The sequence below is a fragment of the Fringilla coelebs genome (assembly GCF_963513975.1).
Source record: "Fringilla coelebs genome assembly, chromosome: 15".
NCBI lineage: Eukaryota > Metazoa > Chordata > Aves > Passeriformes > Fringillidae > Fringilla > Fringilla coelebs.
In genome coordinates, this window is record NC_140041.1 from 17,475,605 (window position 1) to 17,536,552 (window position 60,948).

General features: G+C 51.2%; 1 protein-coding gene across 4 annotated transcripts; it reads right to left on the reverse strand.

Moving 5' to 3' along the window:
* Positions 1-26,954: 26,954 nt before the first annotated feature.
* CSNK1A1 (casein kinase 1 alpha 1) lies at positions 26,955-59,286 on the reverse strand (the record flags this gene model as incomplete). 4 transcript variants are annotated; one of them, XM_084216082.1, is made up of 11 exons in its annotated part: positions 58,793-59,286; positions 57,884-57,990; positions 47,363-47,489; positions 45,446-45,544; positions 42,983-43,066; positions 40,125-40,264; positions 36,945-37,023; positions 35,882-35,956; positions 34,430-34,536; positions 33,428-33,576; positions 26,955-28,505 (listed from the first exon to the last, which is right to left on the reverse strand). In XM_084216082.1, the coding sequence occupies exons 1-11, from the start codon at positions 58,913-58,915 to the stop codon at positions 28,498-28,500; spliced, it is 1,098 nt and encodes a 365-aa protein (XP_084072208.1). In that variant the 5' UTR covers positions 58,916-59,286. The 4 variants fall into 4 exon arrangements, with proteins under 4 accessions (XP_084072208.1, XP_084072210.1, XP_084072211.1 ...); XM_084216084.1 differs by having other exon boundaries at positions 26,956-28,505; positions 33,464-33,576; XM_084216085.1 differs by lacking the exon at positions 42,983-43,066 and having other exon boundaries at positions 26,958-28,505.
* Between the last annotated feature and the right edge of the window lie 1,662 nt (positions 59,287-60,948).

The window sequence follows — 60,948 nt, forward strand, 5'->3', positions numbered from 1 at the left end:
CTGTGCTGTGGTGGGAGGAGGGTCAGGCCTGGGGGCCTCCCATGTCCCCCCAAAACCCCCCTGGCAGGTAGTGCTGGCCCTGCCAGAGCACGGAGCTCACATCCTTATTTGCACAACGGCTCCAGAGACACCCGAGCCAAAAAGGCTTATTTTAAGCTTGCTGGAAAAAGAACATTGTTTGGTGGGAATTAAAACTCCTCATTCTCAAAAAAGGGAAAAACAAAAAGTGCTTCGTTCTGCCGGCTCCTGCCATTGCACAAACACAGAGACGGGCACGACTGGACAGGGCAGCCAGGAATTTGTTGCTGGCATCGAGCAGGATGGGTGCTCTTCCCCCAGCAGCTGTTGTGGGACAAAGACCCCTCCTCCTCCGTGCCCCCACTGTCCCAAAAGCCCTCATCCTGGCAGGAGGGGTTTCCCCGAGGGAGGGAAAGGGCACTGCCCCACCGTGGTACGGGGTGCTGCGGGCAGGAGGGGTGACCAGGCTGGCAGCCCGAGGTCTGGCTGGCCCGGGCTCTGCATCGCTGCACAATATTATTTATACAGCCCTAATCCAGCAGCCCCGGCGGCCCTTCTGCCTCCTCGGGGCTGGCTGGAAATCACGCCCTTTGCATCCCGTAACAGCCGGATTTGGGCGTCGGGAGGCAGAGCTGAGCCGGGCTCTCCTCTGGGGCTGGGGGGACAGCAGCACCCCGGACCAGAGGCTCCGGGGGCACCGGAGGCGTCGGGCCAGCGGCTGCGGCAGCGCCGGGCAGGCGGGCGGGGGAAGATGCGCGTGCGTCCGTCCGTCCGTGCGGCACATCCTGCGCGGCCCCTCCGGCGCATCCATCACCCGGCCGCGTTTACGGCACGTCGCTGCTTACACGATCCAGACGCGCAGGTTCCTCCTGTTCCGCTCCTCTCGTGCCTTTTGTTTTCTTTTGCCTCCTGCTGCTGGAGACAGAGCAAATGATGGAAAAAGCCTGTTCTGCCGCTCCCCGGGCTGGAAACGGCCGCTTCCTTCCGTCCCTGCCCGAGTCTGGTCCCCGGTGGTGGCTCTGGGGAGGGCTGGAGGGACCGGACAGACCCCGGTCCCAGCGAGTCCCTCTGCGAGCTCTGTGCGGGCCAGCAGGTCCCCATGGGACAGAGAGGGACAGAACCACGGTGGCCTTCAGACTGGGAGGCTGCAGGGACCACTGAGGCAGGACCTGCACATGCGTCCCCTCATCCAGTCTGGCCCCATGCCCTGCTCCTTCCATCCTCCCTGTGCTTGCCCTCTGACCTTTTCCAGCCCTTTGGGCTCCTGGCCTCGGCCTGTCCTGGCTGTGCCCTCCTGCCCACCAGCACAGAGCATGGGCTGAGCAATGCTGGCTTTCCAAATAATTCACTTTTCCTTCCTCCTGCAGCCTCAGGCAGTCAGACACAAACCCCTGAGTGCTTTGGAGGGGTGGCTTCATTTTGTGCTGGATTGCAAAGGTGAGTCAGCCCTGCCAGGACAGGGGATGCCCTCTGCGTCCCAGCTCCTGGCTGAGGGAAGGGCTGGTCCTTCGGGACACATAGAGCAGCCTGCAGCCATCCCCAACACCTTTCCTGCAAGGCCAGGGGGCTGGAGGATGCTCCCAGGGACGTGTTGCCAGGACAGCAGTGCCCTCTGGGTCTGTGAGGAGAAAGCCTCTTATTTGAAGGGCTTTGGTGGCTTTTTGTGGTGGGCAGGAGTCCAAGCTCCCAGTTCCCAGGGCAAGGCGGAGGAAGGAGGTAAGTGCAAAGCTCAGCAGTGGTACTGACGTCTGTCCTGGAGGGCTGTGATCAAGCCAAGCTTATCTCCGTGCCCCTGGGCAGGGAATCCCGTGCAGGGACCCCCAAACTGTTGGGGAGTCATCCCCAGGTGGGAACTGGTGGCTTGAAGTCAGAGCAGACAGTCTCCTGCCCTGCTCCCCATTCCCTGCTCCTGTGTGCTGCAGTCAGGGAGGGAAGGGATTTCCAGGGCAGCACTGGCCAGTCCTGAAGGTCACCTTCAGAGCTGCTCCAGCCCAGCTCCCCATTCATCACTGTCCTGCCCCTGCAAGGGGCTGAGGGAGCAGGGGCTGTAATCATACACGGGCTGAGAAATGCCCTCCTGCCCTCCAGCAGCCCCCTCTGACGTCAGGCAGCAGATGAAAAGGTTCTCAATTTGGGGTGTTTGGATGTTGAAGGGGTTGTAGGAGAAGGGTTTCTCTTACCACGTCCCAGGCTCTTGGGAAGGTGGGAGCAGCCCAGGGCTCCCCTTCCGTCACTGTCCTGTGGCATCACCCCGTGTAGAGCCAGCAGTCCCCTCCCCACCTGCCTGGGACAGGGCTGTCACTGCCACTTGACCCCTGCCCTTACACCCAGCCAGAGAGGCTGGAGGTCAGCGGGAGGTGGGAAAAAAATGTCACTTTTGTGGAGATACTGAAACTGAATCCGTGGTGAGGAAGGATGGCTGGGCAGCATCTTAGTGAAGGAGTAACACAAACAAAACCGCGCCAAGGAATCCTGCTTTGCCCCAAATGTTTTTCTTATGGAGTTGTAATAAGACAAGAGCTGTAAAGATAGTAACCTCCTAAACATTACCTTATTAAGGCTTCTCAGAAACCGCAGGGCACGACCCCTCTGGGTCATGGAACAAGAGCGCAGCATCCAGCGAACAAACAGAGGCTAACGTTACATTTTTCACTTCATTTAGGGAACCTGGTTTCTAATTATAGTGTTTGTTTAATGGCTGTGCCTCACTCAAAGCCAGCCCTCCGAGAGCAGAGGGAGAGGGGAGTGGGAGTGCTGGGAGATCTCCCTGCTGGCTCCCAGGGCCTGGCATGGGGATTAAACTGGGGACAGAGAGGGGTTTGGGGACTGGAAGCAGTGAGGGAGGGTCTGTGCCCAGGGAGAGCCCCAGCATGTCCTGGGGACATCCCACGGGTTCTGTCCCAGCTCAGTGCCATGCTCCAAGGCTGTCTGCAGCAGGGGAAGGGGTGTGCTGGGTGTGCTGGGTGTGCTGCTGTGGCTGTGCTCTGTGCAATTCCCATCGCAGTTCAGGCAGCCTGGCCTCATCTCTGCCCTGCTGACAGTGGGCAGAGCTGCTGGGAGCTGCTCCTGGGCCCTGGCAAAACCCAGGCTTGTGCTGCCAGGGCCACTGCATCTCTGTGTGTGCAGCAATTCAAAAAAGGATTGGGGTTTTTTCCCCCAGGCAGCCCCTGGGAAGGGCTTCATATTCCAGGTAGGTTGCAGGTGGTTCTGGCTCCTCAGTGGCCACCATGTGCCTCTCCCTGCCAGGTCTGGCCATGCTGCTGGCAGATCCAGGCACTGCTGCTCCCATCCCTGCTCTCCTGGCGGCTTCCTGGTGCCTCATCCAGCACAGGCTGGTTCCCTGCTTCTCCCTTCCTGCAGCTGGCAGGGCAGCTCCCTCCGGGATGAGGGAGATCCCCAAGTGCTGAGGGGATCCCCTAAGTGCTAAGTTCAGCTCCTGCACTGGCTTTGGTGCTGAGGTGGTGCTCAAGTCTGGGGAGAGCCTCAGGGATGCCAAGCACTCCACAGCATCCCTGTGCAAAGCCTGGCATGATGGCAGAGAGGCCTTGGCCCTGGCTTTGGGGCTGTCCCCACCAGCTCAGGGGTCTGAGGATGGTAGGAGCCCTCTCTGGGATGCGTTTCTGGTGGAAGTCCTGCCCTGCCAGACTCCTACTCCACATTTGTCCCCATCTAGGTTATAGCAACCACTGTGCCTGTGCATGGCTCAGGATCAGCCTCCTTCCCACAGCCAGGACGTTCTGATGAACACAAGAGCCCAGAACCAGCTCTGTGCTCCCCTCAGGGAACGTCACCACCTTGGGAAACCGGAGTTGAAGCTGGCAGTGTCTCCCTCAGTAATTTCATGCAGTAATTTCATTTCACGCGTTATCCCAGCCGTTCCTGCTGCTCCAGAGCTGAGCTCCGTGCTGGATTCGCTGCCAGTGTCACCCAGCAGAGCAGCAGTGCCCAGAGCAGGGACAAACCCCACCCTGCCCTGCCAGGGGCTGATGGAGCAGGGGATGGAGGCGCTCGGTGCTGGCTGTTCCCGCCCCAGCTGCCAGCTGCTGCTCATGGTGGGGCCCCAGGGCTGGAGGCCATACATGGACTCACTCAGGTCCACGCAGGGCCGGGAGGGGCCGGGCCACTGATGGAGCTCCCACCCAGGCTTCCCTCGCCCCTGGAACCGGGAAAGGCAGCCAGCCCTGCAGCCCCAGCCTCGCCACCACCACTCCACGGGTGTCCCAGCCCTGGGGACACGCAGGGACCTCACCCAGCAGAGCCCTAGGGCTGCTGCAAGGCCTTTTTTCCCAGGCCAGATGGAGCTTTTCAAAGTCACGGCAGTCACGGGACCCTCCAGCCAGCCAGGGAGCATCTCCTCTCCCTCCGCTGGCCTGCACCCTGCCCCGGCTCCCTGCAGCCATCCAGCCCCGCTGCACCCCCTCCCCACGGCCGAGGGATGTGTGTCCCCCGTGCACGGCGCCGGGAGGAAGTGAGTTATTCCAAGTGAGTTATTCCAAGTGAGTTATTCCAAGTGAGTTATTCCAAACAACTTTCTCCGGCCGGCATGGCCCCGGTTCCCAGGCACAGCCCTGGCCGCTCTCCTCCCCCTCGCTTCCCCCAACCCTCCTTCCCTCCGCTCCCCCTCTCCGCCTTAATGACTTCCACATGGGCCTCTGGCAGCCCGAGCCAAGCCTCCCAGCATTGTCTGAAATCTCCAAATTTAGAAGAAATATGAAAATTGTCAAGCGGCCCTTCCTTAGGGGGTAAAAGCAACACTGGGCCCGGCGGCGGCGCGGGCCCCACGTGACGGCCCCCCAGCCAATGGATCCCCACGGCGCCCCTGACAGCGCTGCCCGCCGCGGCCTGGCCTCCCCCGCCAGCTCATATAAGGTAAAAACAAAAAGCTTTTTCCAGCTTCTCAGGAGCCTGCGAGGAGTTTTGCACCCAGGGCTCCCATGCCGGCCGCTTCAAAAGGGCCGGCGCGGCGTGGCCGGGGTGGCAGTGGCGGGTGGTGATGGCCACGAGGAGGTGGCGGGCACGTGGCCGTGTCCCCGCGGTGCCACAGGGCAGCTGTGGGCTCGCAGGTAGGCGGCCGTGGATGGAGGGAGCGGGAGGGGGCACGGGTGGATGTGTGGGGTGCTGGGGATGGGGAGGATGGTGTGGGGGCTCCGGCTCTGCCCGCTGTCTGAAAACACAGCTCCTCCAGCATCCCCTCTGCCAGCCTGGGATGCTCAGCAGCAGCTCTGGGGAGCTGGGCTGCACCCCGGGAGGGGAGTGGAGCACAGCCTCGAGCAGGGAATGCTGCGGGCATTGAGTGGCCAAAGCCTCCTCGGGGTTAGGGGATCCTGGGAAAAGGGGTTCCCCAAAATCTGTCCCTGTAGCTCTGTGCTGGGGCTGGGCTTGGTGGGGCTTGCCCAGCTCTTCAGATGTGGGGATGGACCCTGCCAGGGCTGGGGGAGGAACTGCTGCTTGCTCTGTGGATGTCTGGGATGGAAAATCCGGGAAGCCGGAGGTGAGCCCGGGCGGGTGAACTCCTCACACAGAGGGGACATGGAATGGAACCCCTGCTTGTCTCCTGTGCTGCTGCCCCTTTTGGGAAAACGAGCTGGGGAGGGAATGGAGCTGGGGCTCAGAGCCCGAGGCTCGCAGGGTGTTGGAGCCGCCGTTCCCAGGGCACTCACACCGACCGGAGCATCCTCCTGCTGCCCGCAGCTCTTGGGACCCCGGGGCCGCCCTGCCCTGCCTCTCTCTATCCTCCGGGAATGGCCCCAGCCGCGTTATCCCAGCCGGGGGCACTTCCCCGGCTCCATCCTCTCCTGGGGAATGGTGGCTGCATCCTCAAACCCCCGGAGCTGCAGTGGTGGCTGCGCAGTGGGGCTCAGCAGCCGAGCCCTGTCCCGGTGCAGGGAGGGCACAGGGAGGGCAGCAGGTGATGGCCAGCAGGGCTGATGGCCTTGCAAAGGCTCCCGGCTGGTTCCTCGCCCTCAGGGCTGCCTTTAGGGCTGGCTCTGTGCTCTCGCTCTGCTCCCAAAGCACCGGCAGTGGCTGTCCCCTCCCAGTGGGTCACCTGGGGACACTGTGCCCGGTGGCTGCGAGGTGCCATGTCCTCCTGCCTCCTTCCTCTGCAGGGACAACTGCCAGGTGTTATTTGGGTCCAGCACAAGGACAGCGGCTCCAGCCAGGGCACGGTGCCACCCCTGGGGGTCCAGGTTCTGTACGGGCTCTGTGTCCCTCTGCAATGGGACAGTGACAGTGACCAGGGCACTGCAGCCTCTCAGGGCAGCCGTGGCCAGCACAGTCCCAGTTTGTCCCCACTCTGCTGTTCCTCAGGGGTTTCTCACTGTTGCTGGCTGCCCCTGGGGAAGTAGCAGCATCCTGGCACTGGCATGCTGCACATGGGGCTGGGGAGCCACTGCTGGGACACAAACCGTGTCCCCATCGCCGTGGCAATGTCCCTGGCACGGGGCTATCCTGCCTGTGCCCAGCCTGGCTCCCCAGACCCCGGGCACCATCCAGAGAGCCCTCCAAAGGACAATGGAATTGCCTCTTCACTGCCAGCTGGTGGGAGAGAAGTCAACTCCCAACAAACACAGGCAGACGCCTCCGCCAGAGATTTCCCAAGCAGTTATCAGCAGGAATTTGGGAAAGGCTGTGTCTAGACAGGCTGCAGCTCTGGGTGGCTGCTGGATAGAGTGGCATTTCCCTCTGAACTTGTCAAGAGACAGCCTGCACATGATTAAGATCCCTTTTTTCCCTCTTGGTCTCCTTTTCTGTCCAAGAACTACCCTTGTCCCCGATCGGGCTTTTCTGAGGTTTGTTCCACTGCAGCGCCCGGGTATTTTTTACAAATCCATTTCCCACAACCTGCCTTTGCTCTTCCCTGGCATCCTGCTCCTCTCCTGGGGCTGAGTGGGAACAGCCAGTGCTCGGTGCCTGGTGGATCATGCTGCAGTGGCTCCTGGAGAGCAGGGCTGGGATGAGCTTCTCCCTCAGCCCATGGCACCTTTGTCTCCTGGTCAGTGACAGCGCTGGCTGTGGTGGGTGCTGTGCCATGCCCTGGCAGGTGCTGGGCAGTGCCATGGCACAGACAGGAGCATGGGCAGTGCAGGGGCTGTGCCAGTCTGGGGACCCCGCTGTCCCCAGGGCAGCCCCAGCACCTGAGCCTGTGCAGGGCAGAGACAGCACAGCTCAGCAATGAGGCCAGAGGCTGAAATCTGAGCTCTGGGGCTGTTTCACCATGGCCTGACCTTGGCTGGGAGCGCAGAGCAGGCGATGGGAGCAGATCCTGCCCAGGGAGAGCTCCAGCCGGGGCGGGTGAAGCCCGAGTCACGTCCTGTGCCTGAGGGCTCGTGGTGCTGGGAGTGCTTGCTGCTCTGAACCCCAAACCCCTCTGCCTGCTCACAGGGCTCATCCCAGCCCTGTCTCCATGCCTGGCTGCTGGGAATGTGCTGCCTGCCTGCTCTGGGAGTGCTGGGGGAGCTGGGGCAGTGTGTGCCCAGCAGCAGCACCCAGCAGCCGGGCACTGGGAGGGCACAGGGAAGTAGGGTCTCCTCCTCCTGTAACAGCCCCCAAGGAGGTCACTGGCTGGGAGGTGCTGGTGCTCCCCCAGCCCTTGGGGTGCCCATCTCTCTGGCTGAGGGCAGGGACAGCAGGGACAGAGGCTGGCATGGTCATGGAGCCAAAGGGCAGGGGCTGGAGACAGACCCCATGCAGGGGCAGTGCCTGGGCTGCAGCTGCTGGCTGAGGTTGGGGCTGAAGCTGCTTTGTGGACAAGCTGGGGATGCTCGTGCTGTCTGTGGGGAGGGGGGCTCTGGAGGGCTGGCAGCCCCATGGGCCAGCCCTGTGCCCCCACTGTGTGCACAGCGTGCATGGCTGCCAGCTGGGGAGGTGACAGATGTGTGTGGTCACCCTGCCCAGGCTCTGCTTGAGGTGACACATCCATGCAGCAGCATCTTCCCTGTTCTACCGTCACTGAAAGCTGCTGTGTGCAGTGCTGGAGCTGCAGGGAATGCCCAAGGTGCAGGAGGTCCTGGGGGGCTGCCCAGGGCCCTGCAGGGTGGCACCAGTGCCACCTGCCCCAGTGCATCTCAGCGGGCTCTGCTGCACATGGGTCTGGGTTGGGATGGGCTGTGCCAGTGCCAGGGGGTGGTGGCAGGGCTGCAGGCTTCCCACCCTGGCCAGCAGGATCCTTGGGGGCTGGCTGATGCTGTTGTCTTTGCCCTGAGCAGGTGTCCCCACTGTGCAGGGACATCCTTGCCTTGGTGGCAGCACTGTCTCTCCGCGGGCTGGACGCTGCTGGGATGAGCAGCTCCCCTTGCACAAGGGATGACAGCAGCCAGGGCCTGGGAAGGGGCTGTGGGCTCTGGTGTGCCACATGTGGGGCAGATGCTCCATGGTGGCCAGCAGGTCACTCTGGTCTTGCTGTGGGACCTGCTCGGTGGCCACTGGTACTTAGGACAGTGTCACTCTGCCAGCTTGGCCTTTTTAACTGGGATCCCTCCCTGCAGATTTGTCTTTTGTTTCTTCCCTCTCCCCTTTCAACCTTATTTTTTAAATTTCATGTTGATTCTTCCCCACCTGCAGCCCCACAATTCCTGCTGGAGGCTCTGCAGGGGAGCAATGCCTGTTACACCAATCCTGGTGGAAATTTGTGCTCCCTGGTTTTCCATCTCATCTCCCAAGTGCTGGGAACTGGGGCCATTTAGGGCATTTTATTTTAGTGTCTTTTATTGTTTAGATGGCTGGGAAGCTGGGAGCCTGTGGGAGGGATGTGAATTACAACCTTACCAAGAGATAAGCTGATAGAACCCAGAGAAGCAGCCAAAGTTGTGGCAGCTGAAGGAGCACACCATAGCTATGCCTCTGCCCGAGGAGGCAGCTCCAGCTCCAGGTTCAGGGAAGCTCCTGCATGCCCACCATGCCAGGGGTGCCATCAGGAGCCCTGCAGGAGCGGGGTGAGGAGCAGAGCCCGGGGGTCAGGAGGATGCTGGAGCAGCCTCCCCGCTCTGCATGGGAACAGCGTCCATGGGGAGCTCTCCCTGCAGTGCTCTGGGTTCCCACCAGCCCTTCCCAGAGCGGGCTGGAGGCCGGTGACGTGCTGGCCTGTCCCCTCTGGGACTTCACCCCTGCACCACTTCCTGCAGGCCGGGAATGTGACGTGTAAACAAAGTGGGGAGGCTGCTGCAGCTTGGGCTCCCACGCTCCGTGTGCCCCAGGCCAGCCCAGCCCAGGGACATCCCCATGCCCCAGGGCCAACCCCGTGCCCCAGTGCCATCCCCATGTGCCCCAGTGCCATCCCCATGTGCCCCAGTGCCATCCCTGTGCCCCAGTGCCATCCCCGTGCCCCAAAACACCCTCCAGGGCTGGGCTGGGGAGCGGGCACGGGGCTGGAGCTGGGGAGCAGCTCTGGGGGAGGAAAGGGATCCTCAGCCAGGGGTGATGGGGAGGTGCTGATCCAAGGGCTGGCAGCAGCAGGGAAGGGCTGAGGCCGTGGGAATGGCAGTGACCGGGCTCCTGTGTGCCGGGCTCTTCTGTAGCTTCCATGGCTTCTTCCAGCCACCAGTCCCTGTTCTGCTGCTCCTCCCCTTCTGGAGACTCCTCACCCCCAGGCCAGGATCTGCAGCTGGAGGGTCTCAGCCCCTCACCACAGCACTGGCACCAGGACAGAACCGGGCACGGTGGTGGCCAGGCAGGGACACTGGGGACAGTGCCCTTCCCTGGGGTGACAAACAGAAAGGTGGCAGAGGCCTCGTTTGTCTCTGGGCTCCCTCCAGCCATGCCATGCCATGCCATGCCATGCCATGCCATACCACCACAGCAGAGCAGCATGTGCAGGATCCCAGTTGTGCAGAGACACCAAATTCGGTGATTTCTCCCCCGCTCCGGCCCCACAAACCAGATGCTCTCTCCCCTGCGCACCCATCCCCTGCTCGCAGCCCCCCAAACCTGCTCCTTTGTTCTTGGCACTATAATTCATCCCAGCAAAACCCAGGGAGCGAGAGCAGCATCCCCCTGGGCCCCCTTGGCTCGTCCCCAGCAAGGGAGATGGGGGGAGATGGGGGCTGCTCGGGCTCCAAATCTGCCTTTTTGACCATAAAAGGGCAGGCACGCAGCCCCGGCAGGAGGATGGGAAAGGGAAGGCAGAGCTATTTATAGCTGAGCATCAGGACCTCAGCCTGAACTCGGGGTTAATCAGCCTGTGACCAGATTAGGATCTCCCCTGGCCCCTCCATTTTCTCATAAACCTTTGATTTAATACCAGAGCTGGCGAGGGAGGGAGGGAGAGGGGAGGCACCTCTCCTCTGCAGAGGCCACCGTGGTCTGTGGGGGACGGGATGGAGGCACTGAGGGATGGGATGGAGATGCTGGCAGGGCTGGAAGGCCCCGGTGGGAAGGGGCATTGGGGTTGTCCTGCCGCCAGCTCATGGTGCAGAGTGCCAGGGAGCAGCATCCTGTGTGATCACTGCCTGCAGCAGGCACCCAGCAGGAGCTGGCCTGGGGTCAGCCCCTTAAATTTCGGGAGCTGAGTGAGTCCTTCCAGCAAGGGCATGCTCTCCTGCATGATCCCAGTGCTCAGCACCCAGGAGGGGCATCTGAGGGGGTTCTTGGGCAGGATTTACCTTGCCTGGTGCTACCTTGGTGGTGTCATCAGGGCTGTTTGGGAAGCTGATGGATTACAGCTTGTCTGGGGCAGGGATGGGGTTCTGATGGCTGGTGGAGATCAGGATTTTGGGGGTCAGGAGGAGGGGAAAGGGCACCTGAATGGGGTTGAGCATCACCCAGTGCCTTCCACCCGCCGAGAGCGGGGAGCTGCTCACAGCAGAACGCCCCTGGCCAGGGGGCTCCGGCGTCCCTGAGGAGCCCCAGCCTGGCCTCGCAGGGCTGGGGAATTTCAAGGAGGAACAAATCCCAAGTGCTATTAAAAAAGGACATTTCCTGCAGCAGGCCTGCCTGGAGAGGGGAAAGGGCGCTGTGTTGTAACCACGGGGAGGGCCGAGCTCTGACTCAGCCCAGCGCTGCCGGGAGCTGCTTGGGGTGGCCACGGAGCTCTCAGAGCCCTCACCCACTCCTCCTCCTCCTGGGGCATCACCAGCAGCAGCAGGGGACACCCAGGGACACCCAGGGACACGGCTTGGGACAGGCGAGGCTGGAGGTGAGCGGCGGGTCGGGGCACGGGCAGTGCCAGCAGAGCTGCCGTGGCCATGGGAGGTGCCAGGGGACTGTCCTGGCCATGCCCTGGGCACGCTCTGGCCACCCTGGACAGGGGGATGTGGCAGTGGCTGCTGGATGCCCAGTGCTGGCAGCACCACCATCCAGCCATTCGTCATTCCGGATCCTTCCGAGCCCGTGTGGCGCGCTCGCACCCGCAGGAGGGAGATGAGCAGCCTGGGCTGTGGCTCTCCTGCCTCAGGGGACACTGGTGTCCCCCACACGGAGGTGCCCAGCAGCAGGGGGAGCGTGGGGACCAGTGGTGTGCTGGTGGCAGTCGTCTTTCCTTGGGAATCTGGGAGAAAACTGTGAGTGGAATCAAGGGGGACAGGGCAGGCCCCTCAGTGCTGGGGTTCTGTCCCATTTTGGGGACAATGAAGGGAGGATTGGGGTGTCTGTCTGTCCTGAGAGCCTCTCTGGGGCAGGGCAGGGGGAGCTGTGCAGATGTTTTGCCCCCATCCCAGTGGGATGCATTCCTCCAGGCTTTCTCGGCGTTTCTTCCCCCCCAGCACCTCCCCGGGGACGGGGACAGAGCTGAGCTCTCCCAGCCCTGCACCTCGGGGCACTCAAGGCTCTGTCCCATCCCTTCCCACCAGGGGATGGTGGCAGGGGAGGACAGGGCCATCCCCAGGCCCAGTGCAGGGCTCCCACACCTGGGGGACCGGGCAGCCACACCCAGGAGAGGAGACGTGTCCCACACCTGGGGGCTTTGGGCACACAGGGCTGTGAGCAGCAAAAGGAGGGTTTTGAGTGACTGTTGCAGGGCTGTGAGCAGCAAAAGGAGGGTTTTGAGTGACTGCTGCAGGGTTTGTTGTGCACACAGGGCTGTTGGCACTGCTGTCCTCAGGCCCAGGGGGTGCTGAGCACCCAAAGGGGCCCCACAGCAGCTGCCCCGGACAGACCCAAAAGCCTGCGGCTCCCACTCAGCTCCTCACACTCTGCTGACTGCCATGCTCTGTGTTTTACAGGCTCAGCTGAGGCTGCCCCGGGGGTTTTGAAGCTGCTGAACACACGAGAGGATGGCACAGCCCCCGACATGGCCACCACGAGAGATGGCAGAGCTGATGTGCCACCACGCTGCCACACGGCCACCGCCGGGGGCCCTTCCTGGGCACAGGCAGGGACAGGCTGCCAGCCACACAAGGGGGGTGGATCCCAGGGGATGGATTCCAGGGGATGGAGCCCAGGGGATGGATCTCAGGGGCTGGAGCCCAGGGGATGGATCCCAGGGGATGGATCCCAGCGGCTGGATCTCAGGGGCTGGAGCCCAGAGGATGGAGCTCAGGGGATGGATCCCAGGGGCTGGATCTCAGGGGCTGGAGCCCAGGGGATGGATCCCAGGGGATGGATCCCAGGGGATGGATTCCAGAGGATGGATCCCAGGGGTTGGATCTCAGGGGCTAGATCCCAGGGGCTGGATCCCAGGGCACACTGCATCCCTCCTGCAGAATGCACAGCAGCCCCTTCCTGGGGACATGCAGGAGCCAGGCAGAGGCTCTGCAAAGGCAGGAGGGTCCCTGCAGCACCTCCCCTGCTTTGTGTCCCTGTGGCTGTTGTCACACTTGGCCAGGGCTCAGGGCTGGCCTGGCCATGGCTGGGACAGAGACAACTTGTGCTGGCCAAGGCTGCTGCAAACCCTCGTTCCTGAGCAGTGGATGCTGCAATCTTGGGGCTCCACAGGGCTCTTTTCCCAGCTCTTTTCCCCCCAAAGAAGAAGGGGCAGCAGGGGGGAGCCCAGCCCAGTGCACGGGGAGGTTCCTGCCCCGGTCCCAGCTGGGTGAGTGTGGCCGGGGGCCGTGCCGGATGCAGGGGCTCAGGGCAGAGATGCAGCATCTGCTTCTCATCAGGCTGCTGGGGCTGCTGGGGCTGTGATGGATGGTCTGTTTATCAGGTTCAGCCCTGCTCAGGATGTTAGTGTTCGCCTGGGAAAGATATTTTTGGGCTTGGCCGCTCCCTCCATCCTCCCTCGCCTCCTGCTTCCCCCCGGATCTTCGCTCCCAGGCCAGGTGGGCTGAAGCCTGTCCAGAGCCAAGGGAGGAGGTTCACAGAGCTTCTGTCCCACAGCCCCTGGTTCTTGCCCATGGGAAGGGCTGGGCTTGGCTCTGCCAGCCTGGGAATGGATCAGGCCAAGGTTTGAGCTTGGGAAGCCGAGGTGCTGGCCAGCTGCAGGCTCTCCTGGGGATGGGGACAGGGAAAAGGTGGGGGGACAGCAGGAGCTTTCACACACTCCTCATCCCCAGGGTGGGGAAGGGGCGGAGAGGGATGTGCTGTGGCACCCACAGCCCCACACTGTCCTGTTCATCCCCCTTCACCCTCACCCTCTTGCCCAGCTCTGCACACTTGGGGTTTAGAGGCAGCCCCACCACTTCCCCACCCCCTGTCCCTGCAGAGCTGGGGCCAGGCTGAGTTACCCAGCCCAGGCCTGTCGTGCCAGCACGCTGGGGACAGGGGCACACAGCCCTGGAGGCTGGGGACACCCCTTTGCCTGCAGGCAGGCCCTGTCCCCAGGCACGGCCGTGCAGCGAGGGGAGCAGGGACACGTCCATGTCTCCCAGCCCAAGGTGCAGTGCTGCATCTCTGGTCAATTGGGAGTCTGAGATGAAGCACTGTAGCTCGGGAAGGGAGGAACTGCACACCCTGGGGACCCCCAGCCACGGGGACGAGTGACACAAGGACAGCTGGACCCTGGCTCAAGGAAAAGGGCTCATCCCAGCAGAGAGCAAGGGATAGGAGGGTGGGGAGGCTTTTCCTTGCAGCAGAGGGACCCCTGTGTCTGCTCAGGACCCCAGCCCAGCCCTGGGCACCAGTGGGAGGGGTCCCAGAGGGACGGGAGGGGTGGGGGCACAGCAGGGACACGCTGGTGGCTCCCCCCGTCAGCACCAGCCACACACGGACGGACGGCGGCGAGGACGCAGGGCTGGCAGAGCCTGGGCTGCCGTGTCCTCAGGGTCCAGTTTTCCCAGGAATCCCTTCGGCACTAGGATGGGGATTCCTGGAAATACTGTTCTTGGGGCCACGGCTCGGCAGCCACCCCCAGGGAGCCCCAGCCGAGGAGCGGAGGTACAGGGGAGGGGAGGGAGGGAGGGAGGGAGGGGAGCCCCTGGGGAGCCCCATGGGCGGTGCTGGATGTCCCTGTGGGTCCCCACCCACTGCCAGTGGATGTGGCTCACGGGCAGGTGGCCTCCCAGTGCTCCTGCCCTGCCTCAATAAAGGTCTCCATTCCCCAGTGACTGTCCTGGCCAGTCCTTTGGGGTGGGAGCAGGGTGGGAGCTGAGGGGGTGATGCCAGCACAGTCTGGGGGGACAGGAACCACCTGTGGAGCACAGCCCTGGGGCTGCTGTCCCCCACCGTGTCCCCTCCATGCCCAGCCCTGCCCAGCTCCTGCAGAAGGGGCACTGGTGTGATCCTGTGGGGCACTGAGGGCACTGCAGGCAGCAGCTGCCTGGGGATGGGCTGGGGGCTCTCCCTGCAGCCCCCCGGGCACCCTGCATTGATCCCTGCCTGCAGCCAGCCCTGCCTGTGCCAGGGGCTGGATGGACACAGAACAATCCCAGAACCATTTCACATGGAAAAGCCCTCCCAGCCCATCGAGTCCAACCTCTGCCCCGTCCCCACCCCGTCCCCAGCCCAGAGCACCGAGTGCCACCTCCAGGGATGGGGATCCAACCCTCCCTGGGCAATTCCAAGGCCTGGGCACCTTTCCATGGGGAAATTCCTGCTGTGCCCACCCTGAGCCTGCCCTGGCTCAGCAGGCAGGTGCAGGTACAGGCTGGGCAGGCCGGCAGGTGGCACTGGTGGCTCGATGGCAGCAGGCAGGGCCAGCCCTGCCCTGCCCATCCCATCCCATCCCATCCCATCCCATCCCATCCCATCCCATCCCATCCCATCCCATCCCATCCCATCCCATCCCATCCCATCCCATCCCACCCCACCCCATCCCATCCCATCCCATCCCATCCCATCCCATCCCATCCCATCCCATCCCATCCCATCCCATCCCATCCCACACTCCCCAGTTCCAGCATGGAGCCCCCTGGGCTGCCCCACAGAGGTTTCCCACCCCTGGCAGCAGCAGATCTGTCCCCCTGTCCCCAGGCCAGCAGCTCCTGTCCAAGGGAGCAGTGCCATGGGGCCAGGACCCCCCACACACCCCATGCAGGACCTGGAAACTCATCTGGGGAGATGGAGTGGGCACAGGGTGAGGTGTGGGGTGCTTGGGATGGGCAAGGAGAGCCCCAGGAGAACCCCCCAAACCCAGCCAAGGGAAGGCAGAGATGGGGAAAGCCCTTCCTGCCCCCCACCAGAGGGAAAAGTGGAAATCACAAGGAAATGGAAAGCTGAAATCCAGCCCTGCTCCTCCCCGTGACAGCGCCAGGGTTTGCCATGGCTCCAGCCACTCTGTTTGAACACTTTCCAAGCATTTGTTTGGATTTTGGTTGTTAGGGGCTTGCAGGACATGCCGGGGCAGGAGGGAAAGCCATGGCTCTCACACGCCCAAATTAAAAAAATGTGGCACTTACTTCAGGAAATGCCAGCTCAGAGAGCTTTCATTGTTTCTTTCTTTCTTTCTTCTCCCCCCACTCTACCCTTTTTTTTCAGCCAGAAAATTTGCCAAGGTTTTCCCTGTCCCTGAGAGAGATTTAGGTTTGGACACTATCAGTGATTTTGGACCAGAAAAAGCTCTTTAATTGGAGAATTCCTGATTGCCAGAGCCTGCCTGTGACCCAGCTGGCCCAGGCTCTGCAGGGATGTTCCAGTCTGGTTCCACTCACCCCAGCAGGGCTGGGCTGCAGCTCCCAGCCACGATTCCATGGAATTTTCCAGGTGCATCCCCAGCTCAGGAGTGCTGACCCAGCCACCTGCCAGGGAAACTGAGGCACACACGGCTGCCTGCCTCCAGAGCAGCCCAGCCAGGGCTCTGCTCCACCCCAGCATGCTGTGGGCAAGGATGCCCTGGGCAAAATGCCACCCTGGCACCCTGGCAGGTGCCACACGCTGCCTGCCTCAGTTTCCCCCCGCTGGCACAGGGTCCTTGGGGAATGCTGAGCCTCCCTGGCCAGCTGGGAAGGGAAGGGAAGGGAAGGGAAGGGAAGGGAAGGGAAGGGAAGGGAAGGGAAGGGAAGGGAAGGGAAGGGAAGGGAAGGGAAGGGAAGGGAAGGGAAGGGAGTTGTCCTGACTCAGCCGGCAGAACCGGCACCACCTGGGAGCAACAGCAGCCGCTGGCACCGCCCCGGGCACAGGAGGGAGGTGGCAGTGGGGATCGGGGCTTCCCTGCTCGCCCTTCACCTCCCTGCTCCCGGCAGGATGAGCTCCACGTGCTCCCTGCTCTCTGCACAGCCAGGAGGGGAGGCCGAGCTGCCACGCTCCCTTTCTTGGGCAGTTTTTCCCCTTCCAAGAGTCCTGGGCTGGCCCCACACTCAGGGCTCCCTGGCAGTGCCTCCCTGGCAGGCTCTGCAGGGAAACAGTGGAAATTTAATAAAGGGCTGCTGGGTGCTGCTGTGGCACCCACGTGCCTCAAGCCCTTGGTGCTCTCAAGCCACCCCCAATTTTGCAGGAATTCGGTGGCCATGAATCCTCCTCTGTCCCCAGGGCTGCCTGCTTGTGCTTCTCTGCCTTCCCTCCATCTCCTGTGGGCCACTCCAAATTTATCTCTTAGGAGATCACCCCTGAGAGCCCAAAGCCACCCCAGTGCCCGGCAGGGAGGGTTGTCCCTGGGGATGCCCAGGAGGGGCTGGGTGCCAGGGCTCCCCTCACTCCTAGAGGCCCCTTTGGCAAACCCAAAGGGATTGGGGAAGGGGCAGTGCCAGCCCCACGGTGGCTACGCTCCCCCCGTGACCCCCAGCACCTCAGCACTTGGTCAAATCGGCTTAAAAATAATCCCTGGCCATGTCCTGCGCTGGCCCCGGCTCAGGGGGGCTGGCAGTGCCCCTGGCAGGGCCCCCAGGGCGTTTTCAGGGATGGCCCTGGCACCGCGTCTGCCCCGCAGCAGGGCAGCTCCTTCCCTCTCTCCCCGCTCCGAGGACGGTGTGGCCGTGCCCAGGTGCCAGCCCCGAGTGCCTGGCACACCTGGCACTGTGGGGGGCACAGTGCTGGGCCCCAGAGGGGTCTGAGCACCCCAGCTCAGCCCCTGCCAGGGGCAGGGCACCCCAGGGCTGGGGAAAGGCTCCTGGACTGGGGCTTTTTGCAAACACGGGTTTTACACACACACACACCCCAGGGCCCATCTGCATCCCCAGGGCTTTCCCAAGGGTCCCCGCTCCTCCCTGCTCCCCTCCAGGGCCCATCTCACCCAGCCCTGGCTGTGGAGAGTACCCCAGCTCCCTGAGCAGTGCTGGAAACACAGGAACGGGCTGGGGCAGCTCCATCCCAGCAGGGTGGGCTCCACAGCACCCCAGGGACCAGCCCGGGAGCTGCCCCTCGGCCCAGCCCCACAGCCAACCCCAAACCAAGGGCAGCCCTGCAGGGAGGAGCTGTTCCTGCTGCTCCAGAGGGCTGGGATGGGGTGGGGTGGGATGGGATGGGATGGGATGGGACGGGACGGGACGGGATGGGATGGGATGGCATGGGATGGGATGGGATGGCATGGGATGGGATGGGATGGCATGGCATGGCATGGCATGGCATGGCATGGGATGGGATGGGATGGGATGGGATGGGATGGGATGGGATGGGATGGGATGGGATGGGATGGGATGGGATGGGATGGGATGGGAAGCTGCAGGGGGATGGATGGGGGCAGCCGGGGTCCCCTGGAGCCCTGGAGCAGGGAGGGGGTGGCAGCGTGGCAGGGCTGTCCCTGCCCAGGGGCTCAGCCAGGCTGGGCTGGCAGGCAGTGCCTGCTGAGTCAGCAGCGAGCAGGGTGCCGCCAGTCCCAGCCTGGCACACCCCAGCGCCCAGCCCTGTGCCAAACACGGCTGCCAGGGCCTGGCTGGCACAGGGGAGGCGGTTTGGGCACTGCCAGCACCTACCCAGCACCAGGGGTGGCACTGGGAGCCACCAGGACAGCCCCAGGGTGCCCTGAGCCGAGCCCAGAGCCCAGAGCTGTGCCCAGAGCCCAAAGCCGTGCCCAGAGCCCAAAGCTGTGCCCAGAGCTGAGCCCAGAGGCTGAGCAGAGCCCAGCACAGGGCACAGGTGACCCGGAGGGGCACAGCTGAGGGCTCTGCTGCCCTGCCAGCAGTGCCCACGGGCTGCCAGCAGCCAATATTGACTCAAGGCACAGCTCCACAGGCCTGGCTCCTGCCTTATCTCCTCCTGCCCTGGGGGAGCTGCCCAAATCCTCCCAGCACCAACCCCACTCCAGGGCTGGGAACCAGCTCCTGGGCAGGGTAAACCAGCACAGGACCTCCCAGAGCAGGGCAGTGCCAGGACCAAGGGTGGCACCCAGGGCTCGAGCAGACCCTCCCTGGCTGTGCTGGCGCTGTGCTGAGCTCCCAGCTGGACTTTGTCCTCGTTGCTGGGAACCAGAGGCTGCAGCCGCCCCCCTCCATCCCCGCTGCTCTGCCTGGAAATGAGCAGGGCAAGCTGAGCACTGCCAGCCCCAGGGCTGCACCGGGCAGGGACACCCAGAGCACACTGCTGTCCCCTGTCCCCAGCACTGGGTCTGCACCTTGGTGTCACCTCCCCAGCAGCAGCAGCCAGCCTGGGCAGTTCCTGAGGGCAGGAACACACACTGGGCCTGTTCCCCTCCACCATAGAGGATAAAACCCATCCTGCCAGGCAGGGACCGCTCCCTCCCCGCCTCCCTCCCTGCCAGCAGCCACCAGCCACGCTCTGCTGGCCTCTCCTCCTGCAAACAAGCCAGGGCTGGGCTTTCACACGGCCTTGGAGGGGGAGAGTCAGCCCCAACCTGCCCTGCACAGCTCCTGGAGGGCTCCAGCAGCCAGCCCTGCCCAGCTCTGGCAGCTCCTCAAGTGGGTCTGTCCAGCCCCGGAGAACAAGGAGAAACAGAACAACTTTGTACTTGCCCTCAATTAAGGAGTGACCTATTTAGAAGAAAATCTGGGCTAAGTGGGATGAAGGAGCTGGAACTGGCTGCTTGGGGGTGGCACAAAGCAGCCCGAGCCCTGCAGCTCCAGAGTCACTCGGGACAGAGCAGCCGGTGCAGAGCATTTCCAAAACTGCCCTGGAAGTTTTTATTGCTGGGGAAGAGGAGCCCAGCCTGGAAAGGACCTCACATTGCTGCACACTGCTCCCCGAGCCCAGCAGCCAGGGGACACGTCCAGCCAGGGGACATGTCCAGCCAGGGGACACGTTCAGCCATCCTGGGGACTCGGGGACAGGAGGAGGCAGCAGGAGGGAGGCACAGAGGGGTCCCGCAGCGGCAGGGGCTCCCAGCCCCGCTCCTGCCGGGGCTCTCGGTGGCAGCAGAGCAGCAGGACCCTGGCCAGGGTGAGCAGGGTGAGCAGGGTGAGCAGGGTGAGCAGGGTGAGCAGGGTGAGCAGGCACAGGGACGCGTTCCCGATGGAATCCTGCTGATGGCAGGAGCGCTGCCGTGCAGAAAAGGCGTTGGCCGTGCCCGGGCAGCGCTCTGCGAGCAGAAATGCTTATCTGCCAGGACGGGCGAGTGAGAGGCGGATCTGGGGCCCCAGAGCTCCCCCCGGGCTGGAGCTCCCTGGGAACGCCGCCTGTCCCGGCCCAGCCCCGCAGGAGCTGACGCTGCTCCCGCAGGGCCCGCGGGGCTGGCGGCTCGCACGGGGAGAGCCAAGAGCGCTTCCACACAGTCACGGAACCACGGAGTCACACAGCATCACAGAGTCACAGAACCACGGAGTCACACAGAATCACAGAGTCACAGAACCACGGAGTCACACAGAATCACAGAGTCACTGAACCACGGAATCACACAGAATCACAGAGTCACAGAACCACGGAATCACAGAGTCACAGAACCACGGAATCACACAGCATCACAGAGTCACAGAACCACAGAGAATCACACACAGAATCACACAATCACACAATCACAGAATCAATCACAGAGTCACAGGGTCACACAATCACGCAATCACACAATCACAGAATAATGAGGTTGGAAAAGACCTCTAAGATCATGGAGTCCAACCTATGCCCCAACACCTCAACCAGACCATAGCACCAAGCACCATGTCCAGTCTTTTTTTAAACACATCCAGAGATTGTGATTTCACCACCTCCCTGGGAAGAGCATTCCAGTGCTTTATTATTCTTTTGGTGAAAAACTTTTTCCTAATATCTGACCTGTACCTTCCCTACCCTGGCTTGAGACTGTGTGCTCTGGTTCTGTCAGTGCTGCCCGGTGGGAGAGACCGACCCCACCTGTGTGCAGCCTCCCTTCAGGAAGGCGTAGAGAGCCATAAGGGCACCCCTGAGCCTCCTCTTCTCCAGACCAAACAGCCCCAGCTCCTCAAACGTTCCTCACACCCTCAGCTCTCCATGGCTATCGCGCAGAGCCAGACGCGCCGCCGGGCGTTTATCACCCCGCTCCTGATGGCAGCCGCAGCCAGGAGCAGCTCGTTCCCTCCTGCTGCTGCTTGTGGGGCTGGCTGGGGCTGGCTGGGTTGGACAGGGCAGCCAGGCTGGGATGGGAAACACTTCCAGTACTCCAAGGCCAAGGGCAGAGCGCCACGGGCACTGCCCGCAGCCCAGCCTGCAGCCCGGGCGGTGCCGGCAGGCTCCAGGAGGATGCCAAACACGGTCCTGCCACGCTCTGCCCGTGCTGCCAGACCCCTCCTGGCTCCTCCAGCAGCTCCAGCACCACCCCAGCCTGGCACAGCGGCCCCTCCAAACCCCCTCTGCACCCAGTGCCCTGCAGAGAACCTTTTGCATGGGGGTAAAGAGCTCCGAGAGGTTCCTGAGCGGCTGTCCTGGGCTCCAGGGGCTGTCACGGGCCCGGGGTGACCTCGAGGTGCTTTGTGATCACCTGAGCTCATCCACGCTGGGCTTTAGCACAATCAGGGCTTTTCCCAGAGCTGCTGGCACACAGCTGCAGGCTCAGGATGAGCTATCTCCAGCTTTCCTCTGCCCTGGGCATGCTGCCCCGCAGGCTGGGAGCAGGCAGAGCTGTCACCAGCTCCAGTGCCACCTCCACAGCAGCTGTCCCCACACCAAGGAGAGGACCCAGGCAGGGCAGGGGGAGCAGGGTGCAGCTGGGACTGAGCTCAGGGCTTTGCCAGCTCTTCTGAACCCTCCCCAGGGCAGATGCAGGTGCCCAGAGCGGGGCACAGCCCCAGTGCCCAGCAGGGAGCTCCAGGGCAGCTGGAGAGCTGTGGGAGAGCTGCTGTGGGGCTGGGTCAGCCCTCAGCCCCTGAGCAGGACTCCAACCCCAGCTCTGTTACCACAGCAAAAATAAAAGCAGCCACAGAGCCACGGAGGAGGCTGCCCTGACCTTCCAGACATTTGGGATTTGGGCATAAACACTTCTTTCCTGGAAAGTGTATCCTGGCATTTGGGATTCCTTCCCGTCCCACAGAGCTGCCCTTGGACACTGATCCAGGAGAACCTCACATCTCACATTCCTGCAGGAGCTCAGCTCGGCCACGGTAACAAACACCAGCAGCTGGGAGGTTATTTCCAGAGCAGGATTGCTCCCAGAGCTGCTTTCCTCTCCCAGAACCTGCCAGAACCCCGGCCAGCACTGGGGTGACAGTCCCAGTGCTCCCCACACACACCAGGTCCTCACAGGAAGGCCTGGGAAGATGCTGAGGAGCAGCCAAACAGGACTTTTGTGCCCTGCTTGCTCAAATATCAAATATCCTGCATTTACACTTCAAATATCCTGCATTTACACTTCTTCCTAGAGGGTAGAAGGGTGCTGCAGGCAGGGAAATGCAGGGAAATACATGGAAATACACATGGACACAAAGGGAAGGCCATAAACACAGGGAAATACATGGAAACACAGGCATACACAGGGAAACAGGGACACACATGGAAATACATGGAAACAATACATGGAAATACATGGAAACACACACGGACACACATGGACACACATCCCTTGCCTCAGGGATGCCCAGGTGCTCCCTGGCACACAGGATCAGCTCCTCCTGGGAACAGCCAGCCACAGCTGAGCCAGTCTACCCAGGGCCATCATCCCATCCCTCAGAGGCACCACGGGATCCTGCCCTGCCCTGCCCAGAGCTGGGATTTTGGGAGACACCACAGCAGTGGGCACAGCTGGCTGGCAGCCCCCACCAGCAGCTTTTCACTGGGGAAGGCTGAGCAGAGCCAGCTCGGACCCCAGGAGCTGTTTGCATGTTGGGAAGCAAAAACAAGTCACTTCCCATCAGCATCAAGCTGCCGAGGCTGGGCTGCATCTCCTGGGAGGTGCTGGCACAGCTGGCACAGCTGGCAGGGCTGGCACGCGAGGCAGCCTTGTGGCCACCTTGCCGTCCCTGAGCCCCCTGCCAGCACCTCGGGGAGGGGGACGATGTTAAAAGCTGTCAGTGAGAAGGAGAAAGGTCACTGAGCAGGGACTTAACACCCATAATCAGTTTATGGGATTTGTGAGCAGCTTCAGGCCGGCTGGGAACAGCGTCAGCACAGCCCAGCACAGCTCCACCTTCCCAGGGATGCGGCTCTGGCAGGGCTGGCACCCCGCCCCAGCTCCCCAGGACAAACAGCACAGAGCCATCCAATAAACAGCAGCAGCAAACACCTCCTGGCAGCCCAGGGAGCAGTGGCCACAGCCTGTTCCTCAACTTTCCTCCCCAAAAAAAGGGGGCCTGCGAAGGAAAGAATGGACACAGCCTGTTCCTCACCTTTCCCCCCAAAGAAACGGGGCCTGGGAAGGAAGGCAGGCGCTCCCAGGGTGTGTCAGCAGGGATTTCTGGCTCGGTCTGCTCCCCAAGGCTTTGGTGGCACCCTGAATGCCAGCCCTGAGGGGGCATTAACACCCCCACCCACCGTGCCCACCCCCTGGTGCTGCTCGCAGGCTCTGCCCCCCCGGGTGACCCCAACCCAGTGGCACAAACAATCCTGGCCCAACTCCAGCCTGAGAGGAGGAGGAGGAGGATGAGGAGGAGGAGGAAGCCAGAGCTCAGCACGAGGCAGGGCTGTGCCTGGGGGAAGCTGTCGGCACATGAGAATGATTCTATTTGCTGCCTAAGTGATTTTTCTCAGCTCAAAGGACTTGCACCAGTTTCTGGCTTTACCTCTCTGCTCTCCTCCCCCACCGCCTGCCTGTAGCTGCCAGGGCAGGAAAACAATCCCTGCTCCTCTGTGCCCCATCTGGGCTCCCAGCAGATGGGGATGTGGCAGATGCCATCAGCAGAGGCCACCCAGCTTGGTCTGGCTGCTCAACACCAGAGGCAGCTGCCAGCCCCAGGCTGGTCCTGGCCCCCACTGTGCCCACTTGGATTTGTGAAATCCCTGCAGGCACCAGAGATGGGCTCAAGAGTCTTTAATTCACCCACAGTGCTGAGCAGCAGTTAAAACCCCAGGAGAAGGAAGGGCAGCAGCTCAGGAGAACCAGACACACCGGGGTGAGCTCTGCCCAGGGCCCAGCCCTGGAGATTCCCAGTTAAACACACAGTGGTCCCAGTTGGCAAAGTCCCAGTGCACTGCTCTGGCCACAGAACACGAGGGACTCACCTGAGCCACGAGGAAGGGACAGGAGGATCTGCTCCTCGTGACCCTGCTCTGGTGGCTCATGAAGTCCCACCAAGCTGAGTCACACAAATTCCTGCCCCACCTTGCCAGGCACAGGATTTTGCCAAGTCAGGCTCCTGCCCTGGGCATTTACAGGGCTGTAAAGCGAAGGCCTGAATTTATCATGCACACTCTGAGAGCAGCAGGGAAGCTCACAAGCCAGTCCACCCTGTAGGACAACATGCTCACTTCTTCAAGGGCTCCCGAGCAGCTCAAATTGCTTCCATTCAAAAGGAGTTCAAAGTCTGCCACCTGCAAAACAGCTCAAGGCTCCGTGGCGTTCCAGGGGTGGGGACAGGGAGCAGCAGAGCCTTGGAGCTCCAGGGACACCAGAGGTGCACACACAGCTCTGGAAGAGCTTCTCCTGCAGCCAGGCACATCCATGCCAAACTCCAAACTCAGACGGGGAAAGAAATGCAGGCAATCAGCTGTGTTTACAAAAAACAACCCACATTATCAACGGGAACAAACAGCAGAATGGGGAGGGTTGAGTGTGTTCGGGTACTTCCAGGAGCAGTCCCTGATACCAAAACCCCTGAGAAAGGAGCTACATCAACCTTCAGTCATTTATGAACACAAAATACCTGCAAACCCAAACAACTCGAGTCTGCTGTGAGAATATTCCCTGGCTCCTCTGGATTTCCAGCTACCAAAATCCAGCACTATCCACAGTCACATCGAAAAACATCTCAAATCATGTAAAAAGTCACATTAGCATCTCAGAGGAATGGATTTTACACCTTTAGTACTGAGCTTTGAAAAGCTCAGTGAGCAGCTGAGCTCACCGTGGTACATTTAGAGAGAGGGACAGAGCTGGGTGCGTTTGGAAGGGTTCATTAAAGCAGCTGAGCCCCAGCACGAGGCAGTCTCGATTCCTCCCGCCCTCCCCCGTTCCTGCTGAGCCCCGGCTAACAAGGATCACATTAAAGAGCCATTTCCACATGAGAACAGCCAGGGACGCAGTCCTTCCACTCGGGCCCTATTAGGAGGGAGGGCACTTCCTCTGTGTCATCCTTGCAGAGGGTCCTGCAGGGCCAGGCAGCTCTTCCTCCCTGCCCACCTTCCCTCCTGCCTGCAGCCTGCCTGCTCACCGGCGTGTGCTATGACATCAAGCTGATATGAAATCATGATGATTTCACTGCAATTAAGGCAGGAGCAGATGGGGCTGATGGAGCTGGCTAAGCAACAAATCTTCTAAATTGGAGAACGCTGTCAAGAGAAATTAAAGCCTCGTGCAAAAAGTCAACTTGGGATGGCAGGAAAATTCCACATGGGAGGGAAGGACTGCAGGGAGGCAGCCAGGCCAAGCTCCTGGTGGGGCAGTGGGGCTGGGTTGAAGCACCTCAGTTCAGGAAAACCCCAGCACAAAGCAAGGACAAAACACCTGAAATAGCCAAGAGAGAACAGGCACAACACTGCAACAGCAAGGCAAAGCTTGAGCTTGAAAATTAACCCCCAGAGAGACAGAAATCAGGGAGAAAAAAAAAATAAATAAAAAGTGTGGCACATGCTGGACAGGCTCCAGACCCAGCAGACACATCAAGTGTTTCTAACACAGCCAGGGGTTGTGTTTGTCACTTGTTACCAACAGCACGCAGAGGAGCAGCCAAGGAGTGACGCTGGCAGTAACTGGGAGCCAGAGCTGTCTCTCTTCAGAGCCTTTACAGGAGAAGAGAAAAAGGCTCTCAACTGCTTCTAACAAGGAATGGCTTAAATAGGTTAAAAATAATGAAGCAGTACTCTGCACATGAGCACTCCGTGCTCCCAATTAAGCAATCCTTTGGAAGGTGGCCTTAGGAAGCCTCTCAGAGTCGTTCTAAGGAGGTTAATAAATTGCTTTGGAACCCTGGACGCAGCTTAGTGAGGTGACTAAGGAGCTGTTGTCACATCCTAATGCCATCACCCGAATTCTGGCACTTTCCAGGGAGCACGAGGCTACAGATCTTGAGCTTTACAGCCTCTTGTCCAAACGATGATTCCTTGTCAAGGGCCTGGGGCTGTTTGCAGAAGTTTGGGCTTGGCAGGTGAATCTCTCTTCACATAAAACTTTTGCAGAGGTGCAAACTGAAGTCAGGATCCAGAGTTTTAATCCTTCAGGCTGAAGTCTGTTACAAACCAGGGAGAGCACACAGCAAACGGGTGTTGGGTGCCTGTTTAAGGAAGGTGGGCACCTCATGCCCTGGCCAGCACATCTGGCACAGGCTGTTGATGCAAAACACTTGGCCCACGCTGCTGTGCAGAAACAAATTCTGTTCCCACACATCTGCAAGGCTGACTGAGCTCCAGGCTCCTCCCCAGCACTTGCAGATCCCCAAACTACAAACCACTGCATTTTAACACCCTAAATGTATTGTATTTACTCTGCCTTGCAGAGCTCATCAAGAGCAGCTCTGCTTCCAAACCCCCCTCAAAGTCACGAGCAAATTTAACGGACAAAGAAAATAATTTATTCTCCTGAAACCAAATTATTTTCTCCAACTTTGCAGCAAGTATCTCATGTCAGAGCATGAAAAGCGATGCCACAAGAATTCCGAGCAGCCTCTCCAAGGACAGCTGCCAAGAAGGCATTTCATTGATGCCTCTTCCCCTCCTGCCAACGTGTGTTGTCAGACACGTTGCCTAGACAGCAGAAATCATGGATAAGGACATCTCACAGTGCTCTAGATACCAGTTCTTACAAACAGACTGGTTTTCATAGGAGCCACTGCTTGAAAACCATCCTTATTTGGATGGGGCAAGACTCAGGGGTTTGGAAAACAATCCTGGACAGGAGAGTGAGCTCCATTTCTTCTTGCACCTGGCAGGCAGCAGAGCCTGCTGTGTACTCTGCTATCTCTGAAGCCCAGGAGCCTCCCTGCCTCCCAGATTATCTATCCCAGCGTTTATTATTTGTTATTATTAGCACACAGTGTTCTCCACCCAAAGTTTAACATCTCAGGGCAGATCCTTCTCGGACAGAGTACAGGGGAGCCTTGATCCACATCATCACCATTCCAGGAGTGCACAGTGTCTTATGATCCTGAAGAAATGGTTTTCAAAAGGAAAGATCTTTTCCAACAGTAAAAGAGATGAACTGTGAGCAGGAACTCTGCTCCATGCATGAAAACTGTCTAAAAAGCAAACATACAGACAACATTTACACAATAGGCATCTGGCAGCATTTTCAGACATTTTTTTTTAATTTATTCTGACATGCTATAAAGGAATAAATTACACTGTTAAAGAATTACCAGCAATAAAAGTATTTCTTTCTTTCAGCTGGGCTAGAATAGGAGTGAGAAGGAAGACAGCCTGGGGCAGTAACCAATGTGAACTCTGCATGGTGCGAGGCTGCCCCCAAGAACGAGAGGAAATCTGGTCATATCCACTTCACAAGAACTTGAAAGAAAATGCCTTGGTTTCAAACCATCCAAATTTTTTCAAACCATTCCAATTTTTTTCTCCAAAGCAGCAATCACAAGTCAGTCCAGCCGAGGCAGGACACGGCAATGCTCGGAGGCTGCCAATCCTGGGTCTGCAAAAGATGCCATTTCATTTTAAAAAATTCCAATCTTATTATGGAGGGCTGGTCTCAAACAACAGGTTATAAAAATGCAAGACTGCCCCTTCCCCCTCAAGGAAAAAATACAAAATTTATTTAAAAACAAAATGAGGAAGAGTTACAACACTAAATCTAAAATGATTTAGAAAGAAATATGACTTCTTTTGCTTAACAAATGGCCTTAAACTTGGTTTAAAAACAGGGTAATGTAAATTTCTTAAACTGAATTAACAAGGCAAATTAAAAAAATCTCATTTCCTTACAGAAACAGTTTTTAGTTTTTAATGAACTTGTAAACAAAAAAGCTCCCGCTTCAAAATAAAAACAAAATCCCAGATCATATAGATGTTTACAGTGATTACATTTATCTAAGCAACTTACATACAGGTTCAGTTGTAAGATGTTAACTAAATTTCGTGACAAATATGCTGTTTTTCCTTTTATACCAAGAACATTATAGAGTTAATGCAGAGTCCTAAAGATTATCTAGTAGTCGCTAAGTTTCTCTTAAGTCTTCACTTTAGATGCTGTTATTTCTAGCACAGGTAAGCAGGCAGAGTCTTTCATATGCTTAAAAACTGGAATCTTTGGTTACTACCATGTCAGCTGGCTTGGTATGTTGCACATAGAAGCCAACAACTTTAAGAATGTTTTAAGTGTACAACTTTCAAAACCCAGGGAGGAATAACCAGAAAAGAGTGCACAATTGTGAGCATTTACAATTATCACAACTGTTGCCGAAGACTGTTCATGCCATTCTTCCAAAACAATGAGATCTCATAAGCAGTGTAGTTCAAAGTAAAAAGGTAACAAAAATTGGCATATGCACAATTTTCTCCACTTGTGTGTCAACCATTAGTTAACTTTTCCACTTGAAAAAAATGCAATAGAAAACTGGACACCATGTTTCACTATCTCAGTAATATTCACAATTACAGCTGCTACAACTCAAAGTGCAGCATCACTGACACTGCCCAGAGCCAGTTTATACTGATATTAAGTTCTTTACACCAAGGAAATGGTTGCCCACAGCCACTGGCAAGTGTATCAACTAAAATTTCTAGGATTTGGGGAGTGACAAGTCCTGCTCCGATCTGCTCTGCTTTGTCCCATCCTCGTCATGCTCAGAAACCTGCAAGATAAACACAAGGGCAAACTTACTGATACGGGATGGAAACGAGCAACAGCATTCACAGGAGGAAAATTAAACAGCAGTTATGGTCATTCAAAGGGGAAAATGCTGCTCCATCTGGGAATTGCAGAGTTCCTGGTGTCCATTTCCAAAGGTAACCAGCACTTGCCACAGCTCTGGAGCTCACACACCTCTCACTCACACCTCCTGCTGCACTGGGAAACAGGCTGAATGCACCAGCTGGATGCCACATTCCTCCAGCAGGAATTCAGCCCAGCAGTTTGAAAACAAGCTGTGTTATTGCCACTAGGAAACAGGATGTAATTTCATAGGATTGTTTTCTACTTGTCTGCAGTAGCTCATGTTTATATCCCTGAATGTCAAGCTGTCATCTGACTGCAGGGTGCTCTCCAGAGCCGCAGTGTCACACGGGCAGGCAGGGGATCACTCACCTTACAGTAACTGCTGTCACCACAAAGCCACAGCAGCACGCTCTGGGCACCCACAAGGCAGCACCTGGGACACCCACTGGGCAAGCAGCACACCTCAGCCTTGGGAAGGACAAGTGCTGACTCACATGGACAGGGGAGGTGGTGCACACACAGCAATTCTCTTAATGTTCAGAATTCCAAATGACATTGGGGGATAGGGAGAGTACAGAGCACACAGAGATCTCCAGGAACCAGTTACTGCAGGCTAAGCCAGTCCTCCCTCCGTGCTTCTTTCTGGTGACTCAGGTGGCAGGGCTGTGCTTCACACAGCCTCAACCAAAGATGGCCTTGCCAAGCGAGTTTCCGTTCTGGCTGCTCTCCAGACAGGATGGTTCTGCCCATGGGTGAGTTCATCACAGCAACAGCTCTGAGTTTTTGCAACAGAAATCTCTTCTCAGTGAAATACAGACAGAGCTGACCTCAGCTATAGCTTGTGCTGTCATCCAGAGAGAAGCAAGTGCAAACAAGTCTTACTAGTCTGACATTCTGTCCAAAATGTATCTGGAGAGCACCCAGAAATTGGCTTTAACTCTTCCAGAACTGGCTACAGGTCATTTCAAAGAGGTTCAATAACTTGTTTCAAATGTAGTGTTGATGCATTGAGGGACAATTCTCTTTATCCAGCACTGGCCATATTAAAAAAAAAAAATCCTGCACCAGAATCAAGACAGCCATTCCCACTTGACTGCAAGTTCCCACAGAAAGCTCAGCGACTCCTGAGTTCCCTAATCCTTACTTGATGTACACAACCAAAAATTATGCTGTTTTTCCATTCAGTGTGCTCAGCAGAGAACACTGATTCATCTTTTGAACCACTTTCTCCATCAAAGCAGCCAAAACAAAGTCAACAAAGGAGAGTGTGGAAAGAAATAGATCAGCTCATTGCTTCAGAAGTCTGAGTATTTCACAAGAAATGGGAGCCTGAACCTGAGGACAAAGGACATCCTACCAATGATCTGCTGCTCTTAGAACTCCTCAAACCCAAGGTAATATGGGCAGGAGAATGTCCAGCTACAGAGAGCAACAGGGAGCTGGATTCAACTCAAAATGTCCCTTCAAAGTCCTGTAAAGACACAGCCCAACCACAGCTGTCAGATGAGATGGAGATACTCAGAGCACACAGGGTACTGCTGGCATGAGGAACGTGCTGGAGAGTCCATGGTGGCATCTCTTCCACAGATCTTCACTCCATACAGGGCCAAATCATCACTCCTTGTCCCTCTGAGGTGTTACCCAAACCTCTGAAAATCTCTGTGCTACATGAGGGATCCTCAAATTGCTTTATTATTACCATGGCTGAAGATGTGATTGACAGGGGAGCAGCAATTACTGCAGTATAATTCCCTAAAAACCTCCTCAGTTTGAAATGCTCAGACTTTGTGTATTCTCCATTTCTCCAGACAAGCAAGTGAGAAGGATTCAGGTGTCAATAATTCTAATTCTCAAGCAGAGAAGTCTCAGTCTGTTCTGAGCAATCCTGCCATCACCACAAACATCCAGCAAATATTAATGGAGCTGCTGACAGCCTGGCAGAATCTCCACTGCCAGGAGTTAAAAGCACGTCTCCCAAATGGACCTGGTAGACTTTATCCTGCAGATTGACTGCCTGAGTCACTTTTATGACTGAGGGAAGCTGAGTGCAAGCACAGTTACAAATCACACCTGAACAACTGCTGCTCTGGCAAAAGAGAGGCAGCCCAACTTGCCCGAGTCAGCAGAGCTCTGTCTGCTGGAACAGTTCACCTCTCCAAGTTCCAAACCAGCTGATCTGGCTGTTACAAAAGACACTGCACACAGTTCCAGAGAGGGGCAGGGGGAAAAAAAACTAAAGAGAAAAAAGGCCATGGACAGAACAGGTTATTCTGGAACCAAGCAGAATATTTAGCCTGGATCAACTCTAGGATTCATTGATGATTTAACATGGATCTGAGTTAAGGAAATCAGGAATATCTGTAAATGAGCACACTGGACAAACAATCTGAGTCTGTACTTCCCTGGCCCACCCTGATCAGATGCAAATCTTCAACAGCACTTTACAAATAACTGCACCTGTACACTGCTATTTGCAGGACTCCTGTTCAATGGATAGGGTTACCAGAGGGGTAACATTTGATACCAGGAAGCTTTTTAAGCCACTTCCACACAGGCTTTGCTACAGCAACTACAAAAGAATTTAACTGAACTCCAGAAAAAATAACCAGATATTTCATCCTCTCCAGTGTGACAGAGCATCCAAGCCACACTGCCTCCTCCTTCAGCTTAGCTGGGTTCAAAAAAATCTTCATTAACAGGCAGAATTCCCCACAAAAAGACATGTAGGATTTTAGGACTCTGGAAATCTTTACTTTGCTGAAGAGATCAAGCCTCTGAAGTCTCCAGATGTTTGCCAAGCACTGCTTTAATGCTCTGCTGACATTACAGCTTGATCAACCCAAAGGTCACAAGCCCTTCTTGGTGATGGGGACGGGAGAGTCGTTCCCCAAAAACCCCAATGAAATTGTGCTGAAAGCCCAGGAATTTCATCTCAGCTGGAGCAAGGGGTGTCTCCCAAAGGACAGTGTGATAAGGAAGGTAAATCAGTGATAGAAATGGTCTGAGGCTCCATGGCAAAGCTTCCCTGCTCATCCCTGGCGGTGAGCTCAGCCCTCTCTGACACTGAAGCATCACTTCAAGGTGCAGGCAGATAATCACTTTAATGACCTTTTCTTTCTTCACACACAGCACTTGGGCAGAGACTGTCTGAGGCAGGAAAGCAGCATGTTAAACCTCAGAACACTTCAGCCAAACTGTTTCACCAGCTCACAACCTGATTTTCAGGGCAGGTTCCACTTACAGATCACCACATCCTGCAAAGCCCTCCCTTTGAGCATGAGCTGTTGTGAGGAATGTGCATTTTTGCTCAAATTATCTTCTCCTGCTGGAACAGCCAACCACTCCACACCCCAAATTGGGCTGGGTTCTGAACTTCAGTCAGAGTTTCTCTATTTCAGGAAGCAATCCAAGCCCAGGTGCTTAATCACCCAGTCTGCTACTGGTGTTGCAGCTGCAGGAACTGGTTTCCAGCCTGTCAGATCCAGCCCCTCTGTGCCAAAAATCTGACACTTAATGGCATCTCTGAATTTTGTTTTTTTTTCAAGAACCACTTCAATCTTGGGAAAAGCAGCAGGTGTTTTAATACTTCATTTATTCTGAACAAAATGTGGGATTTTGATAGCTATTTTGACTAAAGACACCTGGTAAGGTTTGAACGCTCCCACACTATGTGAAGAAAAATGTTTAAGTTTATTGTAAACACTTCTGCATTTCTTTGACTTCCAGGATTGTCATGTTAGCAAGTATGTAATTTTATACATACAAAAATGACAGACAAGAGGTACTGAAGAGCAGCAATGCCTCAGTACAGAATTTAAACCTTGTTTGTCTATTCTCAGTCACACAATCTCATTATTTTCAATTTTATCCACAGCTCAGCTGCAGGAATTGGTTTCATGGCAAGAATGGCCCACAGATGTGGCAGTTTCATTCTAGGGACTTACCAGACTCACACCAGCACATTTGCATTACAAAAAAAAATAAAAAATAAAAAATTAAAAGCTTCTAGACCATGTGGGAAAAAAAAATTGATGCATCTTCTCAGAACTCGGTTTTCAGTTATTACACAATTACATTTGAACATGTCACAACATTTCCCTTTGAAACCATAACCTAGAAACATCAAAAAATCATCAGGAAACCTGAAGCCCCACCCCAGAGCACCCAGATACTTCAGAAAATTGTGAGCTGGCAATCCAGAACAGTTTGGGGTTACTGCTTGATTTAGACAAGGCATTTTGAGCTCACTGGTCCTTTCCTTGAACTCTGGACCAAATGTCTCAATGTAAACCCACTGGAGGAAGCCAGAGCAGTCACAATTTTCTGTTCCCAGTGTTTGAGGCATACAGAACAGAAGCAAACCCACAGCACTGTACCAGTTACCACAGAGCAGAACCCAAAGTCTCTAGATCCTTGCCTAGTCAATGACAATTATCCCTTAAAAAGTGTTAGGTCTAGGATTTTGGATTGCATTATATATTTATACATATATAAGGACATATATATGTATATATATAAATCAAAATAAATAAAAATGTCACATTCCCAACACCAAGTCAGTTTCTTGTTTTTGGAAAGTGGTTAATGCGGGAGCAAAAGATGCAGTGGTTAAAAATGACCCAACATCCCCAGAAGAAATGATATGAATAACAAGGACATTTTGGTATAAAGTTAGTAGTCAAATTCTCCAAGGACGTCTTTTGGTTTTGCTTTTGAATTTAAGAGCCAAATGTAGTTTTTAAACCACCTCCTTGATCTAACACTTGGAATTGCCGCCGTTGTCCAAATTCGTGGAATTTTTGTTTTTCCTGTAACGTCACTTGGTTCTTGGCTACTAACCTTTCATGTTACTCTTGGATTTGTCAGTTTGCTTGCCTGTGGGGGTTTGGGCCTGCTGCCCCTGCCCACTGGAAGAGGCTGCCTGCTGTGCTGCTTTCTGCTTTAACATTGTCCAGTCGAATGTGTAGTCATACTGGTGGTTCAAGGTCCTGCAAGAGAGGGAAATGTTCTGCTGTAACACATCCGAGCAAACACCGAGCCCTGCCTGAAATCCCACAACTAGGGGATAGCTCCTTCTCTAAGCTGCTTTAGAGATTATGAATGGTATAGAAATGCTAAGTATTACTAACTTAAAGGGATTCTTGCAACAAGCCCAAATACCAGCCAGCAGCATTTACTCATTGCTTACACAAAGGTCTGCACTTGTGGAAGCAGCACTTCCTCCCAGCCCAGCTCACTCACCGTCTGCACTGAGCTTCTGAGTTGTTTTTTTTTTTTTAAATAGATATAATTTCAAGGAAAGACTGCAGTATTGTACATCACTGAATAGGAATTCTTTGGATTCCAGAAACCTGGGGGGAGACTCGAGAGATCAGTACCAGCCCTTCTTTTGACAGATGCTGTTCACTGCACAAGGTGGAGTTTATGTTCCAGTTGCTCTAACGAGCTCAATGAAGCAGCACTATTCTTCTCCACTGAAATGTCTCTCCTGGGAACCACTGCTGGGCCCAGCACCATTTTCCAAACATAAAAAGCTTCAAAGACTTCTACCAAGGGGTCAATTTCTTATGGTACTTGCAACAGAACCTGAAGCATGGGCTCAACCCTGTGGTCACATCACACAATGCAAAAACAAGAGAATCTTTTCCCTTTATGTTTAACATTGAACAATAATTTTCAGGTCCTTTAAACAGCTTTTGAAGCTCTAAAATGAAAGGGAGTCCCAGAAGAACTCCCTACATCACACACACATAGGAGCTGCTCTCTGCAGTACCAGTCCCACAGAGCAGTTCCCAACTGGATCCCTGAGAAGTTTCTGTACTTTTCCACTTGGAGACTGACCTGAAAAGAATACGGAATAATTGCCTCAGGTACATGTAATCTGGTGCCTCTTCAAAGCGCAGGCCACGACAGTAGTTCAGGTACATGGCAAATTCTGCAGGGAACCCCTGTAAATCAACAGTGTTAATCAAGCCATGGCTTACAGCAAAAACCTCCTACCAAAGGCAAGAAGATGTACATCTGTCTCTAACAGCAAGGGAAAACTGGTTGAAGATGCATGAATTAATTCCACTTTGCCCCTAGTTGTTAATGTGTTCTGTAGTTCAGCATGTGGATTTGCTCAGGTACACATTCCTTCCCCAGAACTGTTACCTCATGGGTGGTTTGCAATCATAAGCTCTCTGCTACCAGAACCTTCAACATTTAACTTATTTATAAAGCACACTGTTCATCCTAATTAAACCTTGTTCTTCTTAACTAAGTCTCTAAAATAATGATAATTATCTGGTAAGAGATTCACTCTTGTTTCCTTGATAATCTGCTCGAACACAGTAGAGACAAGGTCAGTTAACAAGCATTAAGTGTGGAAACTTAAATTATGAAAACCTCTTTCAAAGATTTTCTGCTTTACATTTTTAAACATTTAATGCTGTATTAAAGCCTGCCTGAAATAGGTAATAGCACAGAGAACAGTGCTGTAAAAAACCACACAGTGTAACATCCCTGGAAGTTCAAGGCCACACTGGATGGAGCTCTGAGCAATGTGGACTAGTGGAGGGTGTCCCTGTCCCCAGCAGGGGGTTGGAACTGGATTATTTTTAAGATCCCTTCCAACCCAAACCATCCCAGTAACAGTTCAATGGCTTGGGAGATGCTGTGAGACTCTGGGGATAGAGATGTGCAGAACTAGAAAGTGCAATCCTTGGTGCTGCTGTCTGAGGGGCACAAGCCCTGCTGTGCTCTCAAGGACCTTTGTTAAGAAGCACTCAGATGCCATAGTGCAAAAGGAATCTTAAGACTCAAAGGAAAACCTTAGAAAAACAAAGATCACTTGCATCCAATTCCACTACAGCCACTCCTTGAGTAAGGACAGACAATATGAACCCTCCCGGAGAAGCAGAAAGTGGATGTGGGCGAGCCAGACAGCTCCACCTTGGTTACTTATTTACTTCTGATGTCAAACCTGCACTGTAAACCTTGAAGAACTGAACAAGCCTCACCTAAGAGAGCTGGGAGCTTGCACAGCCAACAGTCAGCAAGACCTGAATGATGGTGGCATGAACTTTGCCAAGGAGCAGCAGCAAATGCTGCCCTGAACACGCATTCCCAGTGTTGCTGGGTGGCCAAACACAAGGCACCCAGTGCCTGACAAAGCAGTATTATTCAGCAGCAAATGCCATGTGAGGCTATTTAATATATTGGCTCAAGTTTAGGGGAAAAAAACAACAAAAAACAAACCAAACAATAAAAGAATTTCCATTTCCCAGTATGACATCATTTGGAAACTCTTACCTTACACAAAACCTCAACAGGAGTGGACATTTTCTTTTCACTAATCTTTTCATACTTTTGCTTCTTTGTTGCAGCCTGTGGAACATGTAGGTCACAATATAAGAGATATTGTGCAACACTGGATTAACAAGGACAGCAGCAAAAAAAAAAAAATGACAAAAATCCTTTGGTCAACCATAAGTATTTTATGTGAAATCTCCAAGTCCCACACACTTATTGCAAAGAGAATGAAGGTCAATCTGGTATTAAGATTTGGCCACAGTTTAATACCATTTGTCTCAGTCTAATGCTTCCATCACATGGCACAGCTCGTGTAGTTCTAGCTGCTGCTTTTGTCCATTAACCACACCAGACTCGCAGCTACATTTGCCAAAGTTGTATTAATTCCCACTCAGTGCCCCATTCAGGGCTGCCTGGTGCTTCAGCAGCTTTTACATTCGTTTGCAGCTGAGGAGTTCCAGTGGCCCACAAGCTGCTGCCTTTTTAGAAACTGTGCAGCTGCAACACCATTAGAATTACACAACTCTCACACGAAGAAAGAAAAACAATTAAAACATGAAAACCAATCACTGGAGTCTAAATAAGTGAAATAAGAAATGTTTGCCACGTTTGTAGCTGGCTCCCATACATGGAAATCCTGAACAAGCCTGCTGCAGTTAATAATTATTCAGTTGTGCCATAACCTGGACTGAAGACACCACTGAGGCTGAACTTGCCAGGCAAGAGATTATTTCCACGCTCTCTCCAGCAATTCAAAAAGCCACTAACAATGTTATTTTTTATTTCCCAAAGGGGCCTCAGCCTGCAACAGGACAATAACTGGCAAAGATGATGTCAGCTATTGTTTAGCATAAATTTTAAGACAGTCCAACAATGCACATTTTGCCTGCTGCGTAAGAGGCAGAATCCACCGTCTATAAATATCAAGCTTTGGGAAAAGCTGCTTTGTACAACTGAGGCTAAACATTATATAAACCCACCTGGCAGGCAGAAGCATGCTACCCAAACATGAAAAAAAATATTAAAAGGGTGGGGGAGGGAAAAAAAAAGCATCATAACCTACCTTTAATCCTTGCCAAGGCAGACTGGTTCTGTTAAAGTACATCAATACATAGCCTAGAGACTCCATGTCATCCCGACGACTGCAGGAGGAAAAACACAAGGAATTACAAATTCTGCCATTTTTTACTTTATTACACAGGGCTAGCATTCAAAAATTTAAATTAAAATATAAGTCAGGAACAAACCCTAAGAAAACCCTAAGATAGGAAGAGATCCTATTCATTTTTTAAGCAAGAAATATTCTGTAGGTATTGTGTGTTCTAAGGCTCCACCTGCAGTTACACTGATTTGGGAAACAAAATCTTTGGAAAATGAAAAAAAAAAAAAAACAAACAAAAAACAAACAAACAAAAAAAAAAACCCCAATGATGAAATGTCTTTCCTGCCTTAAGTAGCTTGGGTAAAACCAGAAGATTTTCCTGTAGGAACCATGGAATGCATTGTAAGAGAGAATGAGGTTAATGAGGTCAATAAGGCTGTAACATCTCGTCAGTCACATTTTTCCCTGAACCTTGGCTCAGTCTGAGATCAATCCTGACCACCTGGTCCCTAAGGGGCATTGCTCCTTTCTTCCTTGCCTTCTGTCAAAACCTCCTGAGCTGCCTCTGATTTTAAAAGGCAGCAATATTTATGGAAGTACATGAATCACTCTGAGAGATGCCTCTGCCTTCTTCCCACCAAAGTCTGTTCCAAGGCAGCTGGAGAACTCCAAAGTGATCCAGCTGAGAACTTGCACAAACTCTCATGCAAAAGGCTTCAAATGCTTTCTGTCCTGCACATGTTCCTCATCCCCACTCTGGCCACATGAACACCACTGCACTTTGCTCACAGCTTTCCTGAGCACCAAGAGCAGCACAGTTCACTGGAGTGGAAAACACACTCCAGGATTTTTTTTTCCTCTTGGCAAAGCTGCCTCTACCCAGCTGTGGTAAAATCAGATTTTTCCTCTGACTGCCCCTCTGCAGCTGACATCTATTTAGTATGAGGCAGAAAAATAACTTCTTTTTCTCCTCCCTGCTCCCTTATGGGGACAACCTGGTGGGTTTTGCTGCTGCTCTCTCACCCAGAGAAGGATTTAAAGAGTGGCAGGACAGACTCTACACCTCCTACCCCAACAAGGATCAAAGGCTGACAGTGGTATTGCAAACAGGATTACACACAAAGGTGAGGGGAAACAGCTCCCCAGAAGTGGGAACAGGCTCTAACCTGATCTTGGTAGGAGAAGAAAGAAGCTGGTGATGTTTTGTGTTCTAGCCCAGCCAACAGAACCAGAACAGCCTGGCACCCCCTCACTCATGGGCCAGCTCTGTGACCCTTTGGGGAACAAAGGCAAAGCTATCCCAGGGGAAAATCAGCTTGGCTCCAGAAAGCTTTGAGCTCAAGGCCAGAAAAGCTCTGCTGTGCCCAGGGAAGAGGGGATTGGTTCCCTCCCCTCAGATCATCTCAGCTGCAACATGAAACCACAGACAAAGGGCTGAAAAATGATACTGAGCCCACAAATTCCAGCCTGCAAAACTTGCTAATTCCATTAGAACTGCAGATTTTAATCACCAACAGCATTCAATGAACCTGCTGCACAGGACCATGACATAAAATTATGTTTTCTGAGAAGGCAGTGGTAAATTCAGAAGCAATAAAGGGATTAAGAGCATCCATCCCCCACCCAGCTCATTGTTTTAATGTTTAATGCAATGATCTTGCAGTAGGAAACATTTAGTTCTGTAAATCTGCAATAGTTACATTATTACAATATATTGATAAAAATAGTTTTCAGGATTTGGAAAACAGGACAATCCTCCCCATTATTAAACTAAATACCACTGCAAACAGCTCCTTGAGCACAGCTGTCATTACCTGTAGGAAAACATGTTCTGTAACAGTTAAAAGTACAGGAGGACTAGAGGTTGAAATATTCTGCCATAAGCTCCAGAACTGGTTTCTCCTGATTACAGGAATGCATTACTTCTTTGCCTCACTGCTGGCTTGACCTAGACAGTTTAGCAGCTTTTAGCAAGCACCAACCTACATTTCTAATTATAACACAATTCCCATTACCAGCAGCTATGGTGGAAAATTCAACCAAACTCAATTTTTGGCACCCAACTAAATTCAAAAGCAACATCCTTTGCAGATCCCTCCTTCACTCTCAGGTGCAAGCATAGATATTCCCTTACCAGAACTGCTTGGGATCTGTGAAATGCATTTATTTCAGAAGTGACACCTGCCATTATCTCCCTGAGCCACATGCCAAGCTGGCTTAAATAATGGCACTGATAAACAATAAAATACCCTGAAGGAACCTTAAGGAAATTAAAGTAAAAAAGGAAACATGGAGCATTTTAAAGCACCATTTGTGGGTTACATGTTCTGTTGAAGCTGACCACGAGAAATTCCGTCATTGCCATCTTGGTTAACACAAAGGTCAGAGGCACAGACATTCCTGGAAGCTTTAACTATCCCAGAGAGGTAAAGCCACACTCTTCAGTTATCCAATACAACTTTCAGGCACAGATGGAAGGAAGAGAGGCATCCCTTGATATCCCAGAAATACCTAACACTTCCAAACAACTTGAAGTGCTCTCTCCACTAGAAAATGCTGGGATTCTGTAGGAATAAAATGCCTTTGATCCATAAGATAAAATTGTGTTTGCTGATTAAGCAAAGCTCTAATAAATATATCCACACACATGTGTACATACCTACAGACATAAAACTAAAATACAGTGTGACTGAAGGTATTTAAGTCTTGCTTGCAGGCAAAAGGAGAAATAATGGTTTACTAAGCTGAAGAGAGTGGGAAAACAGGCCAGACACCAGCTTTAGAACACCCTTTCTGCTTACTGAAAGGCCTCTGAAGCCAGTCAGCAGTGCTGCCAACAGGTACCAACACATCAGCAAACTGCACCATTCTATGTGTGAAGGGCCTCTGACACACCCACATCAAAGTATGGCTTAGCCTTTAAAAAGCCAAAATAATATGCAGAACATCCACCTGATGTCTGCAAGACACACAGTCTCCTCAAGAAGCAAATGAGGTGCTTGGATTTTCCCCCATCCTTGCACAGGCAGCCAAAAGGAAGAACACTTGCAAAGAGATAGATACACTTTTCATACAAAATGAGCTCAGACTCTTCAGAAGCTTCCAAAGACCACCCTGCACCCTCCAGCAGGTTGCACTCACCTCTGCTCAATGCCAAGGTGTGCATTGATGCTGGCATATCGAGCTGTGCCAGTGAGATTTTTGTCTTCTCTGTATGGTATGTGTTGCCTTGTCCTGTTGTCCCGGTACTTTTTGGCCAAACCAAAGTCAATAAGGAATAACTTCAAGAGAAATGAAAATAGGTTAGATTCCTATCCAAAACAAAAAATTCCCAACTTCTTTCACTAGGCATTAGCTATGTTTTAAGACACCCAGACAATGTAACAGCCTACAGTTAAAAGAAGCAAAGTAACAGTGCGGAGGCGCAACCAGCTTAAACTAGTCAGTTAAAAACTCAATGGTGAATTAGTTCAAGCCTTTTCTCAACCCTCTGCAATGGATTAGATCGTGCTACTCAGCCTCTGGAGCTTAGTTCTACCACTATTTTCTATCACTACTGTAGTCTGCTGACTGCAGTGCACTCCTGAGGGAGGAAGATGTGTGAAAGCACATCCCAGACCCCACTGGCACCAGAGCAGGGCACACACAGGGAGCTAAGGGCAGCTTAATGAACAAGGCACATCCTGCAACCTCCTGTCCCAAAGAACAGTGGCCATTCTGCAGAGCACAAGGCCAAAACCTTCCCCAGCAAACAAGACAGCTTGTTCTTGGCTCATTTTAAGGCTCCCAGAACACTGCCACAGCAGCAGGACAAACTTGCTGTTTTTAACACAGAAAGGAAGCTGGAGCCAAGGAATGGATCCAATTTGGGTTTCTAATAACCAAGCTTGCCCAATGATTTGGTATTTAGCAACCTGAGTGTGTGGTAATTAGTGTGTGGTAATCAGTGCTGCCAGCCAGCCCACCTACAAAGGGTCATCCAAGCTGTACTTTCTTGGGCAAGATTTCAGGACTAGGCAAAAAAAGTTGAGGCAGAAAGAAGTACATAAAGAACCTTTCAAACTCTAGCACTCAGACTTCAAGCTACAAATCCTGATTCCAACACTGAATTAATGCTACAGGATCAAGGACTACAGTCCCTACAGACTGATCAGTGCTGCAAAAGTAACTTGGGTGGGGGCAGAACGTGATGGAAAGAAGACATTTAAAATTTGATAAAGTCTCAGTAAAAACCAACTTGGTATCACCTTCAAGCTGATTCCAGAACTGAAGATACATCTTTAAAAGCAAGCTGGAGACTAAAATACATCCAAGGCTGAAATGGGGGGGTCACTGGCACACTGGAAGTGCTGTGAACTAGGAAGTTCAACTCTGTTTGAAGTATCCAAGATACTGTAAGTTTCTCAAGTGCGGCTCAGAATTCTGATTCAAGAAGATTTACCAACTACAGTAGCCTAGACAGGAAAAAAACAAAGCTAAAATCCTCTTAAGCTACTGGTGTCAGAGCAGAAAACCTGGGGTTGAAGTCTTGCCATGACTTACATGCAAACACAAGGTACTGCAGTGCTACATTTGCTGTTCAGGTGAAAGTCATCCTGAAAGCCCAGAATGCTTGGAGCAAGAGACAGTAACCCAAGTTTTTAAATCAACTCCACTGCTCAGACAGCTCAGCAAGGTGTGGGTCTTGGCTGTGCTGCACCCACTACAGGCAGCTACTCAGTGAGCATGGATATGTTCCCTAGCTACCAGGAAATCACATGATATGCCAGGAAATATTTGATATTGAATCTCAAAGCAGACAGTATAAGGCTCTACGTGACTGCTCTGCTATGACTTTCCTAGAAGCAAGGCCTGACCTCGAATGCAATCCCTCATTTTCTGATTTGGCCCACAACACAGACCAGTAACTGGCTATCTTTTTAGAGCAGCAGCTTCCCTGGGGAAGTTTGCTCTGTTCCCTAGCTCAGGATCAGTCTGTGATTCCCTGTGGATGGGTTGAAGGCAGAGGAGTGAGCCCCTCCTGGAAAGAATTAAGCTGGGAGACACAGCCCAGTTTGGATGAGCACAGAACGTCCCAGTGCCAGTTCCCAGATAACCTCACACCACCTTCATTCTGTTTGTTGCACTATCAGCAGGAAACTGGAGAAGTAGGGCACGATTTTTGCCAAGAGCAACTAGAGAAGTAGATCAAAGTCTGTGCCTCTGATAAGAAAGTTTCAGAAGCAGACAACAGAAGCCTGTCAGCTTGTGTACAGCAGGAATCCGCCTGGGATTTAATCCATGGAGACTACTGTGGAAAGCTGTGGACCAATGGCCAAGCTCCCGAGCAGTGATTCATATTCAGCAATTTCCAGCTGTCCTGCTACCAACTGGCAAATGTCTTCCTCTCCCTGCAATTCATTTTCTCTTCAAGAGTCAGAAATATGACATTAGACACTACAAGATAAGCTCCTGCTTCTCCAAGACGTAGCTTGTTGGAGTAATTTCAGTTTTTAAGCAAAATGGATGAAAATATTAAATCTTCATTACACATTTGGGGTGATTTTGAAAGGAAACTGTGCGGGGAGGAGTCTGGCTGAAGTGGTAACAGAACTTCTCCATGTGCATCCATAGGAACTGCAGGAAACCTTCAGCAAGGCAAGCAGGAGCCCTGCTATTTCATGTCTATCCTTCACCACACTTTTAGGAGATTGCTTTTTGAGTTGGAAAGACCACAAATAAAACCTGCACCTGAAATCAAGCACGTACATTTAGCCCTATCAAAGTTTAGAAATAATTCCACAATTTAAACAAGCGCCACAGGGAAACATCTTAGTAATGTTACATGTTTGCCAAGTATGTCTGAATAATGCCAACATAAGAGGTGCTTTTGCAAGGTCTACATTCTCCAGAAAAACAAAATAAAAAACAAAAAATAAACCAAACAAAAAAAAAATAACCGAAACAAAAATAAAGCACATGAATTTGGGGTTGAGGTTGGAATAGGAGACAGTTCAGACCTGGTTTAATCCTGAGAAAGATGGGTCCTGAGAAGTACTAACAGTCATGCTTCTTTTCCTCTTCCCCACTGGAGATTCTAAACACTGAACAAACAATAGAGGGTGGCAGTGCATCAAACAGTCTTGCTTACATTGCAACATTGGCCGGCGCAGACAGGCAACACCGAGGCGTTCGAGAAAGAACAGGGTAGCCAAATGCCATCCTTCTTCCACCAAGCACTGTACTTTTCAAAAAAACTGTATCTTTCCATCTTTTTTTTTTTGAGTCATATTTTGATTATTTATAGTAGTATTATTTTTTTTTTCCAAGGAGAAAATTTGACAGATGGGACAAGGTAAATTTCAACTGTGAGCCGCTCCAAAATGGCACTGCCTTAACCAGGGATAGCAATGGTGACATTTGGCTCTATTAAAAAAGGAGATTCAAGTTTTTGCTTACAAAAGCAGCCTTTGGTTCCACAAACTGCCCTTCCCCCATAAGATATTTAGAAAAAGTAAATCTTCAGTAAGGAAGAGGTAGAAGGCATTTAGTCACCTTAAAGTTTACTTTCATAAGCATGCAGGGCTTATTTCTAGCACAGCTGGAAATTCATCTTTTAAGGTGGGAGCAAAATTTGTCCCAATCACCCAATTAAAATTTGGGGGAAAAAAAATAATTTTTTTTTTTTTTTTAAATATAACTGACAGGAAGCTACTGGAACAAGATTACCATGCTGTTCTAGTCTTTGTGGCTGATTTTCTTTGAACTGTGTAGAGTCATCTCTAAAAACCCCAAAACTACACTTGGTTACAAAAAGAAACATTAAATATCATATGGTGGCAAATGTTTCCCAGACAAAGCACTCGATTCCAAACTGAAGGAACCCATTCCATATTTTGCTCATGTAAAACTATTAATTTGCACTTGGGTCAGGAACTCCCTAACCCTCTGAAACATAAATGAAGCCCATGCCCACAGTGCTTTACCACCATATCATTGCATGGCTCCCTAAAGGGAAAAATTCAAATGGTTTGTAGGCAATTTTGTCTTTGATTTCAGCTGATGCAAATCTAATGTGTTCCTCCTCTAAAGTAAGCAGAGCAGCAATTTCTAGGCCATTAATCCACACCAAGATGAACTGGAGTGCAGCAATGCCAACCTAGCATGACTGTGCAAAAGTATAGAAAAATGGCCCAAAAAGAACAATTGGAAATCAGAAACTAAAACTAGGAAAAAACCAAAATAAAAGTTTTCAAGTTCTACTTTGAGTCATGCCAGAGAATTAAGGAGCCTAAACTGCTCAACACAGCAGAGAAAAATAGAGCTGTACAGAGTGAAAGTATGAAACTTGGGAACAAACAAAGTTTAACAGCAACAGGATTACATAAAGACTGTCTTTCAGCTGGAATTACAAGCTTTTCCAACAATGGTTGTCTCTAAACACTCAGTGCATTGCACCTCTTCAGACAAGAGCTGTTATCTCACGTTATCCAAGCTTTCCCCTTCTAATGCTCATGGCCCTGAAGTTGGCATTCATACAGGCAAACAAAGGTAAACATTTTGATTACTGGTAGTGCCTAACCAGATGAGACATCCTGGGATGGCATCTAGAGAAGATAAGTGGGAATCTTGCTTCCAATAAACAGCTTGATGACGTACATTTGTCCTGAAGTTAATTTCTAATCAGTAGCATGCTTAATGCATTGCCAATGCTGCCTGTCTGCCCGAGCTCGACATACAAATTGCAGGATTAAGCATATTTCACTCAAGAAAACTAAAAATAAAATGAAAAAGTTGCCTTCCAGGCAGGAAACATGCACTTCTGACTATTTTTACCCATCCCAAAAAGTGTAACAACCTCAGCCCACCCCCCACCCACCCTCAGCTTTTTTCCCCCAACAAAGTAAACTGAGACAAAATTTTTGTTGCACAGCAGGTATTCTACAGCTTAACAGTTTTCCATCAACATAATTGCATCATTTCTTTTATTTATAAAGGCATCTGCATGTTGGCTCTTGGTCTTATCCACAATTCTGATGGTTGAAGAGACTTTACCAGTCTGTCACTGCAAGGTTTAATGCCCTGCTGACTGGTAGGTCAGGAGCTCCCACGTTGCACAAATTGTTTTCATCCTAGGAGGTCAGCCCCAAAGCCAAAGATAAGATTTGACTTTTTCATAGAGGAATAAAATGCAATGACAACAGACATCTTGAGAGAAGTAGTCAGGTATTCTCTAGGGTTAGTTTATAACCTTGTTGCAAGTCCAGAAATCATCTTGCAATCAAGTGCATCTCCCAGGGTGGGTCAGAGACCCACAGCATTTACAAGTGGACACCAAGAAAACCAAGTTCTCGCACCCAAGAACTGTGGTTTAGCATCCAAAATAGCAGTTTTAGCAAAGGATTTTACAAAAGTTGTGCAGCTGGAATCAAATCACACAGGCATTCCCTCTGCAGCTTGGAAACAAAGAGCTTTGGACTAACCTTATTACAGTGACGCCCAATACCCATTAGGAAGTTATCTGGTTTAATGTCTCTGTGTATAAAATTCTTTGTGTGCACATATTCAATTCTACTGATCATCTGTAAAAAAAACCAGCAACATGTAAGATTTCAGAGAGAGCAAGACGTTTCATTAAACCTTCAATGAAAGCATGAATTTTTAGTGTTACCTTCCTCTGCAATTTCAGTTTATGCATTTGCTTAATGAAATCCAATTTTTTTAAATGCTGAGTATCTTTCTTTCATGTTAATTCCACAATCTTGGTCAGAAACTGGCAGATTAAATACTTGAATAATTCCCAGATATTGAAGCTCATGTTTCTAACTATAGCATCCTATTAAAAAGTAATTTTTTTTCATTTCAAAGCTTTTATAGCTACCACAAGCCAATTTTAAAGCTCATTCCCTCCCACTGTCCCAGTTACTCATTCATCTGGTTATTCATTCATCAAACATCACTTTTCAGGTAACAGTTTTCATGGAGCAAATCACAACTTGATGGTGGCCCATCCTGCCATAGCTAGGGTGCCCTGATCCCAGAATATCTGGAGACGTGGAGAAACTCTGGCACATCTGTGTCATCACACAGGGCCAGCCCATTTCCTGTGGGTGAGATCACAGCCCATGGTTATGTGGCACAGCTCTGCAGCTCCTCAAACACTCCTCTTGCAGCCTTGAGCTGTTACATCACACCCCTGACAGCTGTTTGCTGGACTGTGCCCTGAAAGCCACTTCTGAGCACTGCTAGCCCCCATTTCTGCTGGTTTCCCAGCTGACAGCCAATTAATGCTCATCATCCTAAAGAATAGTGCACAAACCCCTCGTGGATTCCCTGGAGATGCTGTCACACCCAGACTCTGGCTAAGTGAGCAGGCAAATGGCTCTCTAAAGCAAGCACATCACCCTCCTAGGGCAGTGAGAACAGGGACAGCTGACCTTGTCTCCAGACAAATGCCGTGAGCTTCCTTGGCCAGGAGCCTGGGATTCTACGAGCATCTGGCTGAGTGACAACTTGGTACTGATATCTATTACGTAATATTAGATGAAATTTCAACTACCATTGAAAAATTCAACTTGAAAAACCCTCAGTGCTTTTCAAGGAGCTGAAGGAAGCACAATCAAGCCATTTATGAAGCAGCAAGAAATAAATATGGCTGCTCATTTCAAATGCTGTATTCTCATGACCAAGTTGGAAAAATACCAACTGCTATAAAAAAAGACTTAAGAGAGTTTTAGAGGCCTTGATTATGTTGGAGGTAGAGTGGCATCTCCACTAACAGCTTTAAGAACTGTCTGTGAGGACCAAACAAGCAAGGCAGTTATTTATTATTAGCTCACTGTCTGGTCCTAGTGATGCCTTGGATCATTTGTCCTTAGTCCTCAGCTAGAGAAGGAATTGTTTTGTCTCCCTACTCTGTGAAGAGAGCTCACCATCCCCTCACAGGAAGCTCAGAACTGCACACTAAAGCAGCACAGAATCTGAAAAATAGAAAAGCTAAAACCTGAGGCATCACTAGGGGCTACAGGAGGGTGTGAGAGCACAGGGACAGACTGGCATGTTGTCAACACAGTTCCCACTGAATCAGACCACCCACAACTGGAGACTGTTTCAGGCCCCCTACCACAGCCCCTGTGGTGATACTGGCAGTGAATCCACCCAAATGAGTCTGAATATTTTCATGAAGTTGCCCTTAAAGCAGCAGCACAAAGGAGATGGCAGCTGCAATGCCCTCCCACTCGGTGCACTTCGTAGGGCAGAGCACACAGAAACCACCATTACTTTGTCCTCATTTAGGTCAAGTGTTCACTTAGTGCATAAAACACTGCATCAATTATTTAACCCACTCTGCAGGAATCCCCCAGGGCTCTGAAGCTGCTCCCACCCAGGTGTGCACATACCTGGTCTGCTAGCATAAGTACTGTTTTCATGGTAAACCTGCGAGAACAGAAGTTGAAGAGGTCTTCCAGGCTGGGCCCCAGAAGATCCATGACTAGAACATTGTAGTCCTTTTCTTGACCATACCACCTGCAAGAAAGGAAATGATCCAGCATTAATAGCAGGAATCCTGATGCAGCCCAGGGTACCCTCAGTGCTCTCAGCTGCAAGGGCACGTTGCTGACTAATGTTCCATCTTGAAAGCTAATGAGAAATTAATGCTGGTAATATCTTATTTTTCCTGGAAACAAAAGTCTGAGCACAAACCAGAACACACATGTTGGCAATCTTCCCTGAAGGGAAAACACTGCTCCAACAACCAAAATACCAAACACCAGAATGAAAATGCAGCCAAAACAGCAGTGTCCTCATGCTGAGGGGTGTGTACAACACCTGGACTGAAATTCCTCTGTAGGACACTTTACTCTCATTGCTCCTGCATCATTGCACTTCACAAAACCATCTTGACATGCCTTAGGCTTTGTTTTCAGGTCTGACTTCTCTGCACCAGACCAAAGCAGCTCACTCACATACCTTTGCATTTATTTCTCAATTTTAAAAATGCCAATCAAGTTCTATTTCCAATTAAGTCAAAAGAAAGGCTCTTTATCAGGCTTTTAATATCAGAGAGAAAGCAGCACTTAGGTGTCAGAAAAGCAAAAGCAGAAACATAACAAAATATTAATTGCAGCTATATTGTGACAGTAACCTTTAAGTGCCTAATATATCCATTTTGGAAAAAATAGAGACTAACAATGCTGAGAGGACAAGCAGAAGTCCTTCCATGGATGTTTTCCTTTCCAATCCATGTTTAACATTTCCATCATAGCCCTGCTTTATCTGCAGCTGGGGGTGGTATCTCCCCAGCTAAGCTCCTAAGCAGGCCTGGAGTCACCCCCTGGACTCCTGCACATCTCAGTGTGAATCTCCACCCTTGAAAGACAGGGCTGGAATATTCTCCTCTCCAGTCCTTCTGCACGTCCCAGACAACTACAGTGAAGTGACAGCTGTGTGTGAAAAACTGTTTTGAAGCTGACAGGATACCTGTTTCATCAGAAAGCTGCAATTTTGCCTTTTCTGAGCTCCTGGTCCTTTCATCAAGGACCTACTGCCAGCAGTCCAGGGAGAATTTCCCTCAGTTTCCCAACAACAGTGGCAAGGTGCCCCAAGGATGTGCCTCAGAAAAAGAGCATGCAGATAAAAAAAAAACCTCAAGATTCAGCTAAAGTAGCAGTTGGGGATTAAATATCTGTACAGACACTGTATTTCCACTTTAGGCAATGACTCCAGTACACCAATGCATGGTTGTCTGGAAAACAGTTACCACTGATAAAGTCAACAAATTCCTAGGTACTCACAGGATTCCAAGCTCAGCTTAGCTGGGATAGTAAAATAAAATGTTTACAAAGCCAGAGAGAAAAGATTCTATATTTGGATTTGTTTCAGGAACTACTGGCCTGTACCTCCCCACTGTCTGGATCCTCGGAGAAACCATGCCCTTCATTCCTGCATTGTTATAAATCTGATTAAAGTTATATATGAGCTGTGGCTCACACTCCCTGTTTTACACATCAGTCTTAGACCTTTATTCATTCTCTGCATCAAAATGGGATGCAGAAAATATGTATTTTGAAAGCCATCATTCAAATGAAATGTCAACAGAACAGCTCTGCAAACAGCTCCACGGGTCACAGGTGAAAATGAAACATTATGGTCACCTAAAGTAAAGAAATTGGAGCAAATGACCTGCCTAGGTATTCTGTCCTATGAAATTTAGGTTTGTTGAGAAAAAAAAAGAAGTGAGTAATGGGTTGAAATGAAGAATTCCAAGGAGTAAATCAAGATCTAGATAAACTACCATTTTCTTCAAGGTATGGAATTCTAACTGAGATGCTGAATGTAATTGTTCAGCACAGCAATGGTTCAGTGCCCAAGAGATGCAGTGAAGGGGAAAAGATCAAAGATCAGCCTTCAGTGGAGCTAAGAAAATTGAGTCCCAGCCTCACAGACAAGGTGAAGCTGATGCAAAGGAAGCCCACCCTGGAAGGTACATTTTAAAAACCTTTTTGTTTCTCCTCAGGGATCTGTCTGCAGACTAAGTGCAGTAATTCAGGATGATTGCACAACCTCTGTTTGCCCTATTTCTATGTATGAACAAGAATTCTCATCTCCTGACCACTCTGCTCTGGTGGAAAGCACATTCAATTCTCCAAGACAAAGAAATAAGACAGAACCTCTTAATATTTCATTTTCACATTTACCTGCCTGTAATTCCTCACTGAAGACTGTGACACCTATTCATTTCTGCTGGCAACTGGAACTTCTTCCAAGGTATCAGAGTGTTTTATTTACTTTGCTAACACTCCAAGTAAGTTTTCATTTCCCTTGGAACATTTCCAGGGAAAATGGGATTAAGAAGTAAAGCAACATCGTGTTCACTCAAGGTGTAGGAGCTGCTACTACTGGCGGCTCTGAATGAAAAAACTTTAGGAGTCTTGGCTTTTTTTAGGAAAACTTGGATATTAGGATATATAAAAGCTGGTGTCCCAAAAAGAGATCTTCACAAGTTCTTATATGCATCAGCAGAGAAACTTAGAATTATCTACTAATATGAGGGAATGATTCATACAAAGCCCTGGGCAACTATTAGGAGGCACTGGCATCTCAGAATACAAGTGTGCCACATGTCTGAGAGACCCATGGACTTCTGCCAGCACACTTGAAGTCCTTTCCCTCATGAAGCAACACATCTTAAGTAAGGGAGAGTTTTGGAGAGGAGTAAAAAGTGGCAGCAAGAGATTGAACTACTAGAGAGCCATTTTGGGTGGGTAATTACCCTGATTTAGTTACATACAATGTATTATTTCAAGAAGAGAAGCTGATTTACCTGAAAAACTTCTTCTGATCTTTCTCTAATTGACTCCTAGTGTGCTTTACATCCTTATACAAAACATTAACAGGACAGAATCATGACCAATACTCGAGTGTACCCTTGAACAGGCAGTGTCACACAAACATCTGATATAGATGTCACAAATCTACTTGAGCTGCAAGGTGTGCCAAGCTCCCAGGCAGGAAAATGCTTCATCACTCTCCCTTCCCTCATCTGTTTAAAGCAATATAATCAATCTATTCCAATTAGAATACAGTAAAGCTCTTTTATGAAGCTTTCTATCAGAGCATGGTTAAAGGCTGAGCACAGTGACCTGAATTTGACTTCAGTGACTTGTCTGTGTGAAAGACCAAGAGTGGACACGTCACCAAGTTTCCAAATCATGTGGTGTGAGAGCCTGGTCTACAACCCCAGCATAAACACAAAGCTGAAATTTTCTAACATCTTGGATTTCAGTGTCCGAGCTCTGTGGGAACATCCGAGTCACACCACACAGCAGTTTGAAAGTGTTTCGTTTCTAAATAGCACACAGTAAAGCAGGTATGATGTCAGGTCACATGCCAAGTGGATGTTTACTTGAACTGACATGGGGTGGGTTTTAAATTCTCTTGACTAATCTTGAGACAAGGAAATGAAATCTTGATGGATATCTAGTACTTGGTGGCAAACACTGTAGTCAGCTCTACCCAAACTTAAAATCCTTCTTACTTTTCAGAGTTGCATCTTTCAAAAAATCAATGATTTCTATTTCAGCAACTGCCTATTTTGTAAATAATGTCAAGGACAAAAGAAATGTTTGAGGAAGTGTTTTTTAATAGCCTGGTTTGTTTTGCTTGCATTTTTTATTTGTTTTACCTAAGAAAACATTTCATTTGGTAATTAATAGTATTTTTTCACATCCTCCTTTGAAAGAGTCGCAAACTAGCATAGAAAGGGGGTGAAGGGCTAACAGATCACACGGAAATTCCAGCCCAGTTTCACACTACTGTGTCACTCACACAATTCCAGTCAATAACCAGCAGTTTCATTCACTACACTGGAAATTGTAATAATTACAACGAGGTAGCATACCCAGCACAAGTACCCAAATGTGTCAGAAATAAATAAAAGGATTCAGGAGATTCACATTAAAAAAAAAAAAAAAAACAAAAACAAAAAACCAAAAACCAAACAAATTCAGATCAAGACAAAAGAAATTACTGAATTAGTAAATGACAGCTGCAAGCTGCTGGCAAAAAAACCCCAAATCCCAGAATTCTGAAGACATGGAGGCAATAAAGGCACCTCACTCTGCCTACGGCTTATACAAAAAACCAGAACATGAGCTCAATGTCACAGAAGACTGTTCCCACCACCAGACAAACCATGACAAGACCATTTTGTTCCAACTTAATAAAAGCTCTCCTCAATCAACACCTGCTTTGCCAGGTAACCCATCCTCCACTAAAGACTTCTGTCAGCTCCATCACTGACTATTCCCACAGGGGCTCTGGCAATTACACACAGAGCTACAGGAGGCTGTGCTTTTGTCAGCCAAAAACATCTCCTGGTGCCTCACTGCGGGGAAGGACAATTCTTCCAACACTGAATATTTGAACTCAAACCTTTACACTTCCAGAAACGTTTATACCCCATTACAAAAAGGGTGATTCTGGCTTTTTTGACATTACACAAACTTTTGCCACTTTCATAATTTATGGTGTGTGACTCTATGATTACTCTGTGTAACCCTATGTAATTAAGTTTCTCAGCATTTGTGTTTTCAAGCAACAAGTGAAAGAGCTCTCGTGACAGAAATGGAGATTGTCAGAAGAACTAAGGTGGATTAAAAAGTTGTTAGAACAAAAATGTAAAGTGAAAAAGCAAGCTGGAAAGAACTTGCTAACAGAATTACCTGAGATCACCTAATTAGTAAGTTTGACAAGTCAGCAGGCACATGAGGGGGAGTATGCAAGTCTGGAAAGCCTCACGGACACAAAGGATTCAGACATCCCACAGAAATCCAAATGGCACTGATGTGGTGAACACTCTGGAACTGTATTCCAACCCTGCCAGCCCTAAGTCACTCACACAAAAGTCTCTGAACTGGGCATTAGTCAGATGACGGCACTAAAGAGAAAACACTGACCTCCCTGTAATTACAGAGTTCTGATATCCCTGAAAAATACCAGGTTATCCTACCAGGAAAAGGGCAGCTGTTCCACACAGAACCTGTGAATTGGGATCACTGCTGCAAGCCCTACTGCCAACTCGGGAAAGGAAACCCAAATCCCAACAGGGGCACAAAAGAGACCTCAGGAAAAATGGGAGGATTGTGACCTCTGCAATCATTTACTCCAACAGCTCAGCAAGACAGTTATGGAGCTATGCAATTATTCCTTATAAACACAGGAGGATGGGAAAAGAGAAAAGATTTTTAACAAAAATCAGGGAAAAAAGAACTGGCAGCTGACTGCCTGTGGGTACAAGCATTATCATCAGGCACAGAAGTTCTCTGCGTCCAAAAACACAATCATGAGCCCTGCCCTGCTGGCCTAGAAAGTTGTGATGGTGCACCTGACTGATTCAGACCCTTCTGCTCCCATGTTCTCAGCACAGACATCTCCTGACAAATAATGACAGTGCAGACAAACTGGAAGTGAATTATGCCTGTAAAAATGCACTGAGTCTTACAGACACTGAAGCAACACACAAGAGAAAGGTAATCCATCAGAGATTCATTTCTAAATTGACACATATTTTATATTTCTGCTTTATCTCCCCTGAAACTGGAAAAGCACTTAACTGCTAACCAGCTAGGAGTAATATAAATGAACTTCACATAATATGGCATGACTGAAATCCTGAAGTGCAATATTTAGCAGATGTCACCTAACGTTAGTTGCCATGGAGAGCATGAATTAGGCCACCCAAGCACTAAATAAAGAAACAGCCATGAACACCCTACGCTATGGAACTGGCTGCACTCTATAAATAAAATTCTGGATCACTTTTTGTACAGTTCTGAGAGCAATCCACGAAGGATGCCAGCACAACTCATCCCCCAGCAAGGAGGTGGCTTCATCTGCCCAGTGTGATGCTGCAAACATGCAGCTCCCTGTTCTGCTGAGCTGTTCCATAAACTCCACTAACACCTGGGAGGAAGGCAGGAGTTGCAGTTCAGTGAGAAGGTGAACCATTAATCCACAGTGGGGACAGCAAACATCACTGAGGAAAAGAATATTCCAGTATTGTGTCTGCTGATCATTTGTTTCAGTCAGGAGTAACACTGACCTCAAACTCCAAAAACTCAGTTAAGGCAGGGAGAAAAAAATTCTAACTTTGGTCTCTCTTGGATGCTTTGACAGAATCCACAAAGACCATCTAAGACAAGAGTTTAGACTGGTGGAAAACAGGAAATAAATTTTATTTACATGTATTTATTTTCTTAATAAAGGAAAACCATAGGTATTCATTTAAAATATTAGCTTCCATTTTATTTAGAGGCACAGGTGGTTATACCCTTCAATATGCAGACTAGTTACAAAGTTAATTAATAGTAGGATTTATTGATAGAACCTTTTTTTTTCTGGAGGGGGAGTGGGGTTTCTTGTGGGTTTAGTGAGTGCTTTTCTGTTTTTCTCATGGTGGTTTGGGGGTTTTACACCACAGGAAGTTACTGAGAAAACAGTTAAAAATGCAGGTGTTTGAGAGGTGTGTTTACAGCTTTTTAAGCACTGCTAAAAATCAACATTTCAAGTGCTTAAGGCAAACTTGGTTGTGATAACTCTTGGATTACCAACCTTGACCACATTTTTCCATCACAGGTAGTATTTAATAAAAATATATAAGGGCACACTCTGTTGTTAATAATTACTCAGCACCAGTAATCAACCAGAAGCATAAATATTGTAGATAATTTTTTTACAGAAAACTCAATTGAGAATTTCTCAACATCAAAATATTTGCAAGCGCTGCATTGAAAAACTCAGAAATGTGGAGATTACTTATTCAGTTTGCAAGGGAACTATGCAAAAAAACCCCAACAAACCACTCACAAAACACTAAGTCAGTAACTTTTTGTTTTTAATTTACAAATAGCTGATCTTCATCAAGGGTACAACCAATAGCTGAGGAACACCATAAATGGCAAAAAAGTCAAGAGCTGCTGTCCCAGGTAATTTGAATGATTGCTTTTGTGAATAAAGCTTTACCAGAGTAACACTGTGGACAAACACCCAAAAATCAAACACACTGTGTTGCATTCCTCCAAGGCAGCAGCAGGAATTGGGGAATAAAGGTGGATAGTCCCAACTAATAGGATCAGTGCCCAGTTAACAAGATTACAGCTCAAAATGCTTTGTCACTGAAAAAGAGAGGAAAAAAAAGCAAAGGGCAGCTGATGAGGGAGAACAATGAGAATAAGCCCAGCAGAATACTGGGGCCTGGCCACGGTGTCCTAAAGGCACAGCACACTGTCACAAAGTTAAGCTTGGTTCAAGAGCCTCTTGGGAAAAAATAAAGTAGTAATTCAGCAAAATTTGAACATCAAGAATAAAATATAGCTTAAATATTTTTTGAGTATTAATGAAGGTTTTGTGAAACTTTAGGGTAAATTTCAGAAACTTTGCTGCTCTTTTAGGGAAAAATAAGAAGCAAATTTAAAGATCTAAAGTGATTTAGAATATTCAGAGAATAAAACTTCCAATTCATTCATGCCAATCTCATTGTTTTGCTATTTTCTGTACAAACATGTTCTATTAAAGCGGAATTAAGCACCAAGGCCCCTTGTTCAACTTCCAGGGCAGGTGAAGGCTCACTGTTGATCCCACAGAAATATTAAACTTTTAACCCCAAAACTGAGAATTTTGCTCATTCATTTCTTGCAATGAGCCAGAAAATTCCTCAAATCAACCCTAAAGGCTGTAAAATGAATTGCTTGGTTCTAGATAAGTTCAGTGACACTCTAGAGACATGTTCTTGTAACTCTTAAATTGCAATCACACCTAAAGGCAGAATCATCTTTAGAAACAGGAGCCCCAATGAATGAGCAATCCAGACCTCATTTATTATCTCAGTTCTGAGTCACAGAACTACGGCAGAGACCACTTGAGTGAGGCAAAGTCACATCATCCAATTGCCAGGAAGTTGATCTTGGCCAGTGCATCACTTAAGTAGGTGAAAAACAGAGGAAAAGTCCATCACTCCCAAATGAGGAACATAATTTTTTGTGTTGATGTGTCCAAGATGTGGACTGAGTTTTATAAAGCATAGCGATGGGGAAAATTTTGGCATGATTCCTTCATTTCCTATCAAATTCTTGTGCTGCTGCTGTTTAAAGGTGTCACATTACAGAAATTTTACTGAATGTATTGACTTTCCTTCAACTTGATTCACCCTTGTGAATACACTGAGCCAGGAACAGCTTATTCCCATGTGACAGCATATTATTATAACACAATGGTGGCAGTGGATTGTCAACCACACATGCAAAGTGACCTAAGTACTGACTTGGATTCAAAGCACCATGGATTCTACTTCTGCTAAACACAGAATATTTTAATATTTGTCACAGAAACTGTGCTGGTCCCCTACTCAGCTTCCTCTTAAAAGAAAATAAACCTAAGAATGCTGGTTTAGATTTTTTCAAGCATCACCAAACCAATACCAGCAGCCCAGAGAAACCTCTCAAGGAGCATCTGGCACATAAAAATAGATTTTCAATTAATGTTGGTTCTGAAAAGCAAAAGAGTATTTCCAAAAAGACATTTTTCTAGAGAAATACTACAAAGATTAAAAGATTCAGGTTGTGAGAAGCTGAAAGGACTGACTGACAGCCTTTAGCACAATGAGTCTATGAATCAGTTTGGTGTTTCCTCATTAATCCATTCTCAAATTTTTGGACCTTGTATTATTTTTAGGGGGTACAAGAATACCAAATAAAGAGGAAAGCTGTAGTTGAAGCCAGAGGCAAGTTCCTCAGCAGGCAAGGTATCAGTATTTCCCAGGGCATTTTAACCAAATACAAGAAATGAAACAGTATCTCAGTGGAAAAGCCAAAAATTTGCAACTTGGCCTCATTATAGCACCACTCACTCATTTACTTTTCAAAAAAGTAGTTCAAGAATGCCTGCTTTTCCAGTTCTGTGATGAAACACCTGATATCTGCTTGCTCTGGCTGTTTTCCCAGTTATCCCTGTTTTAGCATGCAACTATACCGTGAAAGCTTTCCAAAACGCAATTCCTATTCTTTCAGTTGTGAAATAAAGGCAGCCACATGTGAGAAAAGAAGGAAACTGTATTCTCAAAGAAAGACTGCATCTGTTTTCACACCAACAACTCTGTTGAAGCTGCAAGTATTTAATTCAGGTATGCTGATTGTGTCCCTGCAAAAGGCTGGAGTGAATGGGGACAGATGGCCAGGACAACACTGTCTCCTCCAGCTCACATTCAGGATCAGAGCCAGTTGTGTTTGGGGGGAAGGAGGAGGGAGCCATTAACCTCAGAAATGCAGATTTGTACTAGGCTTTGTCCAAATTAATACAGAATCTGGGCTATGTCATCGTGAGAACTTTAAAACAGACCCTAAATGTCACCATTCATCCTGTACTAAGTCAGGAAGGGTTAAATTAAATGGAATCCACGGTTTGACACAGAACCTAAGCTGAAATAGTTTGTGCAGCTCAAGGGACAAAAATCCTTTAGGCCATTGTGTCAAGGAAAAAAAATACTAACTTTAAAAACAATTATTAACAAAGTTTCAAAAAAAGGAACAACTTGTAAAAAGTCTCCCGGAGAAAAGTGAAGTTTCATGTAACTCTTTGACACCCAGATTCCGGAGTTGGGCTCTACCCCAGGGTAACACCTCGATAATCCCAGGAGGGATAACCCCTCCAGGGGTCCTGCACCAGCGATTTTCTGCCAGGTCAGGAAATTGTGAAACCCTGCCGAAAGTTTCAGTTGGAATACGAAACGAGGAGCCGCATAATGAGGAACTGGGAGGGATTAATCCCGTATGGAAAGGCTGGTGACGCATCTGTTGCGGGCAGCAGAAAGGAGCCGCTGCCATTTCATTCCTGCTCCAGGTTCTCCGCAGTCTCAAGGCTGGCGGCTCATAACTATGAAAGGAAAAAGGCACAAGCCCGAGCACGTCCCTTGTCCCACCAGGAGAAGGGGGAGGGTTAATCACGTCCAGCCGCCATTTTCTGAGCGGAGCAGGAAGACATGTTGAAAAAAAAAAAAAAAAAAAAAAAGAGAGAGAGAGGCAACAAAAGAAAGCAGCCATTTCCATGGACGATTCCCAACTCTCTGCCTCTCGGAGAAACAGCCTCCTCACACTTTGTTCGAATGGCCACAAGAATTTCTCGCTGGGTGTCTTGCTCTCTATACATTCAGCAGGCTTGCCAGAGGAACCCTGCGAGTTGGAGAGCTTGGAACAGAGCATTTCCCCCTTTACCACCCCCAATCCTCCACAGGTAAATTTCTTTCCACGGCAGTGCCCTGCTTCACACTACAAAGTATAAAACAACTGCCAATATATGGTAATAAGCATGACCAAAAAAGTCATGCCAACCACACAGAAACGCCACTGGCACACACGGCTGGTTCCTACCGTATATGTGGGATGCCAACTCCTCCCTGCAGGATCTTGTACAGTTTGCTTTCATAGAGCAGCTGGGGGTGCCGAGCCTTCTGAGACTCCAACTTCACAGCAACTTCCTGCAGTAAGAGGGAACAAGGAGTCAGGGCAGAGCATCCACCGAGCTTTAAGGGGCACAGCACTTCCACACCCCCCACACACCCCCGATGCCAACGCTTTCGGGTATATATTTATTTATTTCCCAGCTCGACGTGCTGCATTTTGTGGTGTCTTCCGATCAAATCCACATCGCGGCGATTTGTACATAAATATCCATCCCGGGTCATGCATTTGAGCTAGAGATGTGGAGTCTTCAGAACCACTTAAGTGAGGAAGAACATACGTGGGTGTTTCTTCTTTACAGCTCAGAGCCGTGAGGGGGAGGAAGAAAAGAAAAAAAAACCCAAAGGAAAAGCTGGAAAAACAGGGGGATCTTCTTTGTTTCTATTAGTGTTGATGAAACGAGATACAAAGTGTTCCCCAGCTGAGGCAGAGGAGGAGATGAATGGCGGGCGAGGGACGACGACTTTGGCCGCTCACAAAACACAAATATGTTTAAATACCTTTGCCCACAATGGTTTTCGCCTCTTTTCTCCTCTCCCAAGTGCTGGGTGGGGGAGCCCGAGACCGCAAGGCTCCGCTGTGGAAGGGGCACCGAGAAAGACCCTCGGTGGGGAAGGGGGGAAGAAGACCCTCGAGGGAAAGGGAAAGAATGAAGTCCCTCGTAGAGAGCAAAGAGGGGGAAAGGAGACCCTCGGGGGAAGGAAAACCCCACCCCGGGGACACGGAGGGCACCGCCGGGGGCAGGTGGGGCTCGGAGCGGCGATGGCTGGTGCCCGACTCCCCCCAGGGAGCCGAGGGGGGAGTGCGAGCGGCCCTTACCTCCCCGTTGGTGATGTTGATCGCCAAATAGATGTCCCCGAAGGAGCCCGACCCGATCTTCCGCACCAGCTTGTATTTGCCTCCGACAATGAACTCGGCCTTGGAGCCGCTGCTGCTCGCCATGGCGAGGGGCGGCTCTCGGGCCCTCCCGGCCGGCTCGGCGGGACAACGAGGGCTCTACGGCCGCCCCCGAGGAGGGGATAGGGGCTGGAGGGGGGAGAGCAGCGCAGCCAAGGACGGTCCCCGCGCTCAGCTCCAGCCGGGGCCCTCGGGCGGGCGCCCCCCCCTGCGCGGCTCTGAGCCGCTCCCCGGCTCTCGGCGCGCTCCAGAAACACGAGAAGCGGCCCCCGAGGTGCTTGTGAGAGCAGGGAAGGGAAAGGGGGGGGGACTCGCGGGGTCGCGGCGGCCGCCGGCCGCTCACTCGGCCGCCGCCGCCATCTTGTGCCTGATCCGCCGCCGCCGACACAAAATGCCCCCGGCGCGCGGCCGCCGCTTCTTCACCGCGCGGGGCGCGCTGGGAGCGAGGTGGGCCGCAGCCGCGACAACCACGCCCCCTCGCGGCGCTGCGCCAATCACCGCTCTCGCTCCGCGCCCCGCCCACCAGCGGGGGGCGGTGATTGGGGCACTCTGCAGGTGTGCGCATGCGTGCAGCGCCGCTCTGACAGTCCGGGCGGAAGAGGGCGGGGAAGGCGGACGTGCCCTCACTCGCTCTTAAAGGGGCAGGCGCCGCAGCGGCGGGGGGTGGTCGGGGGTCTTTTTTGCGTTGTCCGCGGTCCTACACAGCCCCGGGCCCTGAGGCACTGGGGGGTCCGCGACAGGGGCTGGGTCAGCCAGCACTGAGATGCAACCCCACATATGGTGCCAGGCTCTTCGCGAAGCCCAGGCCGCAGCCTGTGTGTACGATAACGGGCTGGTTTGTAGATAAATAAATACACAACAACTTTGTTCCTTGGAGGTGTTTAATGAAAGGCTGGATGGGGCACTCAGTGCTTTGGTCTGGGTCACAACGTGGGGGTCGGTCACATGTTGGACTGGATAATCTGGGAGATCCATTCCAGCCCCGACCATCCTGGCATTTTGAGATTCTTGCCATGACTGTGGCAAAGCCCCGGAACAGCTGCCCAGGGCTGCTGTGGAGCCTCTCACTCTGGAAACACCCAAACCCTCCTGGACGCATCCCTGTGCCCCTTGTTCCAGGACCAACAAATCCATGATTCTCTGAAATCCACAACCTCCTTTTCCCAGTCCTTATCCATGCGGGGATCCTGGAGCTGAGCTGTTCCTGTGCTCCATCACACACCGTGCTCCATCACCCTTCCCTGCTCCTCAGCTCCTCACACCGTGCTCCATCACCCTTCCCTGCTCCTCAGCTCCTCACACCATGCTCCATCACCCTTCCCTGCTCCTCAGCCCCTCACACCATGCTCCATCACCCTTCCCTGCTCCTCAGCTCGCCCTCAGCCCTCACCCCAGGCCTGTGCCTTGCCCAGCAGTGCAGCCCCTGGGTGATCACTGCAGGTGAGGAGCCAGGAGCAGTCCGTGACACCCTGACAAGGGCACCGCCAGCAGAACCACCCGTGACAACCACATCCCTTGTCCCTGCAGTCTCCACCTTCAGGTGGCCCCCACAGCCGGCTCGCTGCTGGCCAGGGTCACCATGACCCAGCACCTCGTGCTCCAGGGGCTGTTCCTGGCTGTCTGTCACAAGTGACATCTCCTGCCTTGCCCCCTCGCTCTCTCTCTCTGAGTTTTTCCTCTGCAGGAACACCAAACTGTGAATTCCCAGTGACTCATCGTCACTCCCTGTCACAGCAGCGTCTTCTGCTGTGCAGGGCTGCGTTTGGGAAATGATTCAGTCTGCAGGAAAGAGAAAGCTCCTCCAGTAATGTAGCTCATGGAAGTAGAAGGAAAGCCTACTCAGGGTGTCTGCTTTGGAGGCAGGCAGGCAGAAACTGCTTCCCAGTGTGTCTGCTGCACCCAAAACCATGGAAATAATAAAAATATGGATTTTAAGACCTGTTTATGCATGGAATTTTTTTTAATAGCTGACTGCTTTGGAGAAAAGTGAGATTGAGAGGTCTAGGTTAGGACATGTCAGTAGGATATGAAGGTGGAGGAGTTCTCCAAGCACAGCATCCACACGGTGGAAGAAGATC